This window comes from Vigna umbellata, chromosome 1 (genome assembly GCF_029865625.1).
Source record: "Vigna umbellata cultivar VRB3 chromosome 1, Vumbellata_1.0, whole genome shotgun sequence".
Taxonomy (NCBI): Eukaryota; Viridiplantae; Streptophyta; class Magnoliopsida; order Fabales; family Fabaceae; genus Vigna; species Vigna umbellata.
In genome coordinates this window covers 59,844,723-59,916,811 of record NC_142165.1, presented here as the reverse complement: position 1 = coordinate 59,916,811, position 72,089 = coordinate 59,844,723, and the positions used below count along the sequence as shown (strand labels likewise).

Sequence of the window (72,089 nt, the reverse complement as noted above, 5' to 3'; positions counted from 1 at the left end):
TTACGTGTTGGATCAACCATTAAGCATAAATTGACCCCTTTGTCTTCATCTTTAGTTGAGCTTTGATCTTCTAAAATGCTTATGGCCTTATATGCACCGTTCCTTTTATCTTCTTCATATGTTGCAATCAGTGAATCCCACACATCTTTGGCACTTTTTCAATGTTGTATCTCTTCGAAAACTTCTTCTCATAAAACACATGTCAGTATACTTTTAGTTTTGAAGATTAGAAGATACCTTGATTTGTGATCATTTGACCAAGAGCTTTTGACAAGGGCCATTCCTTTTTTTCTCCCTTGAATAGAGGAGGATGATGGCATATCCTTCAATTTCCATTACGATTTGTTGCATTTTCTCAAGTTTTGTTAAGAATTAACCCCTGAGGTCCTCAAATCACAGAAAAACACTAGAGGGGGGTGAAGAATGTTTTCAGAACTTTTCACAAATTTTCTGATGAGTGTTTAAATGATTAACAAGTAGGAATGCGTTCAGACTGTGATGTTTTACAAGACTATGTAAAAGCTTTAAAAAAAGGAACACACTAAGATACAACTTCTAAAACCTTTTGCAAGACAACGTCAAATGACTTTGTGATGAAAATATATAAAGATTGTAAGATGATTAAATACTAGTTTTAATGACATGATTAAATGGAAACTATTTGAATGTGAAGGCAATAAATCACCAATTTTTATATTAGTTCTCTCAACCTGAGCTACGCCTAGTTCTCCCTTGAGAATTCTTAAGGTATTAATGTTTTCCATATTACACGAGTTTTGCCTCTCTAGGATCTCTTCGTGTATTATCATCACTCCTTTTTACAACGAGTATTAGCATCACTCCTAGTTACAACGAGTATTAGCACCACTTCTGGTTCCTTAGTTAACATGACTAGAATTAGTTTAGCCTCTCCAAAATCTAACCGTAGACAATTGTCTTGAAGTTCAGCTCAACCCGAGCTGAACAACCAAGTATTTGAGTTCTCTTCATAACGTACAACAAATCCATAAATGAATTTTCTACAAGGTAGAGACGAATAACTCTTAGCGAGATGATATATGTTCATATACACTATAATTTGTAACACTTGAAAGTGTTTCTCTCTTTACAAAGATTTTTCTTTCGAAAGATATTGAGTGTTAGACGATATAAGAACATTTTAAGTATTTCTCTCTTTTCAAGTTGCTATTTTTCTTGTGTTAACTTTCTTACATTTTTCATCAATAAAATATTATCTTCAACCTTTCTACTATATATAGTTTTTCTTGAAAGATGACCGTTAGACCAAGAAGTTGACTTCTGAAGAGTTGGTAGCCTTTTGATGTGAAGTCTGACTTTAGTCTACTTTTGATGTGAAGGGTTCAAAGCTTTTTCTTATAGTCTTAAGCGAAACTTTAGCTTGTACAATGTGACAGATCAAATGACTTCAAGGAACCATTCCTAGCATGTTTTTCTTCGCTCACAACATCTTTTTTTGGGTGTCGTGATTCTAATCATATATTTCTTCTTTATTTATTTGCACGGATATCAAGAACAAAATATACAAGCATCAAAGTACTTTTTCGTACATTCATTAAATATTTTAAATGTTGATAAGCATTAAGCAGTGTAATGTGTTCGAAACACTTTATCATTTTTTATTTCATTAATAAATGCATCGTTTGGTAAGACAAATCACATATATATTCATGAGATGATATTATCATGAAGTGCTTTCAAAGACTAAAGTGTTTCAATTGTCATTCATCAAGCGATGTTTTATATAGAAAGATTTTCTTGATATATTGAATAAACATTTCTTTTAACCTTAGTGTCTTATAACAGATAGACTTTTGTTTTCTTAAGAAGCTAGCTTATTTTGCTCATATAGTCTATTGAGAGATTTCAATGAGAGATATTCTATTCTAAGTGTTGTTTATAATTTTATATTACATTTAAACAGTTTTGTCTGGAAAGTATTCCTTTAACTCTTAGTTTCAGACATTATAAGACGTTTCTTCATTAGACGCTACTGTTTTAAACAACTTTCCTATACAAGAGCTTTTCTTATACAATAGTATTTCGTTTAATGCTCTTTGTTAAACTTCAAAACTTGGATTGTCTTTAGACGATCTATTCTCTAGAGGATTTTGTCTTAACATATTTAAGATTGTAAATGAAATCAGAGTGACTAAGAATTAAGATGTTTGAAGGCTAAGTTTCACATCCTTTTTTTGTTAATTAGGACACAGCTTAGACTATAATTCATAATATTAGTTAATAGAGAACCCATAATCCAATACAAGAAGACCTTTGAGACGAAGTTATTACAATTCAAAGTACCTATCAAGGTCAAGAATAAAAACTTGAAAGAACAAATATCTCATGATGCTTCATGAAGCTTGGAATTCAAAGGACATGTAGATAAAAGCTTGGAGCACACTTCTATAATTGTTTTTGGCATTTAAAAGTATTTATAACTTTTCTTTCAATTTTTGACATGTTCTAAACTTCGTTGGTCGAGTTCATCTCGCTAAGTGTGCTTCACTCGCTGGACAAAGAGTCTGCTAAATTTTCTCTTTGTGTTACAGACCCATCGTCTTTGGGCTTTCTTTTGTAATGCCTAAGCTATATAAAATTGTACCAAAAACACATGAATGCCTGTTTTATAGTCATAATATGAATTTAAATTCATCATAGAAGATTCTCTTGGTTCTTGTCTTAAGACATTGGTTCTTATCAAAGATTATATTTTTTGTGGCGAATCTTTATTGACTCAACAATATGCTTGATAGTAGGTCTCCATTTGTATCTTCTATCAATGTGCTTCTATGATATTTTTTGTATATGCTAAGGAGGAATCAAATTAAAAAATGATCTTACTTTTTCCCACATAAGATCATATCATAATTATTTGAGAAAAAAATCCGCATCACTTTAAACCGTAAGTACTAATTTTCATATGTGATTAAAATAAGTTATTTTATCAACCAATAAAAAATCACTTTAGATATAAATTTTAAGTAATTGGCCATAAGTTTAATATAGGGTGTGATTTAATAATAATGTAAAAATAAATAAATAAAATTATTAAGTCAAAATTTAAAATTTTAATAGACTAAATTTTCATTAGTCTAAAATATATTAATTTAAGTTAAAACCCTCTTATAAATCATCATTACCTTATTTAAAATTGATTATAAGCTTCTAGGTATGACTTAATCTTCTCCGATGTCGGTCTACATCTTTAATATTGAAAATGTTTCACTAAATCATTAAAATACTTATTAATAAATTAATTAATTACTTATAAATATTATTTTAATGTATTATTACTTTTCCTTAATTAAATACATTATCAAAATAAAATTTAGTGTAGAAACCTAGAAAATGATATTTTAAAAGTGATAGTGATTTAAAAATAATTAGACTCGACTATTTTAATATTAAATGTTTTTAATATAAATACTTTTTTTATGAACGAGTTTTATTATTTTAAAACACATAATCTTTTTAAAAATCACTCTTCTAGAGTTTTCTGACTTCATTATAGGAGTTCTCATTCCTTACTCACTTGGTTGAAAATCAGACAATTGAGTGATCTTTGAGGCAAGATCTTCTACTTCATCCAATCAGTTTTTACAAAAGAGTAAGTTGATTTATTCTCTTTTCCTTAGTTGTGTGTTTTTTATGCATGTGAGATTTTGTGGATTTGCATGTGACATTTAAGTCCTATACAAGACTTTTTATTGATCAATGGTCCTAACGGTATGCATTGATCCATGTTTCTGTTGTTTGTAGGAGCAGATAGAACTCATTGAGTTGTTGGATTCGTTCTAGGATTCTTAGATCTGTTTGATCCTCTAATAGGTAAAAGAAACTAAATACTATGTCTGCGAGAGATTTGGTATTGATTGTCACTTTGAGTGTTAATGTATGTTTTTGGTGAATTTTTGATTATTTGAATTGTTTGAAGTGATTTACCATGGTTTCTATATATGGTTTTTATGGATTGTGACATTTCATGGATTGATAACATGATTGTGAGTATTATGGTGTTTATTCATGTATGATATTATGAAGATGATGAATTTGTTATTGGTTATGTGCATGGTATATGTGTTTGGCACAATTCCATTAATCTCGTGGGGAGATTCTATGGGGGTGTTTCGATAGTGTAAGCATTAATGTGAGAGTAATATGTTGGAGGTTATTCTAACACTCTAATAACCATTCAATCTTAAGTAAAGAAGAGTATGATATGTGGTGAGAGGAGTAAGAGGTCATAGTCTATGGACTTTACCTTGGCCTAGGGCGTTAACAAACTAATGTTATGTGTGGTAGGATGAAACCTATTAACAATGGCTCTACAAAGCAGTAGAGGCTACCATAACTGCATGATCCCTCGATATTTCATATCGATGTTTTATCTGGATTTTGAGTCTAGAATGAGTCATTACATGTGATATGGTTCTTTTATGAATGAGTGTTGTTTGATCTTTAAGTTTTATGTTTATTTATGAAAAGTCTTTTGGTATATTAGCTTACATTTTTTTTCTCTATTTTTTTGACTTTTTATTTTTAATGATTACATAAATGGTGTGAGTAGATGAAAATATTCCAATTGATCCGATAAGGGAGATGCAACAACAAATTAGGATTTGTTCTATCATATATAAGCCTTTTTCTTTTGAAAATTCTAAATTCATGTTAGTATATACATAACTTTTTATATTTCTAGATGATTGTAATATAATATTTATATTTCTATTTCACTTAACTGTTGAGTATCATTTATATAACTTTTATTTAATAGTTTTACACTATACATGGTAGGTTAATGTAGATTTTTTATTTTGTTTATTAATCACTATGTGCTTTGTATTAAATTAACACCATAATTAACTTTACGCAGAAAAAGTTCAGTGACCAAATGTGATCTACTTATCCTTAAATTTGCGATTGGATAAAATTTTTCATATTTTAAAAAATATTTAAATACATTAAATTTAAATTAATACTTTTTAAATGTTTTGTTTGGATAAGAAAATTCATATTTAATAAATTTTAGTTTTTATTTTTTAAATAAATTTTTTTATTACTATTAAATATGAAAAACTATTTAAATAGTAAATAATTATTGAAAGTTTAAAAATATTAAAACTAAATATATTTTGTCAACTTTTCTTTTTATTTATCAATTTTGATTGGAAAATGTTTTTAATTGACATTGATAAAAATAATCATAATTAATGTTGACTGAATGGTTTTTTAGTTAACATTAGAAAGAAAATAACAAACTATTATTAGAAATAATATCTCAGTGGATAGTACAAATAATCACGACATGTATCAGTTGAAAAAAATTGATTCACCTTAGTAAAATAGTAGTCTCCCCCACATTGAACGAGAAAATTTTAATTAATATCAAACAAGAAATAATGGTTGTTCACAAAAAAAATAGTCTCACTACTTAAATCATAAAATAACTTTTCTAACATCAATAAAAAAAATTGAGTAGACATAAACTTAAAATAGTCACAAATGTCTCGATCTTAATAAAGTTCATGACATAAAGAAAATAAATACAAAAAGTAAGATATGAATTTAAAAAATGAAAATTCAATTTTTTTTTATTTTTTGATGAAATTTGAAATTGTTAATTTTAAGTCAATCAGTTACTTTAATAAAGTTCTAATATTTTAATTTCTTTTAAAATTTCTTATCCAAATAATATATTTTATCATAAAACATTTTAAATTCTCTGAAAAAAAATTACCTTATTCGTTATCCAAACACACTATAATCCTACAAAAGGTAAATCAAATCAATTTAGGAAAAGATAAATAAATTTGAGAACAATATTATGTTACCAAGTATAACTTCAAGATCTAAGAACTCAACAAATTTATAAAAATATTGATTATGCTCTCTCTAAAAATACGTAAAAAATTAATATGTATATATAGTATCACTAGTTTTGCTTCTAAATTTGTGAAATTTTTTGACCTCTATTTTTACTTCAAGTTCTTCACTATTTCTCGTCTTAATGCAAGAGGATGAAATGTATTATTGTTCACAAGGAAAAAGCTCCTGTAGAAAGCTATCTTGCATCAATTAAAGGGTGGATCTTTGACTTTAAAGTATCTATTAAAGCAAGACAAGACTAGAGAGATGGAGAAATAGTTACTCAAAAAATACCTTAACATACATTGGTTTACAAGCTTAGCATTTAACTTTCAAGAGTTTGTTGGAGAATTAAGGTTTGCAAAAGTTTGTTGTGATAGAAATTAAATGCTATCCAAATTTGATTTGAGCATTCTAGGTACCCATCAAGTTGGTGAATAAAGTCACTTACTCTAAAGTCAAAGGTGTGAAGATAGTTTTATAAAGCAAATTATGGTAAAATGTAATTGCTTCAAACTTGATAGAGTCAAAATTGTCACACAAGTGTTGAAAAATCAGGTAAGGTTAGTTATTAAAAAAAGGATGTTTTAAAGATTCAAATAACTAAAACTTCTTTATGTTCAAGATAGGTGATATGAAGAAGGATGAACAACTTTTAACTTATATCATAACATGGATAGTTAGCTTTTAAACTTTTTTTTAATGTTATTTAGGGTTGGATAGTTAATTAAAGGATGATGATAATTACAACTCTTGGAGTCGATCCATGGAGACATTAGTGTTAAAATTAAACTTGAGTTCGTTGACAAAAGTATGACTGAACTTGATGACATATCCTTTAACCATGACCAAGCATACTCAAGAAGAGTTGGAGTCATCTATAGAAGGTGGGCCCAAGAGTTGTAACCTTTTTAGATAAACATTTCTTTGGTTTTAGGATCATTCTTTTCATTTGCACTTCAATTTTTTTTGGAAGATCTTTACTTAGAAGCTTAGGTAAGGGTAATCTAAAAAAACTCTGGTTAGAAAAGACTTGAAAAAACAACAATGTTTTAACCGATTACATTAATTGTATAATCAATTCTAACACGTTGCTATGCTAGTACATATTTGCTGAGTGCATTGAAGTGTTTTGATTGAAATTTTTTTTAAAAATTGCTTAAGTATGGAACATAACCGATCACATTAATTTCCTAATCGGTTAATGCGTTTTATGTGAAAACCTTTTTCTTGAAAAGCCATAATTGTCAATAATTGTCATATTTTGAATGTTGTGGCTTGTATGAAATGTTTAATCGATTGCATGCACATTAAATCTTATGCAAATGTAAAATTGTTAAAGCTGAAGGAAAAGCTTAACCGATTACATTAATTGCTTAATCAATTAAAATGCGTCAGAATTGAAAATTCTATAAATAGATGTATTGCTCTCTGTATTTCAAAAATTATGTGATCTTACACTTTCATAACTAATTGATTGTTGAGTTTTAATTGCAGGAGCATCTTGATTTCTTGAAGAATCAAAGATTGCTATATTGGAAATAAATCCTTAAAGATTCTTGCAAGAACTTTGTGCTTACAATTATTGATCCATATCTACACTCTATATGTATTCTACAATGATCAGTTTTAGTCTACAATCAAGGTTGATTGTGTCCCTGTTGTTGTGGCCAGGAAGAGAGCTTTGTGAAGTTTTATTACTTAGAGTTGGGATTGCTCTAAGGGTGACAGAAAATGGGTGATCTTTTTGGGTTTGTACTATATAGTTGATATTGAGTTAGAAAGGAGAGTACATTTGAGAGGATTGTTCTCTGTATGTCTTGCTTGTAAGAACTCTATCAATATAATGGATCCATTCATCTAAGGTTGATTGAAGGAAGACTAGACGTAGGCATTAGGCCGAACCAGTATAAACAACTGTGTGAATCTCTCTATCCCTTCTCCTTTGATATTGTTCATATTTTTGTTTGATTGAATTCTAAAAAAACTTCAAAGATTTTGAAACTTTTTTTAAAAACAATTCTTTAAAGGAGAAAACTAATTCACCCCCCTCTTCGTTGAGACAATTGGCCTAACTTTTTCTACAGATCTGATGTCATACTTAGCTTGGGAAGAAAAGGTTGAAAAAATTCATCCATTCATTATTAAGTGTAGTAAGTTTCATATAATTTGGTTGTGTTCTTGTACATTTGTGAGGCATGCATATGATTGGTGGCATCAAAGGCAAAATGATGTTAAAAATGGTATCAAATCACCAATCAGATATTGGAATGATCTAAGAGCATGCATGAGAATAATAATAAAAGTGAAAAGGAGTTCATTCATAAAGAAAAAGTTGATAAGCTCTTGAGGGATAATGAGATAATAGATATTGAAAAAAAGAAAGAGGAGCAAAGACAACTAGCTAGAAAAGGAAAAGAGAAAGAAGCTCTTAAAGCTAGAGAATAGGAACTCCTAAGAGTATGGGAGAAGGAAGCTAGAAAGGAAATGGAGGAGGAAGAAAGGAGAGAGAAAGAAGAAATTGAAAGAATAGAAAGGGAGGAGAAAGAAAAAGAAGAGATTGAGAGGAGAGAAAATGATAAGGATGCACTCCTACTCAAAGAAGAAGTGTTACTCAAGGCACCTCCTACTCTTCCAAACATAATTGAGTCAAGAGTTTTAAAGGGAGTTTTCCAATCTTTGAACTCTTGTCATTTTATTAATGCTTCTCATTTCTTTAGTTTCAAAAGTCTTTTACCTCCACTCTCACAAAGCATTATTTTTAACTCCTCAATAACCTTTCAAAAATTACTCTTTGAGTTGTTGTTACCTCATAAGTTACAAATTACTCTTTAGGCTAACAGTATTCTTCATAAAACCTTTTACAAAACCAAAAGGCCTTCTTTCTTTGTTCTTTTGTTTAGGTATTTTTTTAATAATACTCCTAATTGCTATTTTTTGTTGGTATATTTTTTTATCTAGAAGGAGATCATTAAACCAAAGATGTGTTTCCTCAAATATCTTTTTGATACGAGGACATATCATTCTCAAAAGGAGAGTATGATGGAATCTATTTCGGTAAATAAATAGAGATATCCATGAAGGGAGCATCAACTTAAACTAAGGCTAAGATATTGGAAGAAGAAGAAGGACTTTCAAGCTTGTTATTGCTTTCCCTTAAGCCTTAGAAGACATTGGACCTCTCATAAAGAGTCATGGTCAAAGAAGATGGAAGAAGAAGATGGAGATTCAAGGATTCTACTTTTATGGAGGATCACATTTTAGTCTTCTTCTTTATCTTAAATACCTTTTATAAATATGTAATATCGATCATTTTTAGTATTTGTCCAAGACACTTTGTTTAGCTTTGTTTAAAAGGCTTGATGGCCTTAAGAGAGAGCTAGCACACCATTAGGTCTTTAGTTAGAAGGTAACAGCTAAAAATGGGTTTGGAAGGAGTTAGTTGCAATGAGCCTTTACATTAAATGCTTTGACTAAGTTAGTTACAAAGCATAAGGCTCCTTATGTTTAATGTTTAGTCTTCTCATTTAATGATTATGCTCCTCATTTAATGATAAGGCTCCTCATTAAATGATGGAAAGGCTCCTAAATATTCTATGTACTCTAGCCTTTTCCTTCACCTATAAACGGAGAGACACCCTTTTGTAATCCTTAGAACTAATTGAATGTAGATTTACTTTGCCAAAATTTCAAGTCTCCTCTTTCCTTAATTCTCACTCTAAGAAATGTCTTCCTCTAAACTTCTTCTTACATTCTTCTTCATGGTTGACCTAACCTCCTAGAAGGACATATACCAAGACCACACTACACCAACATCTTCATCTCTTCATCTTTGTTTTGCTTATGCTAATATCATCTTCTCACATGAAATCCACCCTTTAAAGAAGCTTCATCAACCCATTGGGAAGATCATCTTATGTTGAAGGAGCCTCCTCAAAGCAATCTCCATCAATATACACATATATATATATATATATATATATATATATATATATATATATATATATATATATATATATATATATATATATATATATATTATATATATTAGTATTTTATTTACATTAGAAAGGTATAGTATATATATTTATACATATAAAAAAATATTTATAATATAAACTAAGATTTTATATATCTATAAATATATTCTATATGACTTATATGTAATATATACATATGATATTTATATATCTATTTGATACATATATAAAAAAATAGAAATATGAGTTTTATTTATAATATATATATAATATATGATAGATATAATTGCTTATACAATCTAAAAATATTTATATATTTTATACATATATAATTTATCAATTTTACATAGATTAATATAGAATATATATATATTAATACATAGTATTTTGAAGAGATATATATATGATATATAATATACATTATATTATATATATATATATATACATATAAAAAATTATATACATATATAGTTATATACATATATGTTAATACATATATATATATAATATATATATATATATATATAATATAAATATATATATATATATATATATATATATATATATATATAAATACATATAAATTTTTGGATAAATGTAATAGCTTATTATATCTATTTCTTTGATTATAATGTTCTTGTTTATTTAATGTGTAATACTTCCTTTACTAGTTATACACGGTTAAAATGAGATGTTACATAATTAATGTGATAACCTATAATGAAGTGTTGAAAGTGATAGGTGTTTTAAAATAATGAGACTGAACATTTTAATATTAAAAAAATTCTATAATATAAATAAAATTTGTAGGAAATTCTAGAGTCCCTTGTGCTTGAAGTAACTGTGGTGTGTTCCTAGAGATTGATAGTTCTCTTTAAGGTAAAGGAAGCTAGTAACTTTGTGTTGATTTTATATTTATATGATGGGTATCATTTAAGATTGGTCATAGATTTTGTTGGCTTGATTGGAAATAGGAATATCTATTTTAGTAGAAATTATGGTTTTGCATGTTTATAATTAGCTTTTGGATGTTTGATACTTTGATGGATGTTCTTAGACTATAATGATTCTATTTGAATTGAGTTAGTTATGAAATTTTTTGGTTTTGAATGTTGGTGATGTTCATTTGAGTGAAACATTGAGAAAGAAGTATTAAGATGATTTATAGGTTTATTTTGATTTAAAATGAAGGGGTTTTAACAGGTGAAGTTGAGAAATACTGGTCTAAGTGGAAAAGTGACGAGTTAGGTTCTATTCTATGGTTAATCAAAACTTTTTTGAATTGTTAACTAATACATTTTTTTAGAATGGAGTAGAGGACACTTGGTTATGTTTTCAATGGTTTTTAAGTGTATTTTAGAGGTTTAAAGTAGTGAATTTTAGAAATTATAGGTCTATGGCATATTAGAGGAGTTGGGGTTTGTGGTTGAGTCTAAAACTAGATATGAATTAAAACCTGTGGAGTTCAGTTTTGGTCTCTAAGGTGAGGTTTAATTGTTTTATATTGAAATCTTGTCGTGAAATAGTTGAAAACTAATTTAAGTTGGGATATACACATTTGGTTTAGGTCCATGATAATTTAGAATCAAGTCTAGAAGTTGGTAAAAGTGTTTAGAATTGGCCTAAAAGAGGTTAAAGGTGCAATTTTTGTAGTTTTAGTGTTGCAAAATTATGTAGTCTCGTTGAGCGAGTGTATTCGCTAAGCGAATAAAACTATATCTAGCTAAGCAAGTGTAGTCGTTGAGCGAACAAAACTCATTGTTTCTGTATTTGCAGAGCGAGCCTTAGTGGCTGAGCGAGTGGGATGACATACACTTTTAGTTAAGTGAGCAGATCTAGTGGCTGAGCGAAAATATTAGAATTTTGACCTAATTTTTTATATTCTTCTTAAGTTGTGTTCAATATATGTGATTGTTTGAATGATTGGCTTATAATACTTATTGTCAAGTATGAATTGATTTATAATATGCATTGGAAACAAGATTATCTATATGATTATGTATGATATATAATGATGATGAGTTATGTGTTCTTTTCTCTGATATGATTTGTTAAGCATGTAAAAATTGGTTCCGTGAGTGATGAGTGCATATTTATGCCCACATTTATGCTTTAAAATTCAAATTTTTGATAGGATAATTGTGCTTAAATTATTGATTTTAAGTGAATTTGTGATGATTGAAATTGTTGGGTTTGCGAATTAAAGAGACGTAAAAAGTGAGTTTTAGCGCATAAAATATTCTTGGATGTTCTTACGTTTATTTGTGCAGCTGAAATTATAAGTTCTATTGGTACAAATGGCAATTCAAGGCCCAAAATCAGATTTTATTTGGAAAATAATGTACAGATGGACCAAACAGGAAACTTTTACCCTTGCACCTCTCAATTTCCATACATACACCCCTTCTCTTAACCAGGCCCAATATTAAGCCAAACAGTAACCCTATTCTAAATACACCTCCTAAATTTCCCTACCCATACCCCTCCTAAGCTAGACTCCACCAGACCATGCCACGTGTCCAAATCCTCCCTACACAGATCTAGCCAACCACGTGCCGCCACATCAGCCCTAACCCATGAGCATCATCTTCCACCTTCTCCACAGAAACCCTAGCCGCCACTACCGTGCCTGCCGCAGCAAGCCCCAACGTCCGCTCCGTCACTGGACAACCACCATCATTCTCGCAGCATCCGCAACCATGCTGCACCGCCTTCGCCGGACCATGGCCGCCGTGAAGCTGCCGCCATCACGAGACCGGACGCGAGTTCTCCACCTTCGACAATCGCGATTCTGCAATGGATGTCGCGTCGTCGGTCACCACTCCGCCACCATCTTTATCATGCAAAGCTCCTCTGAAATCATCGCGTTCCTCGCCTGTTGCCAAGACCGCCACCTTCCTTCTCCTTCGCGCAAGGGTTCGAAGCCGCCGCAACATTCATCGTCATTGCGCCTCTGTGAGTTCTTCCCGCCACCAACCATGTCGCGACCACCACTAACCTCCATCACCTCGCGAGCTTGCCTTGTCCGTGCCTCATTCTCGAACCTGCATAAAAACCAGACCTGCAAAGAACCCAAGCAATCGCAAATCGCGCACAGAGCAACGACGTTCTTCCTTCACTCGCGTCTTCACCATGCATAGCCCCGAAACAGTGAGAGAAACGCGAACGCAGGGGCAAGCCTTTGCCCAAATCTGAACCCTAATTTGGGAGAAAGGGGGAAAGCCACGTGGCGAGCTCCCATTGGTGCAGTCCTCCTCTGGTCAAAGCTGGTAAATAAGCCTTCTCTGGTCAAAGTCTGGTCACCTGAGGGGCTTTCTTGCAATTTCAGAAATTCAGAAGGGGCTAAAGTGTAGATAGAGACAATTTCAGGGCATTTGTGCAATTTTGGAAATTCAGAAAAGCTAAAAGATAAAATTCAGTTGTTGAATTAATTTAATTTGGGAATATCAACCGAAAATATCTTCCAAATAATGTTATAATTATCTAAATCTTTTAGTTATTTGGAAGATATAAGATAAAAGATTCTATCAACTGAATACTCAGAGTCCAAGCCCGATCAAGCCCTATATAAAGATACCAGGGACTTCACTTAATTCATTCTCTCATACTCCTCTCACTTTTCTTTCATCTTGTATTCAACTCCATTCATGGAGAGCTAAGCATCTAGGGCTATTCTGCTGTAATTCCATGACGGATTCTGAGGTTACGTTCAGTTAATGCAATTGTTTACTTTGATTATTGATTTAAGTTGTTCTCTCTATGTCTTTCATCTCTATATCTTGTTAAAAGTAAATATTTTTGCATCATAATGTGTTTGAATCTACATGCATATTGATTATATGAGTTTTAGGGTTTTTAGGTTTAAATTGAGAATCTACTTTGATTTAATTTAGGAACTTTCATATGATTAAATGGTTTTTACTATCAATTGAGAATGTACTTTGATTGATTAGTAATAATTTCAACTATAATCAATTGAGAATTTACTTTGATTGATTAACTTTTAATTTGGTTAGGAGATTTAAGAATAGACATGATTAAACACAATAGAATTTGATTGAGAATGTACTTTAGTTGAATTTATTGTGAATAATCTAGAAAGGTTTTGCATTTGATTGAGAATTTACTTTGGTTAAATGCATGATCACCCTCAAATTAATTAAGAATGTACTTTAATTAATTTGAAACTTAAACAATAATCAATTGAACAATTATCCGTGAATAACCGATGATGAATCTATCTTGGAAAAGCAGTGGAATTAGCCTATTTCATCGTAACTGTTTTTATTCTTATTTGTTCTTTAAACATTCTTAAACCATTACTTTTATTCATAAGCATTGCATTCATAAGAATCAGATATTCGAAAGCAATTCCGTGTTCGTTGGGAGACGACTCAGGGTTACTTTAACCCTATCTACTTTATTGAATACTACTTGGCAATACTGAAGTTGCCTTGAAAAGTAGTATTAATTTGATAGCTTCAACGACAACCTATCAGTGAGGAAGACACTTATGGATGGTTTGTATAAAATATTGGTGTAGGAGCTTTGAAATTGGGGAAGGTTTTCTGACTCCAATAGCTATCCGAGCTTAAGTAGAGTGGTATGGTTATGTGGTGAGGAGTAGCAATTGGTCCTTAGCCTTGGGTTAGATTGACCATAGATGTTTGACGGATTAACCTTGTGTGGAGATTTTGTGGTATGTTATTTTACCACACATGTGCAGGTTCCCTCAATAGTTCGACACTAATATATGTATCTGGATGGTCAGGTCTAGTGTTAGGAATGTGTGTGTTAATTATTGACTTGATATTAGAAATGCATGTTTGTTAGTTATATTAAAGTATGGCTAACTCTTTAAAATTAGCTTACCATGTTTGCTTGTGTCTTGTTTGTTCTTGTTTGATTTTTTTCCTTGCCAATAAACACTTGATTGGTGTAAGTAGAGGAAGAAGTCTCATTTGAGTAGGTGTTGAGAGTAGAGGATGTTTGGCATAAACACTTATTTTTATTAGCTTTTGTTGTTGTACTTTTTAATGAACCTTAAATTGAAGGATTATATGTTATTAGAAATAGAAACTCTGGCATATAAAGTATAATTATATTTTGGATTACTATAAACCATTTGTTTATATGACCTTAATTAATTATTCTTGATTATGTTATAATAATGACAATAAAAAATTTCATAATATAATGACAATAACTTCAATTCTAAGTGTTGTTTCTTTGAATTTGTTTTTTAATATTACTTCAGTTTTAAGTGAAATTATTTACTCATATAGACTCTCATTGTATACATATATTGTATACATATAAAATGGTGGTTGTTGTGATGATTTATCATAAACCGCCATAAACATTATGGTGGCAAAATTTATAGCGTTTTTGAAAACCATCACTCTAGTAAATAATATGGTTTAAAAAACGATGCAAATATAAAATTAATCGTTACTACACACGTTTTTTTTAGTGTGTCACAATCAATATAATTACATGTATGTAAAATGAATTAAATTATTTAAAAAAAATAAGAAAATAAATCATACTATTTTAATCTTTTGCTAATATTTTAGCAAAAATATGCTAGCTTTATACCTTTTAATCATTCTGTATTTTTCTTATATTTAACTATGGTTAGTTTAACGTTATAAATGTCAAATATGAAAATCCATTTATATTGCAAACAATTCGAATATATATTGGAAAATTTTATTTTTGGTACGGTGGAATAGATGGATGAAACAAAAGGCATTAATGCATAAAAATAAGTGAAATATATATGTAAAGTATGAGTGAAATATGTATTATTTATTAGATTGACCTGATGATTAACTAAAGATGAAAGAAAGGAGGTGATGAGAGATGAATGAAAAGGACAATGTAAATTAGGACATAAGTATCTTTAATTTAGGATAATATATTTTGACAATTTTTTTTTTATAACATTTTAATATCATCTACGTGTCATCTCTGATTGGTCCAAAATTACTTCACAATCAATAATAATAATCATAAACACCAATATGAACCAATCACTTCTCAAAAAAGTGTTATCAAAGTATCATTATTCAACCAGAATATTTGACACAACAACCTCCATATTCCACACACTTTCACCTTTCCCTTTTATAGACATAAAATAATGAAATGAACCAACAAATAGTTCCTTAACATTGCATGTTTTTTTTTGTGTTTGGCAATCTAACATTAATATGGAATCAAGCCACCACGCTAACCTACGATGAAGTAGTTATTATAGTTATAATGCTTCATAGTTACCCCAAGCTACCACAGTATGTAGGGCCAAAACATCTGACAGTGTCATCCAATAAATTTATTTTACTTTATTACTTTTAAGTATGGTAGTGGCTTCAATTTAGATGAAACTGTATTTTTTGTTCCCATAAAATTACAGGTAAACAATAAATATAAAGATACACGCGAAAAGTCGATGTACTTCCACTCGTTACAACCATCTACTTCCTTTTGTTGAACTTTTCCATAATATTACAAATATCATATTAATTAAAATATATCAAACTACATTATATAAATATATATAATTTTATTCTATACAATTATTTTATGAACTTAAATTAAATTTAAACCCACTTTTTAAAGTGATTTATGTCATTTAAATATAAAATAAGATATATAATCAATTTATATATGTGATATTGAATTAATATTAAAGGGCACCATTTTTACATAGTCTTCCCCCACAATATCAACCATTTGAAGAATCTATTTCTTCCATGTGCAATCCAACTTTCTTTTTATTTTTTCAAAATTAAGGTTTTTCCCTCAATAACATGGTTTCCTTTGTAGTTATTTTAGTTTCACACGTTTATACACACAAAAGTTTATTTTGAACACACTAACACAAAAATAGATTTTAACCAATATACATAAAAAATAAAAATGAAACTATCCGTGAAAGTGATAGAGTAAACATGTGTCGCTGTGAGGGTGAGGAGAAGACAACTATCGTCGGAGAGGGAAAAAAGAGAACTCAACAATGCTTTAAATGATGCCTATACACGAAACAAGTCGGTTAAAATAAAAGAAAATCATACATAAAACCATCAATGAACAGACATTTGTGTTAAGTTGAAGAAACATTACCTTTGTTGGTCGCCAAAAGCTTCCCTGGAGACGTTCAACTCACAAAGAAGAAAGTGCACACAATAAATGAAAATGTAATAACCAATATATATATATATATATATATATATATATATATAACCAAAAATGAAACTAAGCGTGGGGTTAGGAAGTAGACAGATGTCGTTGTGAGAGGTGAAAAGAAGACAACCACTGTCGGAGAGGAAAAAAAGAGAACTCAATGATGCTCCAAATGGTGTCTATGCACGAAACCAATCGGTTAAAATGAAAGGAAATCATACATAAAGCCATCAAACAACGGATATTTGTGTTAAGTGGAAGAAACATTACCTTTGCTGGTCATCGAAAGCTTCCTTGGAGATGTTTGACCCGCAATGAAGAAAGTATACGCACAAAAACAATGAAACAAATGTTTTTTCTCGCTCTCTCAAAACATATTCGCGCTCAAATGTTTATCAATTTGAACACCAATAAACGTTTGTTCTTTGACTAATATACGTGATAAAAGACAATTAATGTTTGTTCTTCTGAACAACAAACATAAAGGGTCTCTTAAAATATCTTTTTACTCAAATTTTTATGAACTTGAACACCAATAGACGTTTGTTGCTTGACCAAGAGACGTTAAAAAGGTAATTAACGTATGTTCTTTGACCAACAGAGTTGAAAAGGCAATTAACGTCTATTCCTCTAACCAACCAACGTTTAAAGAGTCTTTTAAAATATTTTGGCGTTCAAATTTATATTATTTAAATACCAATAGACGTTTGTTTTTTTTTATTAAGAGTCGGAAAAGCAATTAACGTCTCTTCCTCTAACCAATCTAAAGAGTCTCTTGAAATATTTTAGCAAACCTTAATTTAATATAAATAATATATTTATTAAATTATGTAACAGTAAGAATAATAATAATGTGTGTAAAGTGAATTAAATTATTTAAAAACAAAATATTGAAAAATATAAGTCTTATTATTTTAATCTTTTCTAAATATATTTTAATAAATATATATGCTAGCTTTAAACTCGGGATACTTTTTAATCATTCTTCTATGTATTTTATATTTAATTATTTTTAGTATAACGTTATAAATGTAAAATTAATAATCCGTTTTTATATAGCATACAATTTAAATATATATTGGACGATCTTACTTTTGCTGCGGTGGAATAGATATATGAAACAAAATGCATTTTAAAATTTTGTGTGTTGACGCTACTAATGGGTGGGTGGTTGCATGATAATTAAGTTGGAGAATGTTAAAGTTAGCAGATGAAGAGAATGCAGAGAAGAAGTACTAGAATTACAGAAAAGAAAAAAAGCAGCAGGTGAAGAGAAAAGAGAAAACATACAAGATATACATAAAATACATATTATTTATAAGATTGCCCTAATCATTTATTAAAGATGAAAGGAAGGAGATGATGGAAGGGAGAAATGAAATGGAAAGAAGAGTAGAGATTAGGGCACAAGTTTCCTTTAACTTAGGGGGCAGTGCTGGTTGAACCTCCTGGTGGAGGAGGAGAACAAGGGATAACCTTAAAATATCCTTGAATATAGTCTTGAACGAAGCACTCATCATGCTCGATCAAAGGATCGAAAGGATTGGTCAATTGCATGAGCTGTCGTGCTGCTAGTGCTCCCTCCATCATGACTGAGAAAGAAATAGCAATCACAAAAGCCAAAATCATCCATTTCTTACACTCACTCCTCATATCTATGTTTTCTTTAATTTCTGCATATTCCACACACTTTTACCTTCCCTTTTATACACATAAAATAATGAAATGAACCAACAAATACTTCTGAACATTATTAATACGGTTTGTTACGTGTTTGGCAATCCAACATTAATATGGAATGAAGCCAACACGTTACTCTATGGTGAAGTAGTTATATTATTCTAATGCTTCTTAGTTACCCAAGTTACCACAACAAATTTTCTGAGAGTGGTGACTGTATATTTTCTCATTTAAACGTAAAAAATAAATATAAAGATAAATGTTTTCTCATTTACAAAAACTTATTGAAAATTTTCAACTCTTTACAACCATCTTTTCTTTTTTTTTCTTGAATTTTATCCCATAATGTTAAAAATAGCTAGCATACTGATTGAAATATATGAAATTACAATATATAAATAAATATATATAAATTTTATTTTATAAAATTATTTTATAAACTTAAATTAAATTTGTGATTCATATAATCAAATTATATTTATGAAATTGAATCAATATTAGTGCACCATTTGTTGCATAGTCTTCCCCACGCTATCAATCATTTTGAATAATCTACACTAGTATAGCGAAAAGTTTTAACTATTTTCGAGGTTATACTTTGTTTCAATATATACGATTGTTAACATTTCGGGAAGTGTACCGAATCGTATCAAATAATAATATATGGTAAGATCAAGTATAATTTCCTAAAGGACTCACGGCCTAGACAGTCATGTGATTTCTTGATTAAATTAGACTTGTAAACAAAATCATTGTGGTTGAATTGCGAAAAATAAACATGAATGTAAGTTTTGATCAATTGGATTGAAAGATGCAAAAGTGATTGATGTAAAATATGGAATGATGATGTTGTTGGGGTTTCCGACTTATCCTATCCACTCTCATGTATTCATGAATTCATCTTTCTTCATTAATGTTAATGTCACTTTCTAATTTACCTTAAACCCGATGTCTCGGTGAAGAAAGCCTACTCCTAATCACTAGTTTACAATGTCTTGTCTCCATAGCAATTATTCATACATTACATTCACACAGAAGCTTAAAGGCAACCGATTCTCCTATTCCTATGTCTAGGTAATATTGTTTCCGGGAGAATTTTCCCAGTTCTAGATTTCCCCATATGTGTCCATATTGACAAAATCAAAGATCATGCAATTGAATGAGTTAAACAAAGCATGCAATTTACCTCACATAGAATTTGCTTATAATAGAGTACTCCACAAGACTACTAATCTTTCTCCTTTTAAGGTTGTCTATGGTTTTAACCCTCTCACACCTCTTGATCTACTACCTTTTTCCAGAATCATCTTCTTTTCTTCATAAAGAAGGAGTTTCTAAAGCAGAGTTCATCAAGCAGTTACATGAAAAGGTTAAACTCCATATTGAAAAACAAACTCAAAAATATACCGAATACAACAACAAAGGGAGAAAACAAGTAATTCTTAAAGAAGGAGACCTAGTTTGGCTTCATTTGAGAAAGGATAGATTTCCCTCTCAACGCAAGTCCAAACTTAGTCCACGAGGTGATGGTCCTTTCAAGGTGGTCAAGAAAATAAATGACAATGCATACATGTTAGACATTCCTGAAAGTTATGATATCAATCCTACTTTTAACATCTGCGACTTAATTCCTTTCACATGTAATGCTTAATAGGAAGAAGCAGATCTGAGGACAGATCCTTTTCAAGAGGGAGGGACTGATGGAGGACCATCTAAGATACAAATAGGACCTCTAACAAGAGTCATGTCTAGAAGGATTCAAGAAGAAGGATCACTCACCACTTTACTCCTATGGAACATCACTTATTAATCATTTCTTCTCTTTACTAAATACATTTACATTGTTTTGTAGGACAACAATAAAATTTGGAAACCATGCCTATGCATCTTAGAAACCTTGACAAAGCAAGAGAAAGCAAGGAAGACAAAGAGGAGTACAATTTCAACCATTGCGACGCCCAACTTTTTTTTGCAGCTTTATGTTTTCAACACGTGATTGATTAGCTGGCTTTTGAAACTTGCACACCGAGCTTTTTAGCTTGTCCAAACACACTTCGTTTGTATTTTTAAAAGCTTTCAAGGCAAGTTTTAGAGTCCTCTCTTCATCTATAAAAGAGAGGCTCTTCTCCTTTGTAAAGGGAACTTGAATGCTATAAAGAAACGTTGTTGAGATTCTTCTAGCCATCTTTGCTTCGAGTTCATTGTCTTGTGCCTCTTTAGCATGTCATCATCTAGCTTCTTTCCCCTTTGGAAGGCTATCTGAGCTTGAGATACACTATACACAAATCAAAACTCCACAAAACCTTACATCAAACACTTGGCGTGCATCTAAACTTCCATCATTCTCCTCCAATCCGATGCTGCATTTTGGATCGTGGAGCACTCTCGCTTGAAGTGTGAAGTCGTTCCTATCACAACCCCACTAGAATTGTGACCTTGCAAAAAGAAAAAACCCAAGAGCCCTAATCTCGACTTTGCCATGTTCACTCTAGAATCCAATTTCCTTCATCACGCCACCGAGCAAACTTCATCATCTTCATTCACCTAAACTCAGGAAAACACAGAAATTGTAAAATGCAGTGCCTTCACGAGCTTCGTCTTAGTAGGAAGTCGTCCCCAACGCACGAGTTTCCCTTGGCGGCGCAAGCAAGCAGAAGCAAGCATTCTCCCAATCTGAAGCCTAAATTTTCGCTGGGGAAGGAGCTGCCATGTAACATTCCCTAATTGGCTGGTCATATATGGTCAAACAACCAAACTCTGGTTAACTAAAGGGCTGAATTGCAATTTCAAAAAAGAGAGAAAGGGCTAAATTGTAAATAGAGCAAATTTTAGGGGCTTTTCTATAAATTTTGGAAAATTAAGGACACAAGTAGAATTTCAGAGATAACTCAGTTGATATTTTAAAGATAATTAATTTAATATCTATAAAATATTCTTAAAAAATGATTAAATTTGTTGAGTATTTAGAAGATATAAGATGAAATATCTTATCAACAAAATATTCAGAGTCCAAGCCCAATCAATCCCTATATAAAGAGATCTAGGGGAGGCATAACTCATTCATTCAGACTCCTCAACTAGAAACAATCATCCACCACTCCTCTCACTTTTATTTTACCATATATTCCACTCCATTCATGGACGGCTAAGCTTCTAAGGCTATTCCATTATAATTTCATTATGGATTATGAGGTTAAGTTGAATTAATGTATTTTTTTCTTTTGATTATTGATTTGAGTTATCCTTTTCCTATGTCTTTCATCTCTCAATCACATTAAAAGTAATGATTTTTGCATCATAAGGTGTTTGTGTTGGTATCGGAGGGGGTATTTTTCGAAGAGTATAACGCAGCGGAATTAAAACTCAGAGAGCGGAAAGTGTGTTCGATCACAATTAAAAATAATTTGGTCCTTTTAGTAAAAATAATTTTCTTTCAGAAAATTAATCAAACAATTGATATCCGTAAAAGATAAAGAGTGTAGGGAATAGAAAATCACACGAGTAATTTTTATACTGGTTCGATTCAACAGAATCTACATCCAGTCGTTAATCACTATAAAAAGTGATTAATAATTCCACTAAAAAGATGTTTCACAGATTACAACAAATAGTGAATAAAGCAGATAAATAAACCTTCCTTCGACGAACGAACCGGAAGAAGAACACTCTCCTATTCACGAGACCAGGCAGAGCACCTTGCTAACTCGAAGAGAGCTTGCTCCGACTATCGACACACGACACGCGAGCCTCTCCTGTTCACGAGACCAAGCAAGGGAACTTGAACTATAGCTTCTGAGAACTTCCTCTGACAAACAATATTCTGCAAGAGCTTCTGTTCAACAACGTTACTAGTGATCTTCACAGAAACCCAATATATAGCTAGCTGTTCTGAATATCTAAGGTTAAGTCTCAACTGCCACGAATAATCGATTATTGTAAGGGATAATCGATTATTCAAGTCCGTTACAGGTTTTCAAGAATGTGATAATCGATTATATGAGGTGATAATCGATTATTCCTGAATGACTTGTGATAATCGATTATTGACATTCCATAATCGATTATGGTAGTAAAAAAATGCAAGTTTTACAAAGTTACAAGACTTTCCTACTATATTTAATTTATACAAATTGCTTTTAAATAATTCTAATATCTTCTTCAACTAAAACTTCTTGCAGCATCATCAAAACAATTTTCTTCAAGATTTACCAATACTCCTTATTGGTAACAAACTCCCCCTTTTTGATGATGATCAAAAATATAATTTTAAAAGCAATTTTGGCTTACCTGCAAAGCATACAAGCTAACAGACAACAACAGAGTTAGCAATACCTGTATTAATGTATACTTATCCCCTTATATTATTCTTCTCTCCCTTTTTGATCATAAGCAAAAAGATTTGATGTAAAAAAAAAACTCCCCCTAAAAACGATCTCCCCCTCAATTAAACAAAGTATGCATATAATCAAGAGATCATTTTATTTATTGAAAAGAAAGATTACATTACAAGAAGAAACATAAAAGACAGAATTATAACATAGATGAAATAGCAAGCAAACAACAAAACATGCTAACATAGAACCTATATCTAAAACTCAGGACTTTATTTTTGAAACTGTTAGCATGATAATCGATTGTGCATGATGATAATCGATTATGCCTGATGATAATCGATTATGCCTTATGATAATCGATTATTCGTTCAAAATTTCCCAGATTTGAGATTTAAGTTTGAATAATCGATTATTGCCTTGTGATAATCGATTATGAAGCGTCAATTTTACGAAAATGTGAAAATTTTCATAAGCGTTGATCCTAAGACATGTCTAATACTCCTAACTCTCTTCTAAGCTCAAAAAATCTATCCTTAGGTAGCGCCTTGGTGAAAATATCAGCTAATTGATGTAAGGTATCAACATATTCAATTTGACAATCCCCCTTTTGAATATGGTCTCTCAAGAAATGATGTCTAATCTCAATGTGCTTAGTTCTTGAGTGCATTATGGGATTCTTAGTTAAATTTATAGCACTAGTATTATCACATTTTAAAGGAATATTATCAAGGAAGATATCAAAGTCTTCCAGTTGCTGTTTCATCCACAAAATTTGGGCACAACAATTTCCAGCAGCAATATATTCAGCTTCAGTGGTAGACAAGGCTACACATGCTTGTTTCTTTGAATTCCAGGATACCAAAGAACAGCCTAGAAAATGACAAGTACCACTAGTACTTTTCCTATCAATTTTACAACCACCACAGTCTGCATCAAAATAACCTATTAAACTAAGTGAAGCATCTGATGGATACCAAAGTCCAAAAGAAGTGGTTCCCTTAAGGTATTTTAAGATTCTCTTGACAGCAGTCAAATGAGATTCTTTAGGATTTGCTTGGTACCTAGCACACACACATACACTTTGCATAATATCTGGTCTATTAGCAGTTAAGTACAATAAAGATCCTATCATGCCTCTAAACATAGTTTCATTTACTCCTTTTCCAAATTCATCCTTATCTAAATAGCATGAAGTACCCATAGGTGTATTAGCTTCTTTACACGTATCCATACCAAATTTCTTAAGAATTTCTCTACAATATTTTGTTTGGGAAATAAGAGTACCTCCATTCATCTATTTTATCTGTAGTCCTAAAAAGAAATTAAACTCACCCATCATAGACATCTCAAACTCACCTTGCATTATTTTTGCAAATTCTTCACATAAGGAGTCATCAGTTGACCCAAAGATAATATCATCTACATAAACTTTTACAATCAAGATGTATTTTCCTACTTTCTTTATAAAAAAGGTTGAATCAACCTTACCTCTAGAAAAATTATTATCAAGTAAGAAGGTACTAAGTCTTTCATACCAAGACCTAGGTGCCTGTTTAAGACCATACAAGGCCTTTTTCAACTTATAAACATGATCAGGAAATTTGAAATCCTCAAAACCAGGAGGTTGACTAACATATACCTCTTCTTTTATGAAACCATTTAAAAACGCACTTTTCACATCCATTTGATACAGTTTAAATTTCATCAAAGATGCATATGCAAGCAACAATCTAATTGCTTCTAACCTGGCCACTGGTGCATATGTTTCATCATAGTCTATACCTTCCTCTTGACAATAGCCCTTTGCAACTAGCCTTGCTTTGTTCTTTGTGATGTTTCCATCCTCATCAAGCTTGTTCCTGAATACCCATTTGGTTCCTATGACTTGATAATCATCTTGCTTTGGAATAAGTTCCCAGACTTCATTCCTTTCAAATTGGTTTAGCTCTTCTTGCATAGCAACGCACCACTTATCATCTTGAAGAGCTTCCTTTATATTCTTGGGTTCTATCTGAGACACAAAAGCTACAGTTAGACAAAAATTATTAAGATTATGTCTAGTAGTTACTCCTTTTGAAATGTCTCCAATGATGTTGTCCAAGGAAAGTCCTCTTGGTTGTTGATAGCTTTTAGAATCAACAGCTTGAGGTGTTTCTTGAAGTTCTGGAGGATAGTTCTCATTTAGATACATCTCTTCAAGAGCTTCCTTCAAATAATCCTCATCACCTGCAATAGGTTTGTTTGACTCAAGAGGGTTTTCCTCAAGGTCCACAATCTCATCAAAGACAACATGCATTGATTCTTCAATTGTCAAAGTTCTTCTATTAAATACTCTATATGCTTTACTGGTCAAAGAATATCCTAGGAAAATTGCTTCATCAGATTTTGCATCAAATTTGCCTAGATTATCTTTTCCATTATTCAAGACAAAGCATTTGCACCCAAATATTTTCAAGTGAGATACATTTGGTTTTCTACCATTCAACAGTTCATATGGAGTTAATTTCAGAATTGGCCTAATAAGCATCCTGTTTAACACATAACAAGCAGTACTAACTGCATCAGCCCAAAAATATTTTGGCACATTAGATTCATTCATAAGGGTTCTAGCTAATTCTTCTAATGATCTATTTTTCCTTTCAACAACACCATTTTGTTGGGGAGTTCTAGGTGCAGAAAAGTTATGTGCTATGCCATATTCTTCACAAAATTTATCAAAAGATTCATTTTCAAATTCTCCACCATGATCACTTCTCAATGTTTTGATTTTCAAGTCTTTTACATTTTGAATACGTTTAGCAAAAGATTTAAAGGCTTTGAAAGCTTCACTTTTCAAATTTAAAAAGAAGGTCCAAGTGAATCTTGTGTAATCATCAACAATTACAAGAGCATAGTAATTTCCACCAAAACTTTTAATTCTAGATGGACCAAATAAGTCCATATGCAAAAGTTCTAAAGGTTTTGATGTTGAAATCATGCTTTTGGATGAAAATGAAGATTTGGTTTGTTTACCTTTTTGACATGCAGTGCATAATTTGTCTTTCTCAAATTTCAGTTTAGGCAAACCAATCACAAGATCTTTTGAAATCAATTTATTTAAATGTTGCATATGAATATGTGCAGCTCTTTTATGCCATAGCCAAGGATTTTCTTCTTTAGCAACTAAGCATGTTATACTATGATTAGATGCACTTTCAATATCAATCAAATAAATATTGTTATGCCTAACACCTTGCAAAGCAATATCAGCAGAATCTTTAAAGTAAACAGTGCATTTATCACTTTCAAAAGTTACCTTGAGACCTTTGTCGCATAATTGACTTATGCTTAAGAGGTTATGCTTGAGGCCTTCAACATATAGCACATCTCTTATAGTTAATGTATTTCCTCCTCAATGTATCCGGTACCCTTGATTCTACCTTTGTTGTTATCCCCATAAGTCACAAATCCTTGCTTTTTCTTCTCAAAAGAGATGAATCTTTTCTTGTCACCGGTCATGTGTCTTGAACATCCACTGTCAAGATACCACAATGACTTCTTTGACTTAGTAGATTCCTACAAAACAAATTAGCAAGAGTTTTAGGTCCCCAATCTAATTATGGGTCCTTGGGGTTAGTTCATGCAAGTATAAATCATTTTACAACTTTAACCCATGCATATTTACCATTTGGAACACCAAAATGTTTAATGTTGCATTTGTTTGATGTGTGTCCATGCTTCATACAGTAAAAACAACAAGCATTACTTACTTTGTTTTTAACAAAAGTCCCTTTTTCAACCCAAACTCTACGAGTTCTTCTTACTTTGGACTTATTTATTTGATGCATATTTCTATTTTCAACATTGCTTTTCTTAAGGTTTGTCTTAGCATGTGAATTATTCTTGGTTTCCTTTGCAAGTAAGTTTTCAAGTATGTCAATATCAAACATATGATTCTTACAAGACAAGCATTCAACAGGTTCAACAGTAGCATTTGCATCAGATAATTTTGTTTCTAAAGAACTAACTTTATTTCTTAAGACAACTTCATCATCAAGCAACTTTTCATAATTCAGTTTTAATTCATTATGCTCTTTCTTAAGTTTTTTATGTGCAGCATCAAGTTTTTCAGATTCAATCAACAATTCACAGAAGGCCTTTTGCAAGTCTAATTCACTAGATTCAAAGCTGGAATCACTTACTTGGCTTCCAGTATCTTCTGAGTCAGCCATTAGACAAATATTGGCTTCTTCATCTGAATCACTTGAGCTTGTTGAGCTAGATGCATTGTCTTCCCAACCTATGTAAGCTTTCTTCTTCTTTGGGAATTTCCTTTCTTTCTTTTCTTCACTTTTCTTGTTCTTTGGACATTCAGTTTTCATGTGCCCTTTTTCTCCACATCCATAGCATAACACTTGAAGGAGATTCTTGATTTTCTCTCCTTTCTTTACGAAATTTGTCCTTACCTTTTGCCTTCATAAACTTGGCAAATTTCTTTATCATGAGGCTCATGTTTTCCTCATCATCAGAATCATCATCTTCAATCCTTTTAGATTTCTTTACTTTGGAGATTTCGGACTTGAAGGCTAGTGTCTTTCTTTTGCCTTGATCTTCTTCAGCCGTCAATCTTCTCAACTCAAGCTCATGCTCACGGAGTTTCCCAAACAAAATTGGCATTGACATTTGAGTGAGATTTTGAGACTCAGAGATGGCAGTTACCTTTGGTTGCCACGACCTGTCCAATGATTTCAAAATTTTTACATTCAATTCATCAGTATCAAAAGTCTTACCCAACCCTGTCAAGTGGTTCACTATGTGAGTGAAACGCTTTTGGACATCAGAAATTGTTTCTCCAGGTTGCATTCTGAACATCTCATACTCCTGAATGAGAGTGTTCTTCCTTGCACGTTTCACATCCTCTGTTCCTTCATGTGTGACTCTCAGAACTTCCCACATTTCCTGTGCTGTCTTACACACAGAAATTCTATAAAATTCATCAAGCACAACAGCAGATGAAATAATATTACGAGCTTTAATATCAAACTGAGCTCGTCTATTTTCTTCATTAGTCCACTCAAAAAATGGTTTTTCTACTTCTACACCTTCAACTCTGTTTTTAGGAATATAAGGACCATTTTGTACAACTTCCCAGATGCCTCTGTCAACAGACCCCATAAAAATTTCCATTCTAACTTTCCAGAATGCATAGTTATCACTAGTAAAAAGTGGTGGTCTGTTAATAGAAGCACCCTCGGCATATACAAGATGTTGGTTGTGATCGGCCATTTTTGCAAATGTTGAAAAACTATCAAAGCAAGCTCTGATACCAATTGTTGGTATCGGAAGGGGTATTTTTCGAAGAGTATAACGCAACGGAATTAAAACTCAGAGAGCGGAAAGCGTGTTCGATCACAATTAAAAATAATTTGGTCCTTTTAGTAAAAATAATTTTCTTTCAGAAAATTAATCAAACAGTTGATATGCGTAAAAGATAAAGAGTGTAGGGAATAGAAAATCACACGAGTAATTTTTATACTGGTTCGATTCAACAGAATCTACATCCAGTCGTTAATCACTATAAAAAGTGATTATCAATTCCACTAAAAAGATGTTTCACATATTACAGCAAATAGTGAATAAAGTAGATAAATAAACCTTCCTTCGACGAACGAACCGGAAGAAGAACACTCTGCCAACTCGAAGAGAACCGCTCCGACTATCGACAAACGAAACACGAGCTTCTCCTATTCACGAGACCAGGCAGAGCACCTTGCTAACTGGAAGAGAGCTTGCTCCGACTATCGACACACGACACGCGAGCCTCTCCTGTTCACGAGACCAAGCAAGGGAACTTGAACTATAGCTTCTGAGAACTTCCTTTGACAAACAGTATTCTGCAAGAGCTTCTGTTCAACAACATTACTAGTGATCTTCACAGAAACCCAATATATAGCTAGCTGTTCTGAATATCTAAGGTTAAGTCTCAACTGCCACGAATAATCGATTATTGTAAGTGATAATCGATTATTCAAGTCCGTTACAGGTTTTCAAGAATGTGATAATCGATTTATGAGGTGATAATCGATTATTCCTCGATGACTTGTGATAATCGATTATTGACATTCCATAATCGATTATGGCAGTAAAAAATGCAAGTTTTACAAAGTTACAAGACTTTCCTACTATATTTAATTTATACAAATTACTTTTAAATAATTCTAATATCTTCTTCAACTAAAACTTCTTTGAGCATCATCAAAATAATTTTCTTCAAGATTTACCAATACTCCTTATTGGTAACAGTTTGAATCTACATACATATTGATCAATGAGTTCAAGGGTTTTTAGGTTTGACTGAGAATGTACTTTGATTGGATTTAGCAACTTTCATATGATTAAATGTGTTTTTGCTACTAATTGAGAATGTACTTTGGTTTAATTCATTGTGAATAATCTAGAAAGTTCTTGCATTTGATTGAGAATCTACTTTGGTTAATTGTATGATCACCCTCAAATTAATTAAGAATTTACTTTAATTCATTTGAAACCCAAACAATAATCAATTGAACATTGATTTATGGATAATCGATGATGAATCTGTTTTGGAAAAGCAGTGGAATTAGCCTATTTTATCATAAATGTTTCTAAGTTTCTCTTTTCTTCTTAAATTAAACTCACGACATTCTTCAACATTAAATTCATTAGGATAGATTTTCATTCTCATTTTTAAGCATTGGATAGCATTTACTAACCTTTACAAAGTTTTTCATAAGCGTAAAGTATTGAAAAGCAATTCCATATTTGTTGGGAAATGACTTAGGGTTACTTTAACCTTATCTACTTTCTTAACTACTAACTTGGAAATACTGAATTTTCCTTATAAAGTAGTATTAATTTGATAACTTCAACGACAATGTATCAACAAGAATAGGTATGGGAAACACTGGGAAACTAGTGTGGCAATTACTTAAAAGATTCAAAAGTAAGTCAAAGAGAAAAGAGGAGACCCTAAGGAGAGGTCTCGGGTTTTGGTAATCTGTGAATGAAGGGTGAGTGAGGGAGTCTTTAATGGAAGAGGAAGGTAGGATAATATTTTTGTTTTGGGACTCATGTTGGGAAGTGAAAAGAAGTGTGGAAGAGGGAGGGTTGAGTTTTGGGGTTTTGTGTGAAAGGAGGGGAGGAAAGTAGTTTTGGAAAAATGAAGAAAAAATTAATGGTTGGAGTGTGGGAGAAGGTACAAGTGTTGTAGATAATGAGGGAAAAGTATAAGGGAAGAATGAGTGGGGTTTTATAGAGAAAACAATGGGCTTATTTCTTTCTTGTGTGTGAAGAACAATGGTAAACTTGTGTGCAAATTATTTCTGGGATCGTGTGATGAAGGAGTGGTATGTGTGGTGTTTTAGAACCTTGTTTTCTATTTTTGATGTGGGTCCACTTGGGGTCACTTGTTTTCTATTTTTTATTAATTTAATTGAATAATTATCGTGGTGTTTTAGAACCTTGTGTTTGGTTGGTTAATGCATATTATTGAGACTATGTATGAAATGTACTGAGAATTGAGTATATAAACCTTGTGTTTATATGTGAAATGCATGTTATTGAGAATATGTATTGAATTGTGATGCAAATGTAAAACGATGTTATTTCCTTGTAATGTTGTCGGTTGAATGAGCTTTTTGTATTGTGATAGTTAAGGAGTTAAGTGTTGTTTAGAGACAGAGATTCGAGTGTTAATTTTCCTCCTGCACGAGGAAATAAAAGGGTTAGATGTCTCGCCCAATGACTTCAGCTCGTGTTGAGTATAGTACACTGGTATGTGTAGTGTCGGTGGTTTTATTTGTTAGTCCTTGAGGAGTCGGGGATTTAGGTCTGAATTTGCGATGGAGGACAAAATGCAAGGAAACTACATTGGTTTATGAATGGTATGGTTGTAATATAATTTCTTTATTAGGATGAAATGCTATGACTTGTTATAGTTTGTGTTTAATGTTGTTATATTGTGTTATATGCTATAACGTTTTCTGGTTACTCATCCTTCCCTGTTGTGGTTGTGGTTTCCAACACGGGAGTATATGGTGTTGTAGATAAGGCTTGTTTGGAGTAGCTGACAAGAAAAGGAAAATTTTATTTCCGAGAATTGTTATATTTATATTTCATTGTAATTTTCAGACTTGGGGATTTCTGTTAAAGTTTCATTTTGAGTTCTCATGTTTTTTATGGACATTGTTTATAATTGTGGCATGCTTTTGCGATATACCTAAATAAAGATTTTGATTATACAAAGAAGATGTTTATAAATTGTGTTAAAAAAAATATACATGTGGCATCCCACCAGAGTTGTTACATCCTCCAATTATCTTCTAAATAATCCAATATCTTCAAGAAATATTTCATTGTCATGGAGATCTAAAACTATTTGAGAAGATCTTTGCTAGATTCAAAAACATTTGGTAAATATAATTTTTTGATATTTACTAATATAGTTAAATAAGGTAATTATTTAAAAATATCAAATAAAATATCTAAAGATATATTTTCCCAAATTATCTATTATCAATTATCAAAGCCTTTTTTGTAGAAAAAATAAAGAAAATCGTAAGGTCCAATTTTTGTTGTCTGTTACCTCTTCCTAACTTAGTCAAATTTCTATGGTTTGACTAAATGTGATTTTGATTATTTATTATTTTTAAATTTATCTTTTAAGTGTCATGAAACTTTAACCAATTTATTTTCACACCGCTATGAACTCAAATTAGCTAAAATTGCACTAATACACCTTAAAATATTTTTAACATATTTTTGTATATGGTGTTTAATAAACTCAATCATAACAAATCTTATTTAAAATATTCTTTTATAATAAAAAAATCAATTAAAAATTAAATAAGAACATATAAATTTAATTTAATATGTTATGATATGATCTTGTAGAATTTTTATATAATATTTAGGATTAAAAGTGTTGGTGCAAAATATAATTTAATTTAACACCAGTTTTGTTTGGGATTAAAGCGTAAGAAGATACGAGGTAAGGACCCTAAAGAAATTATGACGATATTTTAATCTTAAAAAAAGTGGGTGCAGAGACCCAAAACATAAAAACGTGAGCATGAATTCACAAAAGAGTTGACTAGTAGTTAATAAATGTTTTTCTAATAATGTGTACCTTCTAAAGCTAGATTAATACTAAAAGAATCGTTTTTAATATTTTCATATTTTTGAAGAAGGTAATTCTTGTAAAAGTTAACCAATTATATTATAATTCGTAAAAGAGATTTAATATTAAATTTTTTAATTATTTTCAGTATTTTTAATATTTTATTAAAAAGTATTAAAAATATATGTATACACTTCGTTAAATTACGTGATTACTTGTCAATGGTTATCACTATATATACTTAATGTTATTGAATATTATATTAATTAATTATTAATATGTTTAGTTAGATGTTTGACAATATTATTCATTATTGCTACGGCTCTAATCTATGGTGAAAAGTAGTTATTAGTTATAATGATTCATAGTTACTCCAAGCTACCACATTATCCAGTGCCACAACCTTTGATATTGTAATTTTACCCCTAGAGTGGTGACTGCGTTTGAATATATCAAACTATACAGCCATTGTGTTGCTTGGGGAAGAAATTGTCTGCTTTGTGGTCTTCTGTATGCGCTTTATCGGATTCTTTTCTCTCATCATCTCTACAATTCAACTCGAACAAACCAAAAAATTGCCTTCTTGTAAGATAAGTTTCTACTAGAATTGAATTTTATTCTAGTAAGATTCGATTGTATAGAAAAGCAGTTAAAAAAATCAAGTTAAGATTGTATTTGTTGTTTCTCTATATGTCATGAGATGAGAAGTTGTCAAAAGAGAATCAGATTTGCACCAAACTAACAAAATCCCATAAATGTTTAGACCTTTGAAGAAAGAGTACGGCACAGAAAAGGAAAGAAAACTAAGTGTTTATGAGTGCTTTGGGAAGAAAACTCTAATGTTGAAAAAAAAAGGAGAGAAAGAAAATTACTGTCTAAAATATTCATATCTCTTACACGACTATATGGCTAGGGTGAACACAGAATCCATTTCCCCTGTAAGGTTCAAAGTGCTCTTATAGTATTACTCTAACATCCTAAAAATATTAGTTTTCTTGTTTCTAATTTGATCACAAAATTAATATAAATATAATGTATATTTCATCTAAGAAGTGTATCATTATTTTTTTTTAAGAAAAAAAATATTAATATTACATTAATAGGAGGATCTTTGGTACACATATTGATAACACTCTAGATTTACATATTTTTCTCTGTTAAAAATCATTTCTTAGATTTCTTTAGTTTTTAATTTCTTAGAATTAGGCTAGTTTTATGTTTTTCTCTTAATTCTTTAGTTTTATAAAATTCTAGTTAAAAATAGGTTTTTAGGAGTTTTTTTCTCTTGTTAATCATTAGAGAATTTATATTTTTTTTCTTAGAAAATCTTTAATAAAAAAAAAATCTTTCTTTTTAATTCTTAGATTTTATTTTCTTTTCTTTAATTTGATTGTTTTTTTTTTGGTGCAAATATGAAATAAATTGGGCTTCTATGCTGACTGGACTGGCACTGGGTTGTTGAAATTGGGCCACTTGAGCTGCCACTGCATAAGGCTGAAAGTGAATTGGGCTGCATGGGCTGATTTCAATTAATTGGAACGACGCCGTTTTGGAGGCTGGCAGCTGCAGTTCCATTGGGGGTCTTTGCGTGCGTAATTCATTTGGGGAAAGAATTCAATGTGCTTGCATTTGGAGAGAAGAAACACTTAAGCTAGGGCTTGTGCGAGAGAAGCAAGTGAGAAGAAAAGCTCTCGCCACTTACCCAAAGAAGAACCTGACCGGTGGAGCTGAAGACGTGACCGGAGCGCGATCCTCGCCAGAGAAGAAGCTGACCGAAGCTTAAATGGATCGGAGGATTTAGAGCGCACAGCTTTTGGAGACCGTTGGATCAAGGTGAAGCTCGAAGCGTCACAGCAAGGTTCCCCCTCTCCCATTTTTCTTTTCTCCCTTTCTTTTCTCTTTTTGTTTTTCGACCCTATATAAAGGGCTTTCACCATGTAAATAGGGATATAGAGAACGTATCTTCACACACTGTATACCTTTTCAGTTTACAGTCCTCGTTCTATAGTTTAGGGCTTTTATGCTTTCGTAGGATTAGAGTTTTTGGTTGCTGGATTTCGCCGATAAGCTTGCGAGAGTGACAGACCGTGAGTGCATTGTTGAATCCGGTAGTGTGTAATTTTCTTTCTCATGATTAATAAAGTGCAATTTTGTGCTTCTTTCTCAGTTCTTGTTTGCGTTTTGATGTTGTTCACTGTTTTGATTTATGTGCTTGTTATGTTTGAGAAATTGAATTGGACTCCGATTCTCTGCATCTTTGCGATTCCTCTTTGGAATTAAATGACATCGTAGTGAGCATTCTTTATCGAGATGTCTTCTCGAGACAGAGAAGAGTCCAATGTATAAAGATTCATCCGAATTTCTTTTTGTATATCAGATTTAAATTTTGTTCTATGCTTCAGTTCATTTGTTTGTGAATTTTAGATTGATGAATAGGTTAATGAACATTGGTTGGACAAATTAGTGGAAAGAGTCAATTTCAAGGTTCTGAAATATGACTTAGAATCACCTGGATTGGGATTCATATTATCAGGATGTCTTCCTGAGAGCTTTAAGCACTCTTTTATTCAGTCTAATGTGCATTTCACCTATGACTTCAATTCTGTTTTTGAGATTGTTATATTGCTTTTGATTAGTTAGAATTTAGGTACTGTTTTTGCTTTGTTTCAATTCTAAATTCTGTTCTTGATTGATTTCTGGTGATATATAGATTAGGATAGAGTGATCTATGTTGCTAATTTGGTTTCATTGCTAGTTGATTTCTGTTTTAGCCAATACTTCTTACTTTGATTTTTATCTTCCTGTGAATAGACTAGGTTTAGTAGATTAGATGTTGAACTGTCCACTCTTTTGGTTCTGATACATGTATATACTACTTCTTTAGGGATCTTAGTATCTTGTTCAGTTTTAGTTTTGGTTTCCTTGCATTGTTAACTGTTAGCATTCATAGGTTAGTTTTAATTGCATTCAGTTCTCATTTTAGTTTAGGTTCTGTTATGTTATGCATTCATTTTATAATTTAGCTTAGGTTTCAGTTTTGTTTTTATTTCTTTGCATTTTATTTCTTCATCTTTTTCCTTTATACAGATTTGATTCATTCATTCTTTTATCTTTAATTTCATTGTTCATATTTCATTTCCCTACCTTGCATTAGTAGTTCATTAGGTGTTAAATAAATACAAGATTCAATTCTACACTTTAAACTTAATTCTAGCCGAGTTTTTGGATTGATTCCCTGGTTGTCCTATACTACATTAGTGAGGACTAGGGTTTGTTGACTTTTAGTGCGACCTAAAAGCCTTTCAACACATATATTTCTTAATTTCTCATGCTCATATTTGAAGTCTCACATTTGTTCTTCACTATCATCTACACGATCTTTTACAAAGACATTTATCTCATTCTCTCCTTCTCATGTATATAAGTTCAAGATATATACGATCATTGCAAGTGAGTGTTAGAATTGGTCAACTAAACAAAGAGAATTGCATCCTCCGTTCAGAGAAAATTAAAGATGCTTAATTCTTGGTTTCACAAAAGAGAAAATCAACAATATTTTAGAAAGCTTAAAAATAGGGAAACGAAGTGAATGGAGAATATTGCTTATGTACACTTATAAATACATGTTGTGTATTCCTTTGTAATTCATTCCAACAAGTAGAGAAGAAACGTAGGCAAGAATAAGCTAAGAGAGAGAAAAGTGAATTTGTTTCTAAATTTTTCTTTATCAATAATATATTTGGAGTATAATTTCAAAAGTTTAATTTGAGTGTTATTATTCCGCGTTTGTATTTTTCTCTCACAAATCTGATTAAGAGAAATTGTGCATAATTTTCTAACAACTGGTATCAGAGCCGATTGTTATTATTATAATCAACGGTTCAAAGGGAGTCAGATTATAAGTGGGAGAAATGGCTACAGATGAAGGAAAGATAAAAATTTAGAAGTTCGATGGTACGGACTTTGTGGCTTTTTGGAAGATGCAGATTGAAGATTATTTGTATCAGAAAAAACTATACCAACCTCTCTCGGGACATCAACCAGAAAACATGAAGGATGAAGATTGGACTCTTCTCGACCGACAAGCTCTCGGAGTTATTCGATTAACATTATCCTACAATGTTGCGTTTAATATTGCAAAAGAAAAGACCACAATGGGTCTTATGACAACTCTTTCAAGTATGTATGAAAATTCGTCAACCTCAAATAAAGTTCATTTGATGAGGCGGTTATTTAATTTGTGGATGTCAGATGGCTCAATGGTAGCGCAACATCTTAATGAACTCAATATAGTCACAACTCAATTGAGTTCAGTTGGAATCGAATTTGATGACGAAGTACGACCTTGATACTTTTGTCTTCTCTACCGGAAAGTTGGAATGCTACAGTCACACTTGTGAGTAGCTCATCAGGCAGTAATAAATTGAAGTTTGATGATGTTCGTGATCTGATTCTTAGTGAAGAGATTCGACGAAAAGAGTTGGGAGAATCTTCAACCTCTTCAGTTTTGCATACAGAGTCAAGGGGAAGAAGTTCGAACAGAGGATATGGACATGGAAGATCCAAGAAGGTCCAATTCTAAGAATCATCGTAGTTTCAAAAACTCCAAGACAATTGAGTGTTGGAATTGTGGAAAGGTGGGACACTAAAAAAATCAGTGCAGGAATGCACGGAAGAATCACGAGGATAAAGCAGAAGCAAATGTTGCTTCAACCTCAGGAGGAGAAGATGCATTGATATGTTCTTTAGAGAACAAGGAAGAGTCTTGGGTGTTAGACTCTAGAGCATCCTTTCATGCCACCTCACAAAGAATTCTTCGAGAATTATGTTCTTGGAAACCTTGGAAAAGTTTACCTTGGTAATGAGTAGTCTTGTGAGATTGCTGGTATAGGTGTGGTGAAGAATAAGTTAAATGGGTTTGTATGGGAATTGAAAAATGTTAGACATATTCCCGACCTAACAAAGAACTTAATCTCAGTAGGCCAATTGGCCAATGATGGCTACACAACAGTCTTCCACGGTGATCATTGGAAGATTTCAAAGGGTGCAATGACAATTGCTCGTGGTAGGAAGAGTAGTACTCTCTACAAGACAGAAGGAGCTTGTCATTTGATTGTAGTTGCAATGAATGAAAATCCTAACCTATGGCACATGAGTTTAGGTCATATGAGCGAGAAAGGGATGAGGATCATGCACTCAAAGGGGAAACTACCAAGTCTTCGGTCAATAGAATTTGACATGAGTGAAGACTGTATACTTGGAAAGCATAAACGAGTAAGCTTTCAAAGAAGTGGAAGAATCCCAAAGAAAGAAAGACTTGAGCTTGTTCACTCTGATGTTTGGGGTCCAACAACCGTCTCATCCATTGGTGGTAAGTGATACTTTGTGACTTTTATTGATGACCACTCTAGGAAGGTATGGACATACTTTCTTAAAAATAAGTCTGAAGTATTTGAAGCTTTCATAATTTGGAAAGCCATGGTAGAAAATGAGACAGGATTAAAGATAAAAAAGCTTAGATTGGATAATGGTGGTGAATATGAAGACACTAGATTTAAGAAGTTTTGCTATGAGCATGGGATCAGAATGGAGAGGGCAGTGTCAGGTACGCCTCAACACAATGGTGTGGCAGAGCGTATGAATAGAACGTTGAGAGAGAAAGCCAGAAGCTTGAGTTTGCAATCAGGCTTACCAAAGAAGTTTTGGACAGAAGCAATCAACACAGCAACTTACTTAATCAACCGAGGTCTGTCGGTTCCATTGGAGCACAAAATACCAGAAGAAGTATGGAATGGTAAAGAGATAAAACTATCACATCTCAAAATTTTCAGTTGTGTAGCATATGTGCACATTAGTGATCAAGGCAGAAATAAGCTTGATCCTAAATCGAAGAAATGCACTTTCATCGGTTATGGTGAAGATGAGTTTGGCTACAGGTTATGGGATAATGAAAATCAAAAGATGATTCGTAGTAGAGATGTGATATTCAATGAAAAGGTGATGTATAAGGACGGGAACAACACATATAATAACAACTCAGAACAGAGTAAACCAGTGTATGTGGAGATGGATAATGTCCCAGAAACTCCTGTAATTGAGACTCCTTAGTCAGAGGAATCATGTGAAAATAATGATAGTGAAGAACTTGACACACCAGAACTTTCTATTCCAGCTCATGTTTTGCGAAGGTCTTCTCGATCTCAGGTACCTAATAGAAAATATCTTAATTATATATTGTTAATTGATGAAGGGGAGCCTGAAAATTATGAGGAAGCATGTCAGGTGATAGATGCTAGTAAGTGGGAGCTTGCCATGAAAGATGAGATGAAGTCTTTAATGTCCAACCTGACATGGGAACTAGTAGAGTTACCTGTTAGGAAAAAGGCACTTTACAACAAATGGGTGTATCGGGTGAAGGAGGATCATGATGGGTCCAAGAGATACAAAGCCCGACTAGTTGTCAAAGGATTTCAGCAAAAGGAAGGAGTTGACTACACTGAAATATTCTCTCCAATTGTAAAACTCAATACCATCATACCTGTTTTAAGTATTGTTGTTAGTGAAGGATTATACCTTGAGCAACTAGATGTGAAGACTGCATTTCTTCATGGAGACTTAGATGAGGAGATTTACGTGCATCAACCTGAAGGCTTCTTAGAAGAAAGAAAAAAGAACATGGTGTGTAGATTAAAGAAAAACTTGTATGGTCTGAAATAAGCTCCAAGACAGTGGTATAAGAAGTTTGAAAGCTTCATGCACAAGGAAGGTTTCCAGAAGTGTAATGCAGACCACTATTGTTTCTTCAAGAGATATAAGTCCAGTTATATCATTTTTCTACTTTATGTTGATGATATGTTAGTAGTTGGTTTAGATATGGATGAGATCAGAAGTTTGAAGCAACAATTATCAAAAGAATTTGACATGAAGGATTTGGGTCCAGCAAAAAGGATCCTTGGAATGCAAATCACAAGAGATAAGCAAAAGTATATTTTGTAGCTATCTCAGACAGAATACATTAACCGTTTTTTGCAGAGATTCAACATGAGAGACGCCAAAGAAGTTAACACACCTTTGGCCAGTCATTTTCTTCTATCCAAAGAACAGTCCCCTTAGACAAAGAAGGAAAAGGAGTCCATGGCTGAAATTCCGTATGCTTCAGCTATTGGAAGTTTAATGTATGCGATGGTCTGTACAAGGCTAGACATTGGTCATGCAGTGCGAGTTGTTAGTAGGTTTATGTCAAATCCAAGTAAAGCTCATTGGGAAGCTGTTAAATGGATTTTGAGATATCTATGAGGCACTACAGAGAAGTGTTTGTACCTTGGCAAAGGAGAGTTAAAAATACAAGGTTACGTAGATGCAGACTTTGGAGGTGAAGTAGATCACCGAAGAAGTACTACTAGTTACATTTTCACTATTGGTACTACAACTGTTAGTTGGATTTCACAGGTGCAAAAGATTGTTGCTTTATCCACTACAGAAGCTTGAGTACGTAACAGTAACAGAAGCTAGTAAAGAATTAATATGGCTTTACGGATTGTTAACAGAGTTGGGATTCATCCAAGAGATGAGTGTTTTGCATAGTGATAGTCAGAGTGCAATACATCTGGAAAAGAATTCAGCATTTCACTCTAGGACAAAACATATTGATGTTCGTTATCACTTCATTAGATCTTTGCTTGAAGATGGGGTGCTAACATTGAGAAAGATTCTTGGAAGTAAGAATCCAGTAGACATGTTAACAAAAGTGGTAACCATTGACAAACTGAAATTATGATCAACTTCAGTTGGCTTGCTACAGTAATAGACTACAGAAGATCGGTGCAATGATTAAGGTGTGAAGGCAAATTAAAATTAGTCTTCAGGTGGGAGATTGTTAGAATTGGTCAACTAAACAAAGAGAATTTCATCCTCTATTGAGAGAAAATTAAGGATGCTTAATTCTTGGTTTCACAAAATAGAAAATCAACAATATTTTAGAAAGCTTGAAAATAGGAAAACGAAGTGAATGAAGAATATTGCTTATGTACACTTATAAATACATGTTGCGTATTCCTTTGTAACTCATTCCAACAAGTAGAGAAGAAACGTAGGCAAGAATAAGCTAAGAGAGAGAAAAGTGAATTTGTTTCTAAATTTTTCCTTATCAATAATATATTTGCAGTATAATTTCAAAAGTTTAATTTGAGTGTTGTTTGTATTTTTCTCTCACAAATCTGATTAAGAGAAATTGTGCATAATTTTCTAACAGTAAGCACCAAAACACCACAAAAGAAATAAAGGAAAAGTTTATTTATTTTTAAAAGTTCTATCATAATTTTTATAAAGATTTAAATAAATTTTCTAATAACTATTTAAGAAAATTGAGTTTCATTAGTCAATACATCACATCGTATCACTCATATAGTCATAATCATCTATTAAAACTTTAACATGATTTAGACTTAATTATTGGAATCCTCATGTGTTGAGTTGAATACTAGTGTTAGTCATCACGTTTAAATAGTCTAAATGTTTCATCCAGTTGGCCAATTACACCTACCTCAACCTTCATTGGTAGATCTATTCCACCTCCATTGGATGTTGTTGGCTTGACACCCACACCACCCCGAGTTATTGTTGATCGATGCACACCATCCTCTCCCGTGTTGTTTCTAATCCATCAACGCCCACCACCGTTGTTGCACCATCACCTACTACAAAGCATGCAAGCTTACATTCAAGTTCAACAATGACTGAACTTGAGGTTGAGGATTCCAACAATCGTTCTATGATTACATCCCATTGGAGAAGGGTAACAAAATATATAATAAATTCATGTATATGAATAATTTCCAAGAAGATCCTTTACATGGGGCAACCTCCCAGATTTATTGCTTAGGGGGAGTTTTTTGGGTTGGTATTTAGTTTTCTATGTTGTCTTGCAAATCAATAACATTTGGTGTCACTCGAGTGCAGAAGCAGATATTTTCACTAAGTCTATGGATTATATTAGTAACAACCTTGGTACATACGATTTGTATGCACTAGCTTGAGAGGAAGTGTTAGATATATTATATTTTTATTTTCTTTATCTTTTATCTTTAATTAGTTTATTATTATTTCTTATTTGTATTTTGGGCTTAGCCCATATTTCTTTTATAATAAATAAAGGACCCTATGTGTATATTCAACACAAGGGAGATTAACCTCATATATAATTTTCAATATATTCAACATGGTATCAGAGTTATGGTTAGAGTCTATCCTAGTGATATTTGTTGTTTGTTGGGCATATTGTTTCACCCACTATCGAGTCGTTATCGAACCACCCATTAATGTCTACTCTCACGCTCGAGATGTATATACCTCGATGTCAGGAAGTGTGTTGGAAGTTCCATATCGATTAGAGATAAGACCAATTAAAAGTATATAAGTGGGTGTAAACCTTACCATACAAGCTTGTGTTTGTGAGGTTGAGTTAGACTTAAAGTCCACTCCTTAACCGTATAAAACTCAATATTAGGAAATTAGGAGTCTTTTGCATGCCATTGTGACTATATGAAAATGTTCGTTAAACATGTTGATAGCATTTTATTTTACCAAGGTAATTTTTTGTGTTAGTTTTAACTGGACTAAGGTTTGATTCTATTTTGTAATACTTGCAAACAAAAGATAGTACTTCAATTTTATTTTCTTTTCTATCACGACCAAAATGTAATTTTTTCAATATGATTTCAAATACTTTATTAAGACGGTTTCTCCTATAGAATGATAAATTTTATATAAGTATTATAATTAAAAGTAGTGAGAAAATTAGTGATTCTTCTTTGCCATTTATTAATTTAAATTTGACATGATGACTTTTTAAGATGTTAACAATTGAGAGATTCACATCACTGGTTTTCTCAACCTTGACGTCGTGGGTTCGGGCCCCACGGTGGGCACCATTTGTTTCAGTTTAATTGGGATCCGAGGTTGTCCGTCTTCAATGTTAGCCTCTTCCGCCTGCATATATGACCTTCATTATGTCAATCCGTTCGTCCAGTGTTTAAGTTATCCTCTCGGCCAGGGGTGGTCCTGCAGAAAATACTGACGTTCAAGTCAGAAAAAACTGTCCCTTGTGTATTCTGATGGTAATTTGGAATAAGATGATTTTACCTGAACATTAATATTGTATTTATTGGCCTCATAATTGTCCAGCCCATTAATTATATTAATTATTCATTAATACAATATATTTGTGCAATATAATCTGTCAATCACCCATAAATACCATATACTTGCCTTTGATATGGTCATTAAAATATATTAACTGGCTATTAATGACATTTATCTTACCTGACTCGCGATCATTGGATTATCGGTTGGTGCGGATGACCCTTCCCTCGAACGGTCGACTACCAAGGTATAGTACAGAAAACAACCAACATATAATGTTTGTTTATGCGTATAAAACATATAATGCTTACAAATACTGTGATCATTATTGTGCCAATTTTATAATATATAAACCAACAAATTCTTATCCAAATATCATTTTTTAATCTTTATTATTATTTTAATTATTATTATTAAGTATTATTAGTAGTAGTATTAGTATAATCTATTACAGTTATTAATATTGATATTATTAGCTAATGATCCTTTATATTAGTTTAAAAAAAATCAATATTATAAGAATTCTATTTATTTTTAACTAATTTATTTTAAAAGTATATCCATAATTATAATTAATTATTTTACTTCTTTTATATTATCTAACTCTGTATTTAAATATTATATTAATAATTATATAATTGTTATACTTAAATATAATGACATAAATGAATTATTTTTTAAATATAATAATAATTAATTAATTTTTTAACAAAAATTTAAAAAACTAACAGCAGTGTGTGGAGTCTATGACTAGTTTACAATAAAATGTCTTTTGTTTTCTATTTATTTTATAGATCAGTACGATTATGTAATTAATGGAGGTGAAAAATAAAAAAAAATACGATGATAAAAAAAAGTAAACATAAATTTACACATAATTGAATTGTAAAATGTGTAATTAAATTTATTTTATGTACATACTTTCTGAATAATGAGATCTACATAAGAAAATTAAGTAGAATTAAACTTATTAACCTGAATGAAAAAATATGTAATGAAAAAATTACAAAATTAATTGTTGGTATATCAAACAAATAACATTATATTTAAGAAAGAAATAATTTTATATTTTTTTACTAAAGTTTCCAAGAAAACAAGAATGAACGCCAAGTTTAAAAAAATTTCTTTTTTATTTGAATTAATAAAAAAGAATAGTGAAAAGATAGAATTTATAATATTTGATGAGAGGATGCAATAACAATAAAACATAAAATATAAGGTTAAGTCACATAAAGATTTATATATATTAAACTTTTTAAAGCAATAAATTTATGTTTTTTATTCTGTCCATTTTTTCATATTTAGTTGATATTACTGCCATTTTAGTAGAATGTTTTTCAAACTAAAACTAAATAAATCTTGCCTAGAAGTAACAATTTTTCAACACACACCGAATGGAATATTAACTTCATTATCAATTGAATAAAAAAATCAAACACAAATTATCTACAATAATTTTGTTAAGTACTTTTTGCATATTAAAAAATCCAAAACTAAAAAATTATCCCAACCTAAATTTGCAGTTAATCATCCCCTGATAAATAATTATTATTTCATAATATATATGGATATAGGGTCCAGAGAATTTGAAATATAGTCCAACCTTACACGTGCTTAATTCCCATCTGGGAAACAAAATTCAGAAAGTTTCTTAGTGACAAGTCAATTCAATCAGATAGACACAAATAACAAGTTAAAAATATTTCTAGATCATTAATTTTGAAACAAAAATTCTATATCACTAAATATAGAAAAGTAATTGCTTTTAAATTCTGATTGAACATCAATGGAACTGAACTCTTGGTCAAAGATGATGGCTTCACGCCCTCACCTCCAAATTACTGTTGATAAACACGGCAACATTGACCATGTCACGGCAGAAGCATACTAATGTTGTTTTCACCATGCTTCTTACTCCATTCTTATGAAGCAATGGAGTAGTATGCATTGTAATAATGAATTACTATATTTAGATCTGGTTCGAATAAAAAAAACTGCCATGCTAGACAAAGAGGGCAAGACACAATATCCAGCAAGCAACACTATATTTCATTTCACTTGGAGAAAAAACTTTACATGTTCTCAACAATCCTATATTTGCTAGTTCACTCACTGTCATACCTACAAAAATTCTAGCGCATTGGTGAAAAGGCTTCAGCAGCAAGAAAGAATTGGTTTCATCTTTTATCCAAAATACTACAGTTATGTTTCCTGATCTCTCACAGCATGGTCTGAGACAGTTCCCTCAGATGACACCTCCACTTCATCGGGCCGTTCAACCCGAGAGGGATCCGACTGAGTCTTGCTGGAATCTCCACTGTCAAGGTCGTGTACTTGCTCTTTAGGTGGACACCAAATTTTTGGTGAAGCCTGCCTAGGATTCTTATTTCTAAAGGCACCTTCTGAGTCTTTGAATTTGGCCCTGCCAACAGGCCTTGGCAATGGATGCTTGCTGTCATGAAAGTTTGAAGAACCGGTGGTGATCGGTGGAAGATGGGGGCCGGGAGCAACACAGGATGCAACCAACTGAAGAACTTCAGGAGATGGAGACATCCCTGAAATTGCTTTTTTTGAAGAGTGCGACGAGTTTGCCACTTTCAAATTTAGGGAAGGCAAGTTAAGGTCAGATTCAATCTGCTGAGGTCCTAGAGGTCCTGTCTGAGAAAGTAGAGGCAATGGCGGGCCCGAAGGAATTGAGCTTGAGGCACCATTATCAACATGGTGGCTGCTATGCAAGTCTCTGCTGTTTCCAGCAAAATCTGGAAGACCCCGATTGAACTTCTGTGATCTTCTCTTCTTTTTCTTTTTGACACTACACCTGGGGTCCTTTGGTACGGAAGGAGGTGGTCCAGGAATCACAAATGGAGGAATTGTGGGCTTATCTTCCCCATATAACAGACGAACTGATTGAGCAATGGCTGAAACTGTGGGTGGCAGTTCAGGATTGGGAAGTTTGGCGGGGGAGCTAACAGCTTCTCGTAACCAGTGGGGAAGCTTGTCTTTTGAAGTACTGCTTCCACCCACTTCCTCTACTTTTGAGTGCAAAAGATCAGATCTTATGGGGTTAGATAACAATCCAGAGCTAGTAGATTCGCCATTAGCTACATTAACATGATTATCACGCATATCATTTGGTGATCCATCTAGAAGTATGGGCAATTTTCCACGCTTGGTGTTTCCTTGGTCATCCTCCTTCTGCTGTGCATCAATGCTGCCTGAGCAATTCAAACCTAAAGAGCCCAAGGTACTGGTTCCAAAAGAATTGAGCAGAAACGGTCTTTCAGTCAGTACACTGGAAGAAGTACCTGGTCTATCAGATGTTTCAGCAGAAGCACCTTCAGGAAATTTAGATCTGTTTTTATCATAACTCCAAGATGGAAGAGATACAAAGTGATCATTTTGCATACTAGGTCGGTCCAATGCACTAAAATGTGACAGACTAGATGCAGAATCACCTATCCCTAATTTCATGTCAGTCAGATGGTTATGAAATTTTGGTGGCAAGAGAAATTTGCTTCCATGCAAGGCCCTTTCCATCATGCCATCAGAGATTGGAAAATGTGCTGATTTGGTAGACTTTGTCATCTTGGAGGATCTTTGCGTAGGAAAAGGAGGCCCCTGAAAGACCTTTACCTGTTCCTCTTCCCACCTCACGGATAAATCCTCGGATGTTTTATACTTTGAAAACTTTAACTTGGGATCTCGGATCATGGCATCCCAATTACCTCTTCCGTGCCTACGAACACCAATCCACAGGGAATCAAGCTCATCTTCAGACCACCCATCGGATTTTGACTTCTTTTTCAATAAATTACTTGATCCAGATCCGGTTCTCATCATTATGTTTTCAAGCACCTTTCTATGGTTCTCTGGGAAAGATGAGAACGTGCTTGACCTTTGCCCCAAACCCAAAGTAGGGGGTACATCCCTGTCTTGCTGATTATATCTGAATAAATCTTCAGGGGGTATTTTGAAATTAGGCAATGCAGGCATTGTCGGAAGGTCTTGCATAGATCCATTCAAAGATTCAAGTCTTCCTCCTATAGACAAATTAGGCAAAAGGTCCAGATGTGAATTTGGTATGCTCTTGGTTGTAAGTGGAAACCTGGCCAGCAACCTTTCATCAAATGGCAGGTTTGTCAATGCCACCTTCTCCTGAAAATGAGAGAATCTAGCACCTGAATTCTCAAATGCATCAGATTCCTTTCCTTGCACAGAGGGTGGAAACTGCAAAATAAAAACAAAAAGAAAAGGATACAAGTCATAAAGACACATCCGTAATGCCAACTACAATTGACAATGAAATCCACACATGTATTAAGAGAGCATACTGGAACAAATGGGAGACTGTTATCAGGGATGGTATGTTTGAAACTTGGGTGTAAATTTTCTGTAGATGTATCTGCCAGCTTGGTATTTGCTGCCACTTCCTTACTTCTCACGTCAGCATCCATTGATGCAAGACTAAATGGAAACTCTTGTCTGGATCCATGTCTATTTTGTCTCCAATTTAACTTTGAAGTATTGGTTTCTGATGACTCTATTTGTTTTGCATTGGGAGCACAAAGCCCTAGTACGGGCAATAAATTGTTGGTGGACATATTGTTCGTCATGCTCAGCCCCCCCTTAGGATGACTTGGAAGAAAAATATCAGGGAGAGAACGGCCTAGGTTACTGACAGAAGCATCAAAGTAACTGCTCATTTTATGTTTGGAAAGCTTGTCAATCCTTGATAAAGAGTCCGTGTTGCTATTCTGAGCTTCTGAAAGTTGTGTGTATTTGCTGTCCTCTAAGTTTATAGAAGTCAACTCTTGAACTGAGTGTGTTGGTCCAGCCGCTAGATCCCCACCTTTGGCAATGGCTGGAGAATGTGAGAGTAACTCATTACTTAGAAGACCCTCAGGATTTGCTTCTTTAATCGCCTTCCTTCGGGCAAGTACTTCCTTTTGCCGAGATCGGAGTTTAACACTGTAAAACAAGAGTAAGTGAATATTCAGCATCAGAAGCCCATTAATCATAAAAGCTTACTACTGGTATACAGAATCTATCACTGCTGGAGGAAATATCTTGGTCCGCTAGTTTGAAAATAACTGATTAAAATACTTGAACCACAACTAAATAATCACATCAGTACAGATAGTTCTGAAGAGGAACACCAATATACTATAAATTGTTTAGAGGAAATTAAAGCATGGGTGTTGAAACTACCATAAACAATTTACAAGCAGCATGTAGGACTTGCTTAGAGCTCTAGGTATATCTTTTCCAGAAGTTAAAATTAAGGTATTGGAGGATTATATTTACATATGAATTAAACAACTCCATGAAAAAAAAAGACGGAAAAAAACTATATGCATTAAAAATCTACTATATAGAAAAAAAAGAAGGAAAACAAACACGGAGGAACTCCTTGACAATTTATTAGAGCACACAGAAAAACAAACTTATTAATAGAATAATGCATTGTAATCACCCGCACATTGTCAAAAGAAACACTTGAAAGAATCCTATGTATTAGATCAAAACGAGGTCATACAGACAAACTAACAGTACCAATGACAGACACCCATTTAAAAATTGTATAAAACGAGGGGCTAGAGGAATGATGATAATAGATTGAAAAGTGAACATGTATACATTTCCTTTAACAGTATTCAATAACAGTGAAGTAATTCAGAAAGTTCAAGAAACAAAGTCATACTATTTTGTCTTATGGGCCCGTCCTGCTGGTGTATATTCACGCTCAGGCTCTGGTTCTGGCTCTTTTTCCTCTTCACCGCCACTCTGGTTGAACAAGCACACCATTAGAAAACATTAAAATAATACCAACAGAGTTTCTAAAAGAGTTAAACTAAACGTAAATGAGCTAAAGTGATAAAACTGATTAACAGAAGAAAATTTCAGTAGTGAAAACATCTTTTTATTTGCATTTCATTATTTAAAAAAAAAAAAGAAACTTTGACTTCCTTTTTTTTTATCTTATTTTAATCCCTCGTTATTGAATTTCAGGGGAAAATGCTGAAATGAAAGTCCAAAACCCAATTAAACCAACATTTCAGTTTTATTAGCTTTATATATCTTGTAAAACACATGTGAGGATACTTTTAGAAGTACGAGAAACAAAACTTCATCTCCCATCACTAATATGCAGAACCAAATACATAATTAAAAAATATTTATCTTGTAAACTTGAACGTTATACTGGTGAGTAGAATCAAAGCAAATCACCTCACTCATTGTTTCACTTGGATGTGGAGCATATACTTCCCTATAAGAAACAGCTTTCCTCTGCCGCTTCCCTCGACCAAGAGCTGCTTCCTCTTCATTTTGATATTTCTCCCACCTACAAACCAAGTTAAGACAAAAATTGAAGGTAAAACATGTTAGTCATATCACTTGATAGCTAACTATGTCGTCAAATGCTTGACCATATATGAATTTAAAAAAATGTACTATCATCACTTGTAGAGATAAAAATTAAAAAAGTGGCTTCCAATAAGCATAGCTCCTTTAATATCATATGCTCAAGAGTTCATTGTTTGCTGCTTTAGTTCTTATAAATAATAATTATCCTACTATGTTAGAATTGTAGTTAGGATTTACATGGGTGCCTAAATCCTTTGTTAGTTTACAATGATATGCAATATTTGTATGCATGAGTGTTGTGCCGCTTCATATAACCAAGACAAGACTGTAGCCAAGAACCTGTTCTTTAAAGATTTTAAAATGTTATTCTAAGTTACAAAAGGCTGTCAATTAAACTAATTTCATTTAAATTCATAAATTCCTCCAAATTTTGGAACAGGAAGGACATGCTGAATGGAAGCGAGAATTTCCAATGAGGATGAGAAAAAAGGTGTCTTTAAAAGAGGTAAAACGAACTGACATATTGGATCTTTCGGTAGTTGGAGAATAGCATTGGGATCTTTTTTGAAGGTGAAAATATTCCATAAAAACACATTTAATAGCCTTTGCAGAGAGTCTTTCTAAACCTAGAGAGACATTATCACAAACAAATAGAACCAAACACCCTAGGAGAGACCTGAAATAAAGGAAAATTTGGAAAAATAATGAAGTGAGGAATTTGATTTTCAAGAGAAAGAAGGCATTCTATTTATTAGAAAACTGGCAGTGAGAACTACATCTCTCCAATGATACATAGGAAAACTTGTATTGAACATTAGATAGTGTACAGTTACAATGAGATATGTTAAAAAATAGACTTTAAGCCTAACTTAACCCTACAAAACTGACTTGTAAAGTGAGATTTACACTCACATATATACTCTAAATTGGCTTTATCTTTAGTCGATGTAAGACTTCCAACACCCTCTCCCCTCATGTCGAGGTATATACATCTTGTGTGTGGGAATAGAAATTAAAGGAATTCCTGGAAAAGGTTTGTTATATGGTTCCAATAACTATACAAAAGTTGTTTGCTATTTAGATACTGATTAGGCATGATCTCCTTCTGATAGAAGATCTACCTCCGAATATTGTGTCTCCTTTGGTGGTAACTTGATCTCTTGGAAGAGCAAGAAACAAAGTGTTGTGGCAAGATCCAACGCAGAAGCTGAATAAAAAGCTATGGCCTCAATCACTTGTGAACTTGTTTGTTTTAAGAAATTGCTTACAAAGTTACAATTTGGAGATGTCACTAAAATGACATTCATATGTGACAATCAGGTGGCTCTTCATATAAGTTCTAATTCATATAAGATTATCATTTCATTCGAGAGAAGATTGTATATGGAGACATTAAGATTGAGTTTGTTAACTGTTGTAATTTGAGATAATATCTTTAGAATCTTCCTAATTAGAGGAAATAAATATATAATCTTTTATTTTATTTTATTTTCCTAGTTTCCCTATTTCCCTTTTTAAAAAAATTAGATTATTACAAATAGAGAGTATCAGAATGTACTTTTATAATTGAGAATAATAAATCAGTCTTATTTTTCCACTTGGTATCAAAGCTTGTCTGATCTGCTTCCGCTGTCTTTGCTGTCTACCGGCGGCCGACCACCACGGCCGCTGGTGGCCCCCTTATTTAACATGTGTTTTTAATGCACTTCAATTGCCCTAGTCAAGTTCTGTCTTAGAATTTTGACCTTTTTTGTCCAGTATTACCAAAGAGAGAGTTCTTGTTTCTTTTCTTCTCCCTGACTTCATATCTCTCTTGGCACATATCAGTCAACCATGCGCCAGGGCTCACCAAAAGTAAGCTTCTTTGGATGAGTTTCGCCCTCTTTTTGGGTCGCTGAGGAAGCTTGCACCCCTTCATGGCTAGAAAATCTTCCTCTTTCTCCTTGCTTGAAAGAGTGATGTAAAGCTTCGACCACACTAGGGCTCGTTCCTCGCCGTTGTTACCGTCGCTGGTGACTTTTCCGCTCTCCTCAACCGAACCCCTCGTCGTGTAGTACTGGTCCTCCTTCTCTAACGAAGCTGATGTCCTAATCTCGCCGACCGACGACCGGATCTCTCCGATGTGCACCGCTGCTCTCCGCTATCGACCACCGTCTGCCGCCGGCCACCGTCGCACTTTCGTTTGATGACCAGCGGATCTAGACTGCCTCCTTGAGCGATGACCAACCCCGCCGGAGTCAGGACCAGACTCCGCTCAAGTCTTTAGCTGGTCTCGGGTGCGTGTTTGTCATGCGCCGCCTTCTTGGTGTCGGAATCGCAACGCGCCGCTACCGGTCGTGTCGCCGGACCTCCATCTCTCTGTTCTAACCCTCCGTAGCAGCCATGGCTACCATCTTCGTTGTGTGCACAACATCTTCATCTTCTCGAAGCACACTTCTGCATCGCCGAACCTCCTCTCGTTTTCTGTTCTGGTTTGGTCTTTCATCCTACCCTTTGTCGTCCTCTCCGCTGCTTTGATGCCGCTAATGCCACAGTCGACGCCTGCGCAGTCAACCGCCGCTTCCTTGCTGCTCCGCTGATTCAACTTGTGAAACACTGATGTGTCAGCACCATTTGGTTACAATTCCGTGATTCTCTCTTGCAAGTGTTCTCCTATCACAGGAAAACAGACCCGGCCGTTTCCTGTATGCACCACTTAATTCACTTTCTTGCCGGGTTGACGTGTTCAAGGTTGGGGGATCTCATTAGACCCCGGACTCTTTGGAATCCACTACCTCACTTCATTGGTCTTTTGATGGCATAATAAGTTCTAAGTGTTTTGTTTTCTGCCAGGTGAAAGGATCTTTCCACCGTCAATGCCTTGTTGTAACAACTCAGTGAGAGTTGTTCTATGAGACCACCCGCTGATTTGACTCGTTCGATGTTAGGGGTTTCAGATTTGTCCCCAAGAAGTACGGATCGGTTCTCACCAGTTCTTCCACCTACACGTTCTGTTGTTCAGTCGTGAGGAGGAGAAAGTTCCAGCCGCTACAGGGTAGTGTAGTCTCTACAGGATTGTTGTTGTTAGCCGCTACAGAGAAGTTCAGTTCCTGCAGGTTTGTTGTTGTTCAGGCAGTTAAAGTCCCTAAAGGTTTGTTGATGTCAGGGCAGTTATGTCCCTGAAGGTTTGTTGTTGTTTAGAGCAATTAAGTCCCTGAAGGTTTGTTGTTGTTCAGGACAATTAAGTCCTTGAACGTTCGTTGTTGTTAGGGTAGTTAAGTCCCTAAAGGTTCGTTGTTGTTAGGGCAGTTAAGTCCCTAAAGGTTCGTTGTTGTTAGGGCAGTTAAGTCCCTAAAGGTTCATTAATATTAGCCTTTGAAGACCTCCCATATGTTACTCATGGAAATCAAGTTCTTGAAGCTTTGTTGTTGTTTGCCAGTATTGATGGCAATTTAGTCCCTGCAGTTTCTTGCGATTCACCACTACAGGCCTTCATCCATTCTTGGAATTTGTTGCTGCAAGTCATCATCCATTGTTAATGGAAATCTCTCTTGTCCATTGTTGTCAGTTTCATGGTGTTAGTTCGCTCTTGTTCATTGTTATCCAAGTTGAAGTTTCATGGTGCAAGTTCGCTCTTGTCCATTGTTGTCCAAGTTGAAGTTTCATGGTGCAAGTTCACGGTTGTCCATTGTTGTCCATTATCTCTGATTGGGTTTGTCTATTCCAAGCTTGGTTCATACAATCTTGTACCAGTTTGAGGAGGAGTGTTGTAATTTGAGATAATATCTTTAGAATCTTCCTAATTAGAGGAAATAAATATATAATCTTTTATTTTATTTTACTTTCCTAGTTTCCCTATTTCCCTTTTTAGGAGAATTAGATTACTACAAATAGAGAGTATCAGAATGTATTTTTTATAATTGAGAATAATAAATCATAAATCAGTCTTATTTTTCCACTTTAACAAAATGATTAGTTACCAGATATTTTCACTAAGTTTTAAGGGGACCAAGAATTGATTAAATTTGTAATAAGCTTGGTACATACGATTTATATGCACCAACTTGAGAGGAAGTGTTAGATATATTGTGTTTTATGTTAATTAGGGAAACATACAACACAATATATCTAACAAGATATATTCTTCCTCTATGCAATGTCATTTTGTTGAGCTGTGTGGGGATAGGTGATCTAACACAAAATACCTTGTAAGAACAAGAAAGAGAAAAAGGTCAATAAAAGGACATCTTTTTAGCATTGTCATTCCAAAAGATTTTAATTATTTGGACATGAATAAGGACAAAAATCCATGTATGCCTTTCATTAAATAAACTCAAGAACAACATAATAACTATTGTAATTAGAGGAAATATCTTCTTAAATAAAGAAGATATCTATAGAATCTTCCTAATTAGGGAAAACAGATGTGTAATCTTCTAGATTATTTTGTTTCCCTATTTTCCTATTTTAGAAGATTAGATTGTTACAAATAGAGCAAAGGAGAATGTAATTGACACAATTGAGAATAATAAAATCATTCTTATTTTTAACATAGTATCAGGACTATGGTTAGAGCCTATCCTAACGATATTTGTTGTTTGTTGGGCATGTTATTCCACCCGCTATCGGGCCATTATCAGACCACCCACTAATGTCTAGTCTCATGTTCGAGATGTATATACCTCAGCGTGAAGGGGGTGTGTTGGAAATCCCACATCGACTAGAGGTAAGGCCAATTTAGAGTATATAAGTGGGTGCAAACCTTATCTTACAAGCCGGTTTTGTGGAGTTAAGTTAGGCTTAAAGTCCACTTCTTAACATGGTAACTAGAGCTCTTCTTTTTCAAATGTTTGTTCCAAAAAATTACTAAGGAGAAGTTGTGTTAATTGCCACATATCCCATCAACAGGTTACCCACTCGTATCTTAAATGGCATTAGTCCTATAGAATCTCTATTGTCTTTTGTTCCTTCTTCTCCCCTAATGACGAGTCTACCTAGTCGAGTCTTTGGATGTATTGTTTTTGTTCACTCTCATCATCTTAACCGTAGTAAATTAGATCCCAAAGCTCTTAAATGTGTCTTTATTGGGTATCCATCTAATAAAAAAAGGTACAATTGTGATCATTCTCAGAGTCGTCATGTCTTTATCACCATGGATGTCACCTTTCATGAAACACAATCTTTTTATGTCAGTCCACTACTTCAGGGGGAGAACGCACTTGAAGTGGAAGAACTCTCCTTCTTGTCATTACCATATTTGTCTTTGCAGAATGCCCAAAATCTGAGTAATGAAGCTACCATAGTCCACCGTGAGGAAGAAGAGGAAGAAGACATTTTTTGGCAAAAAAATATGAAAGAAGAAAACAACCCACTTTGACTCTCGAGCAAGAAAAATTGTCTAATCTGGAGGTGAGGATCCCTGAAGATATCAATGAGGAGGTAAGTATTACTGAGGATTTACCCATTGCATTGAGAAAGGAAAGAAGATCATGTGCTAAATATCCTTTTTCTCAGTATGTTTGCACTAACAATCTGATAAGCACAAAAGTTTTATTGCTGCCATTGATGCCACAAAAATTCCTACCTCAATCCAGGAGGCCATGAAACTTAAACATTGGAATCAAGCCATGAAAGAAGAGATGAAGCAATAGAAAGAAATTCAACTTGGGAGATTGTTGATAAGCCAAGAGACAAGAAGGAAGTAGGGTGTAGCTGGATATTCACAATAAAACATAAGGTAGATGGGACAATAGAAAGATATAAAGCTAAATTGGTGGCAAAAGGATATACCCAAACATATGGGATTGACTATGAGGAGACATTTGCCCTAGTGGCAAAGATGACTACAGTTTGAGTTATTCTCACTTTGGCTGCTTATTTTGGATGGGACTTGCACCAACTGGATGTGAAGAATGTCTTTCTTTATGGAAATCTAGAAGAGGAAGTGTACATGGAGGTTCCCCCAAGTTTTGAAGTGAAAAATGAAAGAAACAAGGTATGCCTCCTAAAGAAAGCATTGTATGGTCTTAAGCAATCCCCTAGAACATGGTTTGGAAGATTTACAAAAGCAATGGTTTCCTTGGGATACAGACAAAGCCAAAGAGATCATTTTGTATTCATAAAGCACTCTTCTATAGGTAAACTCACTCTATTGCTTGTCTATGTGGATGATATAATTATCGCAGGAGATGATGAAATAGAAAAATTGGCATTAAGAGATAAATTGACTGCCTAATTTGAAAAGAAAGACCTAAGAAAACTCAAATATTTTCTTGGAATAGAGGTTGCTTACTCCAAGACCGGGATTTCATCTCCCGAAAGAAATACGTACTAGATCTCCTCAAAGAAACAGAAAAGCTGGGATGGAGAACCTCAACAGTTCTTATAGAACAAAATCACAAAATTGGAAGTGAGGAAAGTTCTCCTATAGAGAAGGCCGAATATCAGAGATTGGTAGGAAAATTGATATATCAATCACACACAAGACCAGACATTGCTTATGCAGTTAGTGGAATGAGCCAATTTATGTGCATGATCCAAGAGAGAGAGAGACAAGTAAGCAGTTGACAAAATTCTCCGATACTTGAAGTCAAGTCTAGGAAAGGGGCTATTATTCAAAAGGGAAGACACATTGACTATGAAAATATATATTGATGCTGACTATGCAGGTTCTATTACAGACAGAAAATCTACTACGGGTATTGTGTGTTTCTTGGAGATAGTCTGGTAATATGGAGCAGGAAAAAGCAAGATAGAGTATTTCGTTCTAGTGAGAAGCTGAATTTCGAGCTCTTGCTCAAGGAATGTGTGAAGGACTCTGGATGAAAATCATTTTGGATGATCTTAAAGTCGATGGATAACCCTATGCAACTACACTGTGACAATAAGTCTGCCATGAGCATAGCCCATAATTCAGTACAACATGACAGGACCAAACACATTGAGATTGCCAGTCATTTCATCAAAGATAATCTAGACAGAGGCTTTGTGATTACAACTCATTCCTACAAAATTTCAAATACCAGATATTTTTACAAAAGGGCTCTCTCCGGGTAGATTTCAAGATCTTATAGGCAAGTTGAGAATAATTGATATTCATTTACCAACTTGAGGGGGAGTGTTGTAATTAGAGGAAATATCTTCTTAATTAAAGAAGATATCTATAGAATCTTCCTAATTAGAGAAAATAGATGTGTAATCTTCTAGATTATTTTGTTTTCCTATTTCCCTATTTTAGAAGATTAGATTGTTACAAATAGAGCAAAGGAGAATGTAATTCACATGATTGAGAATAATAAAATCATTCTTATTTTTAACTATAACTAACAATCATAACAAATGCAATACCCTTCTAATAGAATTGCAACAGAATGAAACTAAGTTATTGGCTGCCACCTGGCTTCCTTATTGATTTCCTATATCAACAAGTTCTGCCCAAAAGACGCTGACAAGACCAACAGCAGTGGTCCAGTGTGATTCTGACATCACAAAGGCAGCACACAGGACACACAGCCTACTGATGGGCTGACAGAGATCAGCATATGACAGTCTGTCATGAAGCTTTTGGTGTACCAACCACTGGGGATTGCTCTTGCCGCTCAAGGCACACTTAACCTTGACTTTGCTGGACAAAACAGTGGTGGATGGCAGCCGGAAACAGTGGACAATTGATGTCTGATGATAAGAGAAGATAGATAGGGCCCTCTATACCAACTTGAATTAGGATATGATAAAAATCAGTGAATACCTTTCCCAGCTGCTGTGCATTTTATATATACGGAAAAGAATAATATAATACAAGGAAAAGTTATATATATCCTATAGCACTCAACTCAGTTACATATACCCAAAAGGAAGCATTATAGAAGTCGTACATTATAATAACAATCATAATTTTAACAGAGACAATAATGCTACTTACCTCACACGCAGTAGTTTGTCCCATTCATTTTCTTCATTGACATTCACTGTGTTATCCTCTCTCTTCTCAGAATTTTGTGGACACATGTCATCAGTCCCATCAGGAGGAGATTCACCCACTACATGCTCTTCAGTTGGTTCATCATTCCACTCAAGGGCCTAAATAAGAAATTTTAAGTCACAATTGGGGCAGAGCTTAAAGATTCAATTATATCTAACCACAAGAGCAAAATGACACAATTTAAGAAAAAACAAAAGGGAGGACTTAATTATTCAATTAACGTGATAGAATCAAAGCTTATGAGAGAAAGAAACTTGAAGAAAAAGGGCAACACAGTGCATGAGGCTCCCAACAAGTGCAGTTTGAGGAGTGTATACATGCACAGTCTGACTCGCACAAGTAGATAGATTGCAGGATTTAAACACATGACAACCATTTCACCAAGGCTTGCCCTTAGAGAAAGAAATATGTATCATACTAAAAATAAATGGAATAGATTTCATAGAATTAAGTACACAGGGGAAAGAAGCATCAACAAATTCTTAGTTTAGATTGTTTACATGTTAATCCTATAGAAAACTAAAAAACCATGTATAGGGTAAAGTATAACCATTAGTGACAACAGGAAAACTTCAATCATCATATAAGCACGCAAACTTTAAAGAAGCTTTTACAAAGCAAAGGTACCTAACCTAAGAAAGGGAAAAAAATAAACCCCCTCAAGAGAAACAAAAACACAGGATAACGAACAAGAATTCAAGAACGCCCAAAAGGCCTGCCACACGACTAAATTTATTGCCCCATTGGTAATATTCTAGCTTCTACTGAAAGTCCAAAGAAAAATACTTTATCAACTAGAGTTAATCAATTATCTTACCTTCACTGAACCCAGCATATCATTCTCAGAATCCCCTTCAGCATTATCAGTTGAACCATCTTGAAGATTTGAACGATCAAGCAATTTTAAAATAGCATTTTCATCCCACAAAATCTTGCTGTTGCTATCAGTACACTTATCCTTGTATACATCTCCCAGACCACCAGTCCTCTTCCTATGCTTATGTTCTACATCTGCTACAGGCTCATCTTTGCTACTATTGTTGTTTTCACTCATGTCTTTCCCATTCAGTCCTGGAGAATCGTTGAAGAGTTCCTCAGTTCCCCACTTTAAAATATCTTCTACTTCTTTTTGTGATCCAGACTTATTTACAAAAAGCTGGTCAAGCATCAATTTCTTCTTAGCAAGCTGCAAGATGCGCTCTTCAACACTAGCACGAACCACAAGCCGGTATACCAAAAGCCTATTAGATTGTCCAATTCTGTGTGCTCGATTCATTGCTTGGATATCTGCATGGGGGTTGAAATCAGAATCATAGATGATGACAGTGTCAGCAGTTGCCAAATTTATTCCAAGTCCACAAGAGCGAGTGGATAACAAGAAAACAAATCGACTTTTGTCTTGGTTAAAGCGTGAAATTGCTGTCTGGCGATCAGCTACAGAAACAGATCCATCTACCCTCTCATATGTTTTAGGCCCAAACTCTATAGTCAAATAATCCTCCAGAATGTCAAGAAGCTTGGTCATTTGAGAGAAAATAAGAACTCTGTGACCTTCCTTGTGTAAAATCTTTAGCATAGAATGTAGAAGAGTCAACTTAGCTGAAGCCTTTATTCTCATTTCATGAAGGAACTCGACAGAACCAGATTCAGGCTCGGTTCCTGGTATGAGGTATGGATGATTACAGACCTTCCTCAATTGCATCACAATGTTCAGCATAGACTGTTGGGCAACCCCTTTTCCAATATTCCGCAATATCTGATAATTCTTTGTAAGCATTGCACGATAATATTCAGCTTGGATGGATGACAACTCAACAGGAACCATTCTTTCTGTCTTGGGAGGGATATTTTGCATGGCATCCTTTTTAAGTCTACGAAGCATGTGAGGAGCAACAAGTTTTTTCAATTCATCAACTTTCTCTGCAGTCGTAAGATCATTAAATTTCTCCTCAAAAGAAGATAGAGAAGGAAATGAAGCTGGCTGCAAGAAGTTGAGCAAGTTGTACATCTCGCCGAGGTTGTTCTGGAGAGGGGTACCTGTCAACAGTACACGGTGTTGGAAAGAGAATGTATTTAGCAAACTGAAAAGCTTACTTCCAGAATTCTTCAGTCGATGGCCCTCATCAACAACAAGAACTTCCCAAGGAACTCCACGTAAATGGGAATAATCAGCAAGAACCATTTCATATGTAGTTAAAAGCACATTGAATTTATAGGCTTCAGTTTTCTTACTCAATCCACTTGGATCATTAGCATGCCATTCATACTGGCGAATTATGGCTCTAGCCTTAGCACAGCCATGATATTCAACAACGTTCACATCTGGAGCCCACAGTGAAAATTCAGCAAGCCAATTAGGCATTGTAGAAAGTGGTACCAAGACCAAGCAAGGAAGTGAAACTTTGAATTCAAAATACAACGATGAAATAAAAGCACAAGCAGATACTGTTTTCCCAAGTCCCATCTCATCAGCAAGTATCACATTTTTGGACTTATACCAGCATTTGCGCAACCAGTTCAGCGCCTCAAGCTGATGAGGAAACAAAGAACCACCTTTCAAATCCTTAGGTTGCTCTGTAAGATTGAAAATATCATTTTGATGGTCATTGTTTCTCCTAGTTGAATTTTCCTTTGAGGAATCCTTTTCCAACGTGAGAGTTTCAAGCTTATTAAAAAGTGTAATCAAATGAGAAGAATTTTGAAGCACTGGTTCATCTAAACTTTCCCAAGTGCATTCATCATAAGGCAGTCCACTCCACTTTACAAATCCTTCAGATGTTCCATGTTTGGAAGTTTGAAGGGCTAGCACCCGCTGAGGCTGCTTCCAGCGCTCCTCACAAATATTAATTATTGACATCCCATACTTTGCCTTATAATTTTCTAGTTTTCTCTTTGCAAGAACTTTTAACTGGGATTCAGAAATCCAACTATTATGAATATGAGACTTTCCTACCCATTTAACTAAAAATTCATAGAAAACCTCCTCTCCATTTGGACCAGCACAATCAATTGCATTAGCATCCTGAGCTTTTTCATCAATATTGCCAGTCATCGCCTTCTCCACATTCATTTCCTTTTGTTCTGTTTCAATAGAGACATGTGTTTCACAATTTTTTGGAAGCTCGCTGTTATCCTTGCTTCCTAAAGCAACATTAATGCTCTCCTCTATCTCAAGCTTGTCATTTGGTTTTTTCAACTGTTCAGCAGATACAGCAGAATCATCTTGATCTATACCATCCCTGGCACAGGAACCTAAATCATCAGTGGCTTTACTCAATGAATCGATAGGATTTCCTTTCTTACTTTCTTTCGTTACTGATCTTCTGTATACATGAATTGTTTCCACTCTATTAGTGTTTATCAACATTCCTTCTTCATCAGAAATCTTGACGACATTTTGACGATCATCAACATGATCTTCAGTTGATTCTGCATCCAAATCATTAGCACAAGTAGAATTATCCTCTAAAAGCCTGGTCTGATTTTCGGATATGACCAGATCACCAGAAGGCGAGCCACCCTCAATATTCAAAGACAAATTATTTAATGAATTTGTATTCTCACCATGAATTCGACACCCTAAAACCCGATCAACCTGTGAGATGGATATGCAAGTAGAGTGAGTTATGATAATCCCATAAAAGGTGCCAGGTGAGGTATTTTCTTAAACATACAAAAATGCAAATCATCAGACACAAGATCTTTTTAGAAGGCTACCTGCAGAGACTCAACAACGGCGGTACTATTTTCATGCATCAAAGTTTCATCTACACAATTTTGTGCTTTATCCAGTTCATTTGATGTGTCTTTCATTACCCGAAGAAACTTCTGCATCCAGGAGAAAACAAATCATGCCTACAGTGTAATAAAAATATAATAGAATCTCAACAATTATAATACTAAACATATTTTAGACAGTATATTTAATATAAATCAATGATAGGAATGTAGAATTTGTTGTAATTAGAGGATATATCTTCTTAATTAAAGAAGATATCTATAGAACCTTCCTTTTAGAGAAAATAGATGTGTAATCTTCTAGATTATTTTGTTTCCCTATTTCCCTATTTTAGAATATTAGATTGTTACAAATAGAGGAAAGGAGAATGTAATTTACATCATTGAGAATAATAAAATCATTCTTATTTTCAACTAATACATTAAAATAACAGACTAAACATGGCTGATCTGGTACCTATAAAACACACAACTACTGTCATCCTAAATCCAACCCAATGTAGCAAAACCTTGCATACTTTGAGAAACACTTATGCCTCATTTTTCTTTTTTTTCTCTGCAGTGTGTAATACACCTAAATTTTGCTCACAGAACAAGTGTCTAAACGGAACAATATTTAAAATTTATCTCCTAATAAATAACAGTACATTTACACAAATCGTCTAATTCAATAGTCCTTTATCATATCCTAGTATTTGGCCAACAGTAACGTCACTGTCAGCCTGCACCATTATTCCTTATGTTTGTATTCGCCAATTTTTCTTTTGCATTTCCTAGCTTATAGCTTACAGTGGTCTAAGAGATTTGGACAATACATATAAATGAAATGTTGGCTAAAATTCCCTACTAAAATGAAATTTGAGTTCAGGGTGAGTTATGCCTTGTAAGGACATTACAGTTTCAAAATGCCACACATAAAAACCTCTTCTATTGCCCATTTGAATCACCATAATTTAAGACTACAATAGTTAGACCCTTTATCATTTAGACGTTATAATGTATCTGTAATTAATTTCCAGAAGATTCGTAAACTATAGAGCCACCAAACCTATGTGATAATTTAAAATAGTCATGCTTTAACAACAGCACTGTTTAATATAGTATATCATGGTCCAGAATTGATGTCAACAGAGACAAAAACAAAATGCTCAAACTCAACATATTTTAAGATAAAATGGAAATTTGAAATATAATATGAATCAGATCAAATATGTTAAGTTGGTATTAAATATACAAACATTTTTACTCCATAAATATAAATGTCAATATTATTATGACAGGATTAGTCACTGTCAATATTATTAAAATGATATCCATATTTAAACTAACAAGTAAATAAAAGTGTTTAATAGAGGAGGAACAGGTACCTCATCTTTCTGCTGGACTTGAGAATTCTTGTTTCCAACATCCTCTTTTGGTATAGATGCAGAAATGCTATGGGTTATAGACTTCTGCTTCTTGTGTACTTTATTATTCCCAGACTTGGACTTTGTAGAAGAAGGATTGACAATTTTTTTGCCCTTTTCAGTCTTTTGCTTTTTTTGACTAGTATTATCGTTAACAACTTTATTTTTCCTTTTTCTCACGTCCTCTCCGCTAGCAGCAATAGCAAGAACAAGTGTTTTCCTTAAAGGAACCTTATTGCAAGGTGAAGAAGTCTTACCCTCTAGTTGTTCATCATTTGCTTCTAAATCAGTAATTTTAGAGAGCGTTAAAACTACCTTGGCTGGTGAAGTTGACTTCCTGTCTACAGGGGAGTCTGTTGGGGACAAGCTGGATTTCTTTTCATCAGCATCCACACATGACGAAGTTCCTTCCATAGGACTCCCAAGAGACGGGTCAATAGGTTTGTCACTACCAGTTTCATCAACTGAGGAAGACAACAATTTCTTTCCAAAAAATTTGACTCCCACAGTTGAAATAGATTTCCCTTTGCTTGAGGACCTTTTCTTTGAAATAAGTTTGCTTCCAAAAAGTCCAGATACTTTTTCAAGGTTAAGTGAGTTGATTTGGCCTTTTGATTTTGTAGGGACAGTCTTTGTCCTTGCTCGTTTTGAAATTGGATCCAGGTGGTTTATGGGCTTTAGTTGATCCTTTTCTTCAAAGCAACTTGGACATTGCCACTTCCCATTAGGAATGCGCTTCAAGAGATAAAATCACAAATGGTCTCAGATTCAAAAAATCCCAAGAATCAAGACTTTATAGTTGAAAGAAAGCATGGCATGAAACCAGAACTGAACATACCTTAAGAGGGGGATCAAGACACTGTAAATGATATGTGCGAGGACAGCTATCACAGCACAATAAGTTGCCACCAACATCACAGATCACGCATTCATAGTAATACTGGATCATAAGTTTACTATATTATGTTAGAGCAACTAAATGCAAATAATAATAAAAAATTCTAGATTGGAATCCCAGAATATTCTTCATATAATAAATAAAATATTATTTAAGGAAAGTATGAAAATTGGAGACTGATGATAACGCAATACAATACAAACATATTATTGAGATGACAATAACATCCAAATCCAATCCCATTGTATATATCCCAAAGATATTTTACTAGAAGAGATTATGTGAGAATGATAATAAAGAGGCGGAAATAACAATACATGCTCTAAAAGGTAACAAGAAAGACTAGACAAACATAATAACATAAGGAAAGCAAGTACACCATGGCCCTATGGGCCCATCTGGTTAAACTTCTCAATATGCTTTTAGGAGAAGAAAAAATAAATAAACTTCTCTATAAGCTAAAACCAACTTTGCATAAGTGAAAATATGATTTTGGAATAGCTAATATGCAGAATATACTTCTGCTTCAAATATTTTCATGTAATTCCTAATCAATATGAAATAAATGCATAACATTGACACATACATCTTAACTAAATCTTCTAAGCTACCAGACAACGCAAAAAGTAGTGGCTAATTGTATAGGGGTATTTGAGCAACATGATACAGTCCTATAAAAATTAGAGAATATGCTGAATTCTGCATATCCAGGTAGCACATTGATCTCATTTACAATGTACTTACAATCAATCAAGAAGTAATCAAACAGCTGATTAGGATCTATTCAATAATTAATTGACAGCAATGACTGTAACTAAAGGTGACCATATATGTATATACACACATGCACTAAATACCTGTATATCGGCAAATCTAACATAACATTCCTTTTCAAGCAAGAGCATGCATATAATGTATGTGCGAAACTTGTTATGAGTAAAAATCAACCCAAGGCTCTCTGTGACTAGTTTTTTTTATCAGTCTGTGTGACTAGGTAAATAAGCCTGCTAGTAGGCGTCAGGTAGTGGTACTGTAGGTTATATCCAGATCTTTATTTTTCTGATGTGAGACTAGACAATGGTCAGAAGTGGCTTCAGTGGTCTGGTGAAAGACAATAAAAAAATAAAATAAAAATGTTAAATTCAAATGGAGAAAGAAAATACAGTTGAAGATGTACACTTCGGCGCTAGTTTGACCTAAAGGTGCTTCACCCAATGTAAGGGTAATTCAAGTTCTGTGTAATCATATCCCAGTGCTAACAAGGCTATACATGAGTTTGGCATGTTTCCATACAAAGATGTCAAATACACCCATGGCCAGCTTCAGAGAGTAAATTCAGCAGTAAGAAAACCATGCAGTGGGTAGACTTAAAGCTAGGGTTGTTGATACCGGAGAGAAGGCATCAGCACTCACTTCAAAAAGATACTTGCATGGCAATGCATGACAAGTGGCAGGATTCTTAACAGTTTTAGAAGCAGTCAGAACTCTGAAGAGACATTCTGAATTTAGGTCCCAGGTTTCAAAGGCATTTATGCCTCCATAGTCATTATCATACCAGAGGGATTAGCAGTTTGAATGAGCTTTTAGCTGTACTCAAAGACCAAGATGATGGAGCTGATGCGCATTCAGCAAATGAATCACACTATCACGTGTAGACTACACTACCTCCTGCACCTCAAAGTAAATTGAGTAGACTGAACTTAAGTACATATGGGTAGAGGATTATCTGGAACAATGATTTTGGGCTAGTCTATGGAAGAACCAGGTTGAGAACATGCCTCAGACTCCCTTATGCACCAGTGAGGAATGACTGGTCAGATTTCAGTAACTCACATGTGGTGACACATCAGAGAAACATCAGAGATCTTCCAGTAGTTGAATAATTTGAGGCAAGAAAACAAGATTGTTGGATCATTCAGAGTGAATAAAACATCCATTAGGTGTGGGTGCAGAAGTCAAATCATGAGGAATAGAAGAAAGTAGCCTAACACCCATGAAAGGAGAGAAAAACAAGCTTAACAACTGATTAATGGAGGAAAGAACTTCGAACAACTGTATATTGGAGGTAAAAAAATAAGGTTCCCGTGGCTAGAATTAGTTCACAATGGGAAAGTAAGAACCATCAAAAGAAAACCATGAAAGAGAGTTCGATAGTTTTCAAAGTGGAATAGTGCAAGAGTACGTCAGAAAAATATTGCTTTCATACCATGCAAATAATTAGAGTATGGAGAATTATGTGTATCAGGGTTGAACTCTAATCCATTGGTTAGTATATGGCAATCAATAAATGAGCTAAATTATTAGCTCATTTGCAGCCTATCAGTGACACACACACATCAACATTAAAATTGCATTTTTAGACAAGCTAAACCTAACACTTATTCTTTTAAAAAATTACAAGAAGCAATAATATCATTACTTACCCCCCTCTTTGGACATCAGAATCTAGAAAGCCCCTCAATGGTGAAGTTGACACACCAAACATGAGAACAAAGGAACGTAGCAGCAATTGTCTAGACCCAGACAAAAGAGAAAACCCATACATCAAATGATGCACTAGGAAATATTCAAATTCTCAAATTAGCACTCAAATTATCCCAAGGGTTACAACCACTATTTATTATAATAAAGCATTTGCTACTAAAAAGGAAAGGATAAATAAAAGCCCAACACAACTTTATGACATTCTACAATTTTCAGTTTTAAATTATAATAAAATCTAGCTCCCAAAAGGACAGCATAAATAAAAAAACTAGCATAATACTATAATATCCTCAATTAAAATAAATAGCCTACAGACGTGTTGTAATATAGCCTAAATTTAGCATTATACATTTTGAGAAAGTCACAATCAATTTCCTTCAAATATCTATATCTCTGGATCATTCTAGGTCAGAAACCACTTTCATTTAAACTACATTGATAATACAAAAATGTTTGTCTTAATAAAGTCTCAAACGCTGTTTTGTAAAAAGCTCTAGTCTTAATAAGAAAGCTTTGCCTTCTTTTTCTTTAGTTCACCCTGCTATTTGGGGTCCCTCTCATACTATTACCCCTTTAGGTTTTAAATATTTTGTTACATTTAATGATGATTATTTTAAATGTACTTCAATTTGGCTAATGAAGCGTCAACCAAAGGTGTTTTCTATATTTCAAATGTTATCTAATGAAATAAAAACACAATTTGGTATACCCATACATGCTTTTAGTAGTGACTATGCTCGTGAATATTTGTCTAACCAATTCATGAAATCTAGTGGTACCCTTCATCAAAAGCACAAAAACAGACATTTTATTGAAATACACTTCTTCATAGTCATCTTCCTCACCATTTTTTGAGGGGATGTTGTCCTTACAAAAATGTTATCTCATTAATCGGATGCCATCATCTGTCCTTAATGATCAGATACCCACTCTATCAATTTTCCTTATTTGCCTCTATACAATCTTCCTCCACCTGTTTTTGTTTCCACATATAACCACAAAAACTTTCTCCTTAGTCATTCAAGTGTGTCTTTGTGGGATATCATCACTCTCAAAAAGGGTATCAATGTTTCTCTTGATATCTCCATAGGTATTGTGTCTTTTGGCATCTCTTTCTTTGAGTTTGTTCCATATTATACAACTATTCATCCGAATGATGACATATGTACTCACATTCCCACTACCATCAATCTTGCTTCATCAAAACCAGAACTCGAGATGCTTCTCCTACACCACTTCAGGTATATCAACATCGTTCATGACCTATTGATATTTCAGTATGTGATCCATATTCAACAGATATAGTGGATGTCATGCTAATGTTTCCCGAAGCCATCTCCCATACAGAATTTGGTCCATCTAAAACTGATTGGCCAATTACTATTTGGAAAGGTACACATTTTACCAATAATCATTTTCCTGCTATACAAACCTTAGTTATCATAGGCTTTCCTCCATACAATATACTTGTTTGTCTCCATTCATGTTTCTAAGTATCCAAGTGAAGTTTTATCCCAACCAAAGTGGCGATAAGTAATGATTGATGAGATGTTTGACCTTCAAAGTGATGGTACGTGAGAATTGGTTCCTCTTCTAACTAGCAAATCAACTGTTTGGTGTTGATGGTTGTACTCTCTTAAAACAAGACATGATGGTAACATTGATCGCTATAAAGCTCGATTGGTTGCCAAAGGACAGACAAAAATCCAGGACCAAGAATACACTGAAACTTTCTCTCATGTTGCAAAATTGAAATCTATTCGACTTCTCTTTTCCATTGCAATTATTCACCACTAGACTCTATTTCAATTAGACATCACAAATGTCTTTTTACATGGTTACCTTACAAGTCTACATAGAGCAATCTCCTGGATTTGTTGCTTGGGGGAAGTCATCTAATATGGTGTCTCGCCTACTTAGGTCCCTATAGGTCTCAAGCAATTACCCCATGCATGGTTTGGGTGTTCTCGGACTGTCATCTAGCAGTTTGGAATAATACAAAGTGATGTTTATCATTCTTTGTTCTATCATCATTCTCCCCAAGGGTGCATCTATCTCATTGCATATGTGAATGACATTGTTTTCACAGGTAGTGATAAGGAGGGTATTGTACAATTAAAACAGTATCTTGCACACAAGTTCTTGGACACCTAAGGTATTTCCTTGGTATAGAAGTGGCACAATCCAAGGAAGGTTGGGTCATATCTCAGAAAATATTCTCTCAAACATTCTAGAAGAAACAGAGATGATAAATGCAATGGATCCAAGTGGCAAACTTGTACCTGACCTAGGAGAACGTAATTCCAATCCTAGGATATACAAAAGGTTAATTGGTAAGCCAAATAAAGTTTCATTTCCAACCAGATGAGTCATCGGTTCCATAATTCATAACAGAGTTAATGACATCATCCCAAGACACATGCATTCCCAATTTAATATTCTCAAATTTCAAAGCAATAATATTCTACATTATTGTTTCAATTAAGAGGTCATTGGACCTATAACCTGCTGCTGGTTTGTTTAGGAAATTAAGGCAGATAATTCTAAGGAGACAAATCCCTGTGATTATGGGTGACTAAATACATCAACCTAGTCTTTATAGTGAGATAAGATGGAGATAAAGAATAAAATTATAACAAACATGAAACATAAAACATCCTAAAATACAGAATGAGCACCACGATTTTAATATATAATGACCAAATCACCTACAAGTCCAGTTTACAGTTAAACTAGTTGAACCAGCCAGTCCAGTTCGAGTTTAATAACATATCTACATAGATGTCAGGTATTTCTTACATCTATTGCTCTATATTAAGACATTATTTCACACAAATTATCACAAGTTACATTGGTCACATGCCATGGTATACTTAATGACAATACTAAACCATTTTACTCTTCATAAGTTGGGTTTCCAACATCCCCTCTTTTTGCCTAATGCAATAAATAAATTGGACTCAAAAAGTTAACTTACCCCATCATTTCCTTTCTTCTTAGATGACATTTGATCAGTAGGTACTTCAGTCTTTAGCGCACGTTTAGCTGAAGCATTTCTAGAAGATTCAGATGTTAGTGAATTTTCCTCTTTACTATTGGACTGGTCTTTACCAGAGGACTGATCTAGTCCAAAAGGAAGCTTTCTCCGCTTACGCTTTAAAACCCAGTTCCTGTTCAGCATTTTAGGTGCTGATGATTTGTTTTCCTTCATTGTTCATAGATGCATCCTGCATAAGAAATCAGCACTTTGACCATCAGCATGTCATCATGAGAAAAATGAAAATTCAAAGCATTTTAGCTTATAAAACAGCATTAACATGCTTGCTCATTAACAGAGTGCACAGAAAACAATTAAAGAAAGTACTACAAGCAAATAACATGGAAATAAAACAGAAAATAGTTTTGAGCAATAACTAAAAATTAAATTAGCCCTGGTAATCAACCGTGTTTATCATAGTATTATAAGTAAAGTTCAACCATTACCAAAAAAAAAAAAAACTCAGACGTGTTCTCAACTAGAGAAACATTCTTTTAATATATTCAAAGTATAAATGTACTTTATTTAGATAAACAAAGAATTTATTAAGAAATAAAGGAGAGATATAAATGCAAGTGAATAAGAAATCCTAAGAAACTGAAAACTACACCATGAGAGAGAAAAAAACATGAGACTAGGAACATTAAACATGTAGCATAACATGCCTATCTCTCTGATGATCCTTCAAAGATGTCCCCTTAAAAAGAACTTTGACATAACACTACAAACAACTAACATGCATTCAACCTTTTTAAAACATTATTCATCGTATCAAAGACACTATTCATGATCACTTAATATCACTCAACATGGGAAGCATGCAAAAAGGATTCAAGAGAGAATATGATACCACATTTCATAATCACTCAGCAGGATTCAAAATACCAAGTTTTCATTTCAATCTATTCTTCTTTCCCCCAACTGCGATCATCAAAAACTGTCTCTGATCAAGTATCCATCAGCTGATTGAACAAAGTTCATTCTCTTTGAAAACAAAACCAGCATAATAAGAATTTTTTTCCTTAAAAGGAAAGGTTTGATGGTAGCTAAATGGGAATCAGTCCAAAAAACTAGTCTTGAGTTGAAGCTTCAGAACTCATGTTTGAGACTTTAGCTAAAATAGATGGGCTTTGATTATAGTCAATGCAGTCTTATCCAAGATTCAACAACATTACAAGAAAGTATATGCAAATCCTGTCATCTGAGGTGTGACTTATTCCAAGATCTAACAAATTTGGAAAATCTAGCCTATTTAAATCATGAGATAGGCCTTAGGTAAAACTGAAACCGGGGATAGTTGAAGTGAATAACATGATTGCTGTTGATAGAACAATGATTTCTAACCTGCCCATTGCTACGGCAATGAGTCCAGTCAAAGCAAAATCAATTGCAGCAGACAAAAAACTGTGAGCGTGTGGTTGGAAATCATGTTAACATCAGGTAGCAAGGCGTAGCATAGAATGTAGCAATTAAAAAGGCCAAGCAGCGGTGCATGATGTAACAATGACAAATCAAAGCAAAAGAGATACTTCGCATAAGAATGATAATTTACAGCATCAAAAAACCAATCAAGCCTTTTACACTTAGGAATGAACATTTCAGGACCAAACAAATAAATTCTCTCCCCCATTGCCCCAGAAAAATATCAAACAAAAGCCATTTGATTATCATTTATCACTCAGAAATATTTGGACGAAACACTTATTCAAGGATAGATTAACATGAATAACAGCATTACCTTCTACTACAAGAAAGTTAGAAACATCGAATCAATCCCATACGCCAATCCTGTGACAAATGTTAGCATACGGTAGTCCTCAATGCGCAACCACATTCATTACAAGCGAAAAAGACATCCAAGAATAAAACATGCCATTGTCCCTAAAAATGAATTAAAAGACTATACAACGATAAATTTCCTCAGCTTCTGTAGATTCACAACTCAATTGGTATCTACATTCATTCCTCAAGCAAAACAAGATCAGATCATTCAATTAGCACAGACAGACTACTATCACGTAAAAACTATTAATCATGATGAATCTGAATAAGCATACACAATCTCTATCAAAAGTAAAACAAGCAGCAGCATAAACAATGAACAAAAAGTCAGAGTATGTCCCAGCACACCAGAAACAAGAAACACAACAAAAGCCACCAATCCACACCCAACAAACGGTGAAGCATTCCGCACATTCAACTCACACAAAAAACCCTCAAGTCCCTTGGAGGAACAAGTGGAGTCAGAAAGCAACACAAAATTCAAGTAACAATCCTGCTCATTGAACCAACAAAATCTGCAAGCATGAACAACAATCACAGGCCAAGTAGCTTGAAAATCAAGGGACTCAACTAACACAAAACCAACAGACCCAACTGAAATTGAACATCAACAAGAGGCAAACACAAAACCCCAGAAGCCAAATTCGAGCCAAAACCACAAATGAAGAGCAAAGATGGAAAATTGAGAAGCATACCAGGCTGGGCTACGGATCAAATAGCAGCACGAGCAAGGATTGCATGAGAAGGAAAAAGGGAAAGTGGAGAATAGGGAGAGAAGGTATTAGGGCATGGATGCAAGGAGATGAGAGATACGAGGAAAGAGAGAGAGAAAGAGGGCAGACAAATGAATAAATAGAGAGAGAAAAAGAGATAGCTGTTGTTGTTGTTTGTTGATGTTGTCATGTAGAGAGAGAAAGACACACAAATACGGATTCGCCGGGGTCATAGGACGGGGTTACTCTCTGACATGGCAGGAGAGAGAGAGAGTTGTTGTGCTCTCTCTCTTGCTCTTTGTTGAAACCCCAAACCACTCTTCCACTCCAACCATGCCACGTGGCACAACCACGAGCCTTTGCCTTTCTTCTTGCATTCTCCTTCTTCCCTCACAACACAATCTCTTTCTGTTTCTTCTCCTCATCACATTCCCTTCTCTTGTTTCCTAAATCTCATTCTCTGCATTATCACTTTTCGCATAATCAATTTCCCACAAATTTTCCTCAACTTTTCCCTCCCTCACTCCTTTTTTTCCTTCACAAAATATGAACTCAGGGACCCAGCAAAAAGACCACTTGAAAGTTGGTTAAAATTTTCGAATTTGAAGATCCTTCAAAAATATCGGTAAAACAATTTTATCTTATTCGAGATAAACAGAATTATCTCTAATTTAAGATATATCATAAGATTATTTATTAACAGCAAGTCTCTCTCAATCTTAAATTAGAAACTACTAGGTTAGTTTATCAAAAGTAACTGTTTTTTTTGTTTGGTTTCTTCATGAATTGCTTGTGGGTGTCATTTATAATGTCGCTGTTTTATTAATTTATGAGGAAAATCTATTTCAAACTGTCAATTAATACCTAAGCTAACCAGCACTTCTACACTTAATTGAGTTTCTGAATCCAACAACTATTTCGAGATTGTGTTTTCAACCTCGTTGTTTTTTCTCTGTAACTGCTTTTACTGCTGAATGTATATCACTGTCATAAAAAATATAATAATCTAATTAAGACGTATTTAACGTTTAATTTAGTCACAATCTATGGTTACTCAATATGGTATTAGTGGAACTACTCGTGTCTCCAGCAGTGAAGTATTGGAAAAATAATGCAATCATTATATTTTTCATAATAATGCAATCATTTAAGTCATTTTTTTTTTCACTAAATGTGGAATTTAATCTATTGGAAATATGTTAAATACCACAAAATTTACAGAGTATATTAGAAATATATCCTGAAAGATATATTTTCTTTCTGAAAAGATAAATATAATAATTGCCAAAATTTAATATTCCTTAAAGAATCAATAATCATGAATATAAAAATTTAAAAGTGGTAAAAAATTAAATTCGCAC

At 33.6% G+C, this 72,089-nt stretch overlaps 1 protein-coding gene across 2 annotated transcripts; it reads right to left on the bottom strand.

The window, feature by feature from the left end:
* Positions 1–44,372: 44,372 nt before the first annotated feature.
* Positions 44,373–71,231, bottom strand: CHR4 (chromatin remodeling 4). Of its 2 annotated transcripts, XM_088103939.1 has the most exons (13): positions 70,711–71,230; positions 69,972–70,021; positions 68,174–68,423; positions 62,653–62,754; positions 61,776–62,549; positions 60,388–60,498; positions 60,235–60,265; positions 57,488–60,099; positions 56,611–56,768; positions 48,573–48,687; positions 48,046–48,128; positions 46,676–47,312; positions 44,373–46,571 (listed from the first exon to the last, which is right to left on the bottom strand). In XM_088103939.1, exons 3-13 carry the CDS (start codon positions 68,405–68,407, stop codon positions 44,547–44,549), a joined length of 6,882 nt encoding a protein of 2,293 aa, XP_087960065.1. In that variant the 5' UTR covers positions 68,408–68,423; positions 69,972–70,021; positions 70,711–71,230; the 3' UTR covers positions 44,373–44,546. The 2 variants fall into 2 exon arrangements, with proteins under 2 accessions (XP_087960065.1, XP_047150091.1); XM_047294135.2 differs by having other exon boundaries at positions 57,488–60,265; positions 70,711–71,231.
* Between the last annotated feature and the right edge of the window lie 858 nt (positions 71,232–72,089).

Coding starts and splice junctions, on each gene's coding strand:
- CHR4 (XM_047294135.2), bottom strand. CDS start 68,407: ATGAAGGAAAACAAATCATCAGCACCTAAAATGCTGAACAGGAACTGG. Junction 48,688..56,610: donor GACAAACTACTGCGTGTGAG/GTAAGTAGCATT, acceptor CTTGGTTTGTAG/GTGGGAGAAATATCAAAATG. Junction 47,313..48,045: donor CGGGCCCATAAGACAAAATA/GTATGACTTTGT, acceptor CTTGTTTTACAG/TGTTAAACTCCGATCTCGGC.